The sequence below is a fragment of the Liolophura sinensis genome, chromosome 13 (genome assembly GCF_032854445.1).
Source record: "Liolophura sinensis isolate JHLJ2023 chromosome 13, CUHK_Ljap_v2, whole genome shotgun sequence".
Classification (NCBI taxonomy): domain Eukaryota; kingdom Metazoa; phylum Mollusca; class Polyplacophora; order Chitonida; family Chitonidae; genus Liolophura; species Liolophura sinensis.
In genome coordinates, this window is record NC_088307.1 from 9125955 (window position 1) to 9198043 (window position 72089).

Here is a 72089-nt window from a genome sequence, read left to right on the forward strand (position 1 = left end):
TTCAGCAGTAGCAACATACAATTGTCCGTATGTCCAATATGTTTTGTAAAGGACAACAGTGGGTTAATGTGTTGCCCTGGGTGCAGTCAGGTGTACCACCTTCAGTGTGTGAAGGCTCATTGTGGCAAAGAGGAGACATTGACACGCTGTCCATCATTGAACAAGAAAATGGTTCATACCTGAAAATGTTCAGTCTTGACACACAACTTTCTAAAAACCATGACGTAAAGACCAGAACACGCAGTTTCACACCAATGGTTCCCTTTACATTCAAATTTGGATCAGTTAGCTGTAGTTTCATGGACATCAAGAGTTTGGAGCCGAACCTTTCAAATTGTGACTTAGAACAACTCAGAGCTGTTGACCGTGAATTCAGAACAGGCTGGCTGACTGACAATGTTGTTGATGCCTTCCTGAGATGTCTTCAAGAGGAACATTCGAACAAGGGTGTGCTGACCATTCTATCACAGGTCATGTTGTTTGTTCCACAGGAGTGTAACATGGGTGATACATGGAGAGGTCAAGATCTGTCTGCAATTCAGTGGATTATTGCACCTTGGAACCCCACAGGTAATCATTGGATATTGGTCGCTGTGAACGTGAAGGAAGAAACCATTTATTACCTGAACCCTAATAAGTTTTCTGACGAGGAACACAGATGTTCTGTTCAGCACTTAAACAAAATTATTCTCCCACTACTATCGTATTATGGATGGAATGATTTCTGCATTCGAAAAATAAAACATAGGCTGCAAGAGGATTCAATCAACTGTGGAGTGTATGCTTGTTGGTATGCACGACAACTCCTTACCAAAAGAAGTTTGATGGAAAACTTAAAGCCAGATGAAATGAGGCGTGAGATATTCTACACACTGCGTGGGGACTGTCTTCAGAGATGTAATGATGGTAGCAGTATAGAGGAGCTTGCGTGTCCACTGTGTGTTGTCAGAGACAGTTCTATGCCATTAGTACCTTGCAAGAAATGCAATCAGCACTATCATCGTCATTGTCTGCACACCGCCACGGGCAGTCAAGCCGATGGTGCTGATGTTCTTTGTCCACCTTGTCCGCAGAATCGTTCACGGTGACTTTTCAGAAAACCTGGCTGCCTGTGAATGATTATTACTGTTGTTGTAATAAGACTGAAATGTCATAAGTCATGGTTCATTTCAGTGTTTTGAAAACTGAAAAACATACATGTGACATCAGGATGCAGGTATGTATATATGTTTTAAAAATATATTCAATGTTTTATTCCTTGTTCAGGTGAACATTAGGGAGATCATCATATTGAATGAGAAAAATCATTTTGTATTTTTGTTAAACAGATGTAAATTAATGATAAAAATCTTTTTGTATTTTTGTTATACAGATGTAAATTAATGATAAAAATCATTGTATACTTTTGCTATACAGATGTACATTCATGAGCTATAAATATTTATATATTTCTGAAATATTTTGACCAGTGTTTTAAAATAGATGTATGATGTTCAAGTATTGCAGTAATATTCATTACAAATGTTATCTGAAAATCAAACAAATGTTGTACATACATGTAAACCTGTTTGCTGGTTGAAAAAAAAAATCTTCCATCAGTGATTTATTGGTTATATATTGATAGTAATTTTTTTAATATTGTTGGAAAAGTTTTAGATAAACAGTTGAAATCCATTGTCTGTACTGTAACCTTATATTTGAAGGCAATAAAAAAAGAATTTGAAAGAAATTTTCATGAGTTTAAAATCAAAACTTGACGGACGCTGGCTTGACTTGTTTAATTAAAAAGTTTAAACGGCTCGATTATTGTTAGAAGATGACTAACCGAGGCTGACTTTTCACATATCCATACTTCCATGTAATGACGTAGGGAATAAAAAAAATAACACCAGAAAAATACTTAAATGAATTCTGCCTCCATGGCCACACCGAAGCTCAGGGTGCTGCGTTATGGGACCGGCAGTAATTTTCCGCTTGGTAATGATCTTAGCTAGGTCCAGCTTCTCCATCACTGATGATTTTCAAACTGACAATAGTGACCGACTGTACACTAGTTAAATCCTTTCTAAGTGTATGGCATTATCTTGTAAGACAATGACAAGGGCAAAAACCGACAGGTCGTGGCCTAATGGTTGAAACGTCCACCTCAAAGTCGAGAGACACTGGGACCAAACCTGGGTTATGTCATATCAAAGACTTCAAAAAAGGTCAGAGCAAGGAAACCTGTCATGACTGGTTGACATGGTGTTAGTATAATGTGATTGGGTTGGGTATCATGTCTGGTGCCTTCAGCATGATGCTTCAGTGGCGGCATGGACTCGTCCTGCCACCAGAAGACGCAATATATGTAGCCTACACATACCTAATGACTCCTCGTTATATGACTGAAAAATTGTACGACGTGAAACCCAAGGCATACATACAGACATACATACATGTCGTTATATGACTAAAACATTGTTAAGTACGACGCTAAACCCCAACCATACATACAAATAGAATCTTATAAATTCAAACTTAATGACGTAGACTATGACAGAAACAAGCCTTGTAGGTCTACATCCCTCTACAGCACCCTACCCATATTTTGTGAAATTTCAGACACTAACAGTGCCAAATTAATCATCCAAAGTTTACTTATTATGCCAGTTACAATTCTTTAGATATTTAGTATTATAACATATGCTATTTTCATAAGGCACAGGTCGGGTGCCCTATATTACCACACGAGGGTTGCTTACATATCAAGATTATACACCTATATGAGAAATACAAGGAGATATTCACTTTTTAGTTCAATGTTTATATTATCTTTGAACACAATTAGATTAATCTTAGTTACTGGTGGTTTTATATTTTATATGTTGCATATAATCAATGTTTAACAAAGATTATTTGGAGCATTTTATTGTTGTGCTATTTTCAATGTAAAGTAAGATACAGTCGAAAACAAATTTACAGATATCTGGCATCCAGAGTCCCTTAAAACCCAAGCAATCAAACGGACAAACCCAGTTATCTTCCCTTAACCATACTACTCAACATCGAAACCGAAAGTAATGTCATAAGTTTGTGCGCATGTACAACAAGCATTTCACCATCAGACTTTTCAAGAACATCAGGTTATCGCTGATGTGAGTAAAGTTGTACGATATAAGGTTGATTAGACTGTAATTTGGCAGATAAAGCACGGTGATAAGCGAAGATATGCCCAGACTGATAGCTTGGATCTACGCGAATGTAGGCTACCACATGGCTTAGTCAAGTAACTCAAAGCCGTCCCATCTTTATAGTGCAACGTGTCAAACGCGCATCCGCCATTTGCCATCGGAAATTTCTGGAAACAGCAGTGTTAAAAGTTTACAGCCGATTTCTTGGCTGCCAATGTGTGGAATCATGCATGAGATTGTTTTACACTGATAATTTATGTCAGATGGATGAAACATAGGAATAGATATGTTTGTTTTGGCCCATGCCATTGTATTAGATTAGCACATACATGCATACATTGATCATGTATGTTGTATATGGGCACAGACACCCATTACAACTTCCGTTTTTCGGTAGGGACGATTGTAGTTCTGTGTGTTTTAGGGTGTAAAGTCTTTTTTTGCTGCCAGCCTGCCGTTTTTGGTGTACAGGTGGATGCTTTGTATCAATATGATGGAAATTGTCTAAGCTTTGGGCAGGTATGAGTTTTAATGATGAAAGTTTGAAATTCTGGGTGAGAGGAAACAAGGAGACAGATGGTGATGAGGCTGCAAGTGACGTCCCCTTGGCGTTGCTAGGCACGCCTCCCAGCTGCCGGCATAGAAAGGTCCAGATTTTGATGATCAACCTATGTCAAGATTTTTATGGCTTCTTTCTCACAGGCTGGGTCAGGTATGCACTAAAGCTTATTGGCCATAGAATGTTTCGGACTGAGCTACAGCGTTAAACGTTAACATTGTCGCTTATGGAAAACTAATGGGGGTCTGTGGCCATATATTCGCACATCGGCAACGCAGCCTAGCGCGAACCACTACTATGACACGAGCGCCACCAAGCGAGCAAAATTGGACGGCACACCCTATTAGATCTATTTGATTAACACTTTATGCCGTATCATTACCCAGAGATATTTCACTTATATGAAAGCATTAAATTGTGGGGGGAAAAACCGGGCAGACCTCGGGGGAATTAAGATTGTTGACACATCTGCTGTTGTGTGACTGTAGAGAACGCCAATATGAACTCAGAGCAACAATGATGAGAGGCTCATTTGTCATTGTGCTGTGCAAGGATTATTGCTCTGCTAATGTTTAGTATAGTTGCAAAAATGTACCTCTGGCTTCTTAAAGTGGCGCGTAACTCGAAGAAGGAAGAAGTACATTAATTATTGCAACTATTTTTAGTATAAATCGAATTTGGTTTTGCTGTGCAAAATACTTCTAAAGTAAGGCTACAACAATTTAAGCTGTTGTTTTATAAGCAGATTAAAGTCGTTTTCAATGTCCAATGAGAGAATAAAAATTCGGCTTGAAAATCAACTAATTTGTGGGAAATGTGGACTGTACCAGCAGTTTTTCCAGCTCAAGACATATTTACACAATTGGAAAGAACTGAAAAATCAGGAAAATCATAAAGACATCAAGATCGAACGAAATAAAAGGGTGGATTTTCAGTTTTATATTTATTTTATTTTTGGATTTTTATTAGTGTCTGCTCAACCATAAAACACGAAAATAAATTGGTATCACCTTACATGTTGCTAATTATCGTGACATTTAATTCAGAGTTCATGTGTTTTGTTTTGTAGCTGACAAGCTGTATTTTCTACTTTCAAAACGACCATTTGCCAAGTTACATAGCCTGCCAGTTTGACGTCTAACATGGACTGGGAACGTCTACTCTGTAAAGCCGAGTAGGTTGTATATAACTACTGACATTGCCAGATTTGTTAAAGGTCACTCTAAAGTGTATATAAATTAATGTAAGCTCTTTACTTATCTTGTGGGGATTATATGGCATCTAGAAATAGGCATTGTCCATCTGTGTGTGTGTCAGGGTGTTAAAATTGATGTGAAATTGAAATGTGAAAAGGCATGAATTGAAGCAGGGGACCTAAAGAGGTGTATTCCAAAAGATGTATAATAAAAATAAAAAACATAAAAAAAAAATTATTCTGCATTTCCTTCTCCTTTGAAAGCCTTAATTGAACAATTTTGTTGCTTTTAATTATATCAATCAATACAAATCAATAAGCCATGTGCATGTTTTTTTCTGTTGGGGGTTGTATGTGCATAACCCTGTAGATTGAGAATTAAAGTCCCCTTTAATAATGGAAGCTTGCCTTGTCCTCAAGGACAGGATTTGTGTGTGAGAGAGAGGGTGAGGGAGTCTGTGAGGAATTTAAAGATGTGAAATATTTCTCCAGGAACAGGAAATTTGTAAAATAATTACCAGTTCAAGTGTTTTCACCTTTAACAACAAAAGTGTTCAAACTCAAAACTCCTGTGTTCATTTTTGTGATGTTAAAAAACAATGTTCAAACAAAACAGGGGATGGGAAAGAGGCCATCTCCCACTCACTTGGTTTTTAATCGGTACGGGATTGTATGGGGGCTCATTTCAAAGGCAATTAACAGGTCACGTGACTTCCATCAAAACTATTCTTATCTCAGACAAGGGGTACAATGCATTTATCTGTCCCAAAAGTAATAGCTGAAATGTGTTTATGATATACATGTAACGTGAAAATTTTCTTTTTCAGATACAGTATGGGAGAGCGCTTTAGGAAAACTAATGGAGAGGAATCAAGACAAGGTAATGTGTCAAAATTTCTTTCCTGGCAATTATTCCCCAGTATTATGAGAGTGGATTCCACAAATTTCCTCCTTTTCAGCTCGCCTTTATGATGTATATGAGTAGCTTATGTCATACCCCAAGTGTCAGGGTCGGTGTCATATAACGGGAAAGCAGCTACATGTACTGTATTCCTACATGTTTTTTCACAATCTGCGAGCAGTAAAACTTGTGAAGAAGTCGGGGTTGCATCTGTATGGCAAGCAATAATTGGGGTAGTGTCAGAGTAAATGTACGACGTGGTATCATGTTCCAAAAAGTACTGCATGTTCCATTGCTGTTTGCATACATTAATTAACATAAATGACAAAATTCATCGGGGAGCCTCCGTGGCTCAGTCGGTTAGCGCGCTAGCACAGCGTAATGACCCCGGAGTCATGGCAGAGTACTGTGTATAGAGTCATTGTCAAGGTAAATGTTCGAGGTGTATATTAAAAAATTAACAAGCTATCTCTTGTGCATTAGAATCACTGTGCGTTTTAATTACCATAAATTACAAAAATCCAGATTTCATGTCTCGTTTTTGTATTAGAATTCATATGCTACATGTATTTTCAAAATGTCCCATGAGCAAAGAAGAGAAATTCTTATGAAGAAGTGATTTGGTGTCATATCTTTTGGGTGAATTTTTCCCTGGCTCTTTAAATGACATCATTTATATTTACTTTGGAAAGGAACTGTTTTGATTGATTTCTGATTTCCATGGGAACCACCTGGAAATGGCAAGTATCAAGGTATTTATTGCAATTTCTATCACAACTGAATAGAAAAGGAAGTATTAATGGACGTGAATGAACACAATCATGACAATAGTATATTTATATGATACATCAATTCCAAATTTTTTGGATAGTGCAATGACTGGTTGACCTGTATCAGTATAATGGCGGCTAACTTGCCTTAGGTAAGTCGTCTCAGTGAAGCAGCACTAGATAAAAGAGCGGTGGAAATCCATCCTGCAACAAGGAGGCACATTGCATACGGAGGATCCCTTCGTGGTCATATGACTGAAAAATTGTTGAGTACAATGTTACACCCCAAGCTCTCACTCACTCACTCACTCACTCCAAATTTTTTGTACTGTAATAACCTAGCTTCATGTTTGTGTGAATTATAGGCTCGTTATTTAAACTAAGCCTGTTTTTAAAAATGTCTGGTTTCCATGGCAACATGCAAACTTTACACTTTCAAAGACGAGAAAACAGTAGAAATCATAGTTTAATGCATGGATTCCAAATTTGGTATACACACTCATATTTAAACTAGGTCTTATTCAACTAGATTTCTGGTTTCTGAAGCTACTAACTACATGAGAATATCATTGTACATACACACACACACACATATATATATATATATATATATATATATATATATATATATATATATATATATATGTAGATACTGTAAATGCCTTTTTATTCGCGGGCATCAAGTTTCACCGATTTGCAGGAATAAACTTTCGCAGATCTTAACAGAACTTTTGGACAACAGATAAATGAAAATCAAACTTCAATACAGAAACCTCAAGTAATAAAACAACTCAAGCATTCAAATAACAACGTTATCATTTATACTTGTTTGTACCTGTAAGAAAAATTCTACAGAATACATTAACTTGATCAGACAAAGGAAGTTAATCTTCCTAAGATTTTAATCTTTTGAAGACTCTTAATCTTTAAAAGACGAAGCCCTTACTTGCTGTGTGAGCAAATATTCGTGTCACTCACTCCGGGAGATGACGAAGGATTTAATGTGATATAAATAAATCCCACTGTTTAATTTTCATGCATCAGCGGTGTGAGTGAAACTTTGAGTGAACTGTGACAGATTTGAGTAAATTTCTCAGAAATCGTCATTATGAGTAGGAAGTTTGAAGTGCGGGAACCCCCAAGCGATGTATCGGGTGCGTCGGGAAAGGTGATCTGACTAGAAGGCAAGTACAGTTGATCAAAAAGTAGCCTCTCTCATCGTATGTATATCATATCATGTACGCACACCCAGTACAAATGATCAATTTACATGTCTCTAACCGTGGCAAGAAAACAACAACAACATCGCAATGTGGTGATACTTAGACAGAGCTAAGCCTCCTTAAAAGAAAGCAAGATTAACTGACGATCAATTAAGCTGGATTTGTGAAAGCTGGAATACATTTTAATTAGGTATTACTAATTGACATGTATTATAAATTCATTAACAAGCACTATAGTTCTAACTGTACCGCATGGGTATTATATTCCACGGCACTTATTTTGGTGGAAATGTGTTTGCCGCGTAATCCACGCATGTTAGTACCATGCGAATAAAAAGGCATTTACAGTATATATATACTGTAGAAGAAACATGACAAACTCAACTTGTTGATTTAGCTTACTAGTTTCACCGTATCATGACGGGTTTTCAGAGCTTTTTTTATTTCAGCATCTTGCGACAGCTATATGTACATGCAGGTACATTTAGCCATAGTGATCAGTCCTGGTTACAGATTACATAAAGTTCGAACTTGGATTATCCATTCGGAGAGATTATCTCCTGATGTTTTCTCTGTTAAGTTCAGATTTAAATTTATGAATGAAGTATTGTTCTTTGATTCCTCTGATTGAGCGTTATTCACCGATAATTTAAAGAAGGGCATTACGTGGAACTTGGGCCCACTGTGTAGGTTACGTGTACATGATGTGATATGTTTGGTTACAGGTAAAATCTGTAAACTTGGCGTGTTAATTTGTTGACTGTGTCTCCTACATCAATTCCTTAATGAATCACCGGTTTCGCCTATGTAGAATTTATTACAGTTAGAGCAGGTTAAGACATACAGTAGATTTTGGGAATTACAGCTCATATTAGAGTTCATATGGAAGTTAAAATTGGTAACATGAAATAAAAAATGACTGTTTGTTATTAAATATTCACAGAATTTTGCATCGTGGGTCTCCACACTTAGAAGTTGTATGACTGGTTTCTATTGAGTTGGTAGTAAACTGAAGTCGTTTGCTGGTCCTTAAAACTGAAATATCAATTTTGTTTTCTTTGACAATACCGATGTCTATTACTTCCTGGAGATAATGTCTCATTAATAGAAAAGTCTTTAATTCAGATAATCTACTTGTCGGAGTTCCGTGTGAGGTACGATTGTGCAAATTCGTCACGCAAGAGTAAACGGGACCTGATTTTTTGTGTGGTGTGGGTGGTAGGATCAATAATCTAGGTATTATTTTGTATTGGTCAATTTGTAGAAAATATCTGTGATTATTCACTTTGCGAGTAAGGAGATTGTCTAAGATAGGTGTTTTATGATATTTGATATTTGGGTCCAAATTGTTTAAGGCAGTAAACAGATCCATTATATTGCCTTTTCGCTGATCCCAAATGATAAAACATTCATCTAAAAACCTTCTGAATGACTCTTTGACGAATTTTAATGTATTACATCCGTAGTTATTTTCAGTTTCACTGTAGAGCTTTTACTCTAAGTGTCCTAATACTAAAGTAGCGTAGGTTGGTGCAAACATTGTACACATTGCTGTGCCTAATATTTGGAAATCATTTTTATTTCCAAATTCAAATGTGTTATTTTCTAAAATGAGCCGTACACTGGACAGTATTAATTCTTTAGAAAAGTGGTCATTGATATGGCCCAGATATTTATCGAGCCAATATTCAATGGCTGTAATCCCAAGTTCACTAGAGATATTGCTGTAAAGATTGGTTGCGTCTATGCTACAAAATATTTCATCATCATTTATGGAATTAGAGATGAAGTTTAGAAAATCAAGATCATCCCAGATAGGTGATGGGACATAGTGAACATATGGTTTTAACAGGGTATCAACGAGCTGACTTAGGTGATGAGTGGAACAGACTGGTCTTGCTATATATATATATATATATATATATATACATACACACACACACACATATATATGTGTATATTGTACAAGATTTATTATTTTCAGAAGTATAATAAATTAGTTACGTTTTTTGAGTTTTACACACACACAAAGCTGAAAGCTATGCACAGATACACTTTCATTTTGCAGGTTTTTGTGAAAAGAGTTAAAGGCGTTTATACATTTGAATGGTGAAGTAAAGTACCACATATGACTGACAGTAATATATATATATATATATATCTACACACAACTGACAATAATATACAAAACAATACAAATAATTACAAAAATCTTTAGTTTCTTACTGATGACCGCATCTAAATCCAGACGGAATACTCCAGCTTCTATAGGCTAGTTAGTCTACGTAAAATCTAGAATTCTACAGCTAAGAGGAATTCTCCAATTGAAGGATGACAGTTGGATAAGTGACAAGCCCTAGTGGGCATGGCACACTGACAATGGTTGATTCTCAACTGCCTGTCCTCAGGGAGGACGGGTTGACAGAAGCGAGCTGGCAATGTATGTTTCACTCCTGGAAAATATACACAAAGTCACTTTCAGGGTAAACTGGGATGAAATGTACATAATCGTAATCGCACAAAGAGACAATGAGCCGTACAATTAACCGGGTAAAAATCCTTCACAGTGAATGATAGTATATATAACTGCTCTCAAGTGGACTTGAATGAATGACTGCTTCCATATGAACTTGAATAAATTCCTGCTCTCAAATGGACTTGAATAAATGACTGCAAGCTTTACAACTCCGTCGCTCATATTTATACACTAACGTAAAATTTTGGTTAGTTTGATCATAAACATGTTACAACACTGATCCAAATACCAGAATGTATACCCCATGTACAATGACACGAAACTCATAAACACCAGAGCCTTGAGAAAGCTTGACTGAATTACAGTGCAGGCTATAACGTACACAAAGGGGAAAATGTAGGTCAGACATTGACACGTAAAATAAAAAAAAAATAAAATACAATATGTGAAGAAAGGGTTTGTAACACTGGTGAACATTAGTTCCTAGATTCTGTCAGTAGGCTCAAAGCCCACCGTAATCTTTATATCTTTACATTAAATATTTGAATGCCTTTCAACTCTCTTAAAAAAGTGCAAAAAAATAAATGAAAGTATTTTTATGCATAGCTTTCAGTTGTCTGTATGATGAACTTTACTTTATATTTTGGCTTTCTTTTATTTTAATTTACATGTCACGTGACAGACAATCCCACTGGGTTTAACTCATTTTATCTGTTAAGCACATGCTGTCATTTTTTAAGAAGACTAAACAATGAGCTGCATGTGTCAGTCTAAACAATTTCTCAAATCCGCTGTTTTTTTCAATTTGCAGTTTCCTTTACAAACCTCGCAGCAGGATCTCTCGTTCGTTTTGGCGGTATAGTGGTGAATGCAGGATTGAAAGAAGATGTGCTGTGCCAACCAGAGGTTTGAAGTTTCGCATATATAATACAGTGCAGTTCATTTTGTGGCCAATTTGCCTCTTTTTTTTTGTTATTCTAGCTTCATTACATGACTGCACCCAGTATAACAATATTGTCCTTTACGTAAGTCCATTTATTTCCTTTAGGCCAGGAGAAAATGAACATATTTTTCAAACTTCTGATATGAAATCTCACGGCAGATGAGTGGACTAAAGTACATGTATGTGGAATTTATGAAGTTCAGGGTCGACTTTCACAAGGTAGATACGATGGATTGTAAACCTGACAATTGAGATTACAGTTTATCCTGAAAATAGTTACGCTACTTGCAAAAAACAATTGTTATACGATTTTTAAATGATGGGACAATCATTAAAAAGTTGTCTTTTGCGGGTATACTAATGGTTTAAATCGGGCTGCCCTTTTGGTTTTTTATTGTACTTTCTGTAGTTTGAACATTGTACATTGTTTACAGCATTACATGTTTTGCTCTTGTTTGCACTCTAAAGATCTAACAGTAGCATTCATTGTGGGGAAATTTGAGGGGTTAGGGGTGAATCCATAATCAATCCAGTGTATTCATATATAAACAACAGAGGTGCATTAACTTTACCCTACTCTGGTTAATAGCATTTGATGTTCCAGCGTAGTAGCGGGGAAGAGGCTAAACACTCCTATTTGGCATTTTCTGCAAACTTTGGACCGTGTGAAAGTAGCTGATGGCAGAAACTTTGGACTGTGTGCAAGTAGCTGATGGCAGAAACTTTGGACTGTGTGAAAGTAGCTGATGGCAGAAACTTTGGACTGTGTGCAAGTAGCTGATGGCAGAAACTTTGGACTGTGTGAAAGTAGCTGATGGCAGAAACTTTGGACTGTGTGAAAGTAGCTGATGGCAGAAACTTTGGACTGAGTGAAAGTAGCTGATGGCAGAAACTTTGGACTGTGTGCAAGTAGCTGATGGCAGAAACTTTGGACTGTGTGAAAGTAGCTTATGGCAGAAACTTTGGACTGTGTGAAAGTAGCTGATGGCAGAAACTTTGGACTGTGTGCAAGTAGCTGATGGCAGAAACTTTGGACTGTGTGCAAGTAGCTGATGGCAGAAACTTTGGACTGTGTGCAAGTAGCTGATGGCAGAAACTTTGGACTGTGTGCAAGTAGCTGATGGCAGAAACTTTGGACTGAGTGAAAGTAGCTGATGGCAGAAACTTTGGACTGTGTGAAAGTAGCTGATGGCAGAAACTTTGGACTGTGTGCAAGTAGCTGATGGCAGAAACTTTGGACTGTGTGCAAGTAGCTGATGGCAGAAACTTTGGACTGTGTGCAAGTAGCTGATGGCAGAAACTTTGGACTGTGTGAAAGTAGCTGATGGCAGAAACTTTGGACTGTGTGAAAGTAGCTGATGGCAGAAACTTTGGACTGTGTGAAAGTAGCTGATGGCAGAAACTTTGGACTGTGTGAAAGTAGCTGATGGCAGAAACTTTGGACTGTGTGAAAGTAGCTGATGGCAGAAACTTTGGACTGTGTGAAAGTAGCTGATGGCAGAAACTTTGGACTGTGTGAAAGTAGCTGATGGCAGAAACTTTGGACTGTGTGAAAGTAGCTGGTGGCAGAAATTTTGGACTGTGTGAAAGTAGCTGATGGCAGAAACTTTGGACTGTGTGAAAGTAGCTGATGGCAGAAACTTTGGACTGTGTGAAAGTAGCTGATGGCAGAAACTTTGGACTGTGTGAAAGTAGCTGATGGCAGAAACTTTGGGCCAGTTACCTAATTCTCTCGAGTCCAACAAAAGATTACCAACCGACCCAACATTACAAACAACAGCTTGTTACCCACAAGAAACAAACTTTTTAATAATGCTTTCTGTGAATGGAAGTGCTGTTATAAATGGAAAATGTACCAGTCAATCACTTTTTCTTGTCCTCATTTTCAAAAGAATTACAAATCATAATTATTCATCAGTTGTTGTTGGCAAGAACATGTGGAAAAATTGTTACAACATCTTTTGAGACAATTAGGTTGCTCATTTTTGGCGAAGACAATCCAAAATTACTGACTATTACTGACTAACAGTCTATCATCAGTATTTGTACTTAACGCCAATTTTAGGATGATTGTAAGTGTTCACAATAGGGTTGACCCTGCCGATTGTAATTTCTGATTGTGAGCTTACCATCCTGATTGTGCGAGAGGGTTTTGATTGTAAATAAAACAGCGATTGTGATCTTAGTGATGTACAATCAACTTTAATTTACCATCCCTTTTTGTAAGTGGCTCCTGAGCCATGAGAAAATCTGTACATGTAATCATTGGCGTCAATTACCCAACATGCCACATGAAACTGGCTTCTCTTAAGGTGTTTGATAAATATGGGCTATGTTGTATATCTTTGTCATGTAATCCACACACACTGCAAAAGCTTTTATTTCTGAACCATACCCAGTTTAGCGAGCATGAGTCTAATAACTGAATCTAGTGATCCAAAAATGGCAGCTCCTTCAAATTTTAAGGTTCTGCCATCGGGAAAGTTATGGCCGTGATGTGTCTTTATTATTAGTCTCATCATGTGTCCCTCTTTCTGTTTGCACATCAGGTGGCAGAATATCTTTTAGATGAGCTCAGTTCAACTACGGAGGAGATAACTTATTTTGGAAAAGAGATTCCTGTCACGGTCTTGTGTGACAGACAGAAGAGGCGTCTTGCTGTGTACAAGGTAGATAATGTTTTCAAACCTCCAAATGCTGTTAAACAAGATTTATTTATTTGATTGGTGTTTTACGCCATACTCAAGAATATTTCACCTATACAGCGGTAGCCAGCATTATGGTGGGAGGCAACCTTGCACAGCCCCGGGTAAACCCATGACCATCCTCAGGTTGCCACCAGACCTTCTCACATACAGCCGGAGAGGAAGCCAGCATGAGCAGGTCTGGAACTCACAGTGACCGCATTGGTAAGAGGCTGTACATATATGTATATATATATATATATATATATATATATATATATATATATATGTATGCCAAAAATTCTTTCTGACAAGAACCTAATTAAGCTTCACTGAAAAGAAAGCTTTTAAGGTGTCCCTACAATGCATAAGGTGGGTGGACCAATCAGAAACAAGAAAAATTTATCACTTAAAAAATGTTTAACTTCAGATGAAATACTGTACATGTATTGTGCATCATGTCAAAAATACATTACATGTATCTTGGCAGAAATACAGTACATGTATCATGGCAGAAATACAGTACATGGCAGAAATACAGTACATGTATTGTGTATCATGGCAGAAATACAGGGCATGTATTGTGTATCATGGCAGAAATACAGTACATGTATTGTGTATCATGGCAGAAATACAGTACATGAATCATGGCAGAAATACAGTACATGTATTGTGTATCATGGCAGAAATACATTGCATGCATTGTGTACCAAGGCAGAAATACAATACATGCATTGTGTACCATGTCAGAAATACAGGGCATGTATTGTATATCATGTCAGAAATACAGTACATGTATCATGGCAGAAATACAGTACATGCATTGTGTACCATGTCAGAAATACAGTGCATGCATTGTGTATCATGTCAGAAATACAGTACATGTATCATGGCAGAAATACAGTACATGTATATAGTGTATCATGTCAGAAATACAGTACATGTATTGTGTTTCATGGCAGAAATACAGTGCATGTCTTGTGTATCATGGCAGAAACACTTTATTTAGAGAACTGCATGAGTCATGTCAGTTAAAGCTTGTGAGTGAGTGAGTGCTTGGGGTTTAACGTCGTGCTCACCAATTTTTGAGTCATATGATGACGAAGGAATAGTTAACGTGTATGTAATGTACCTCCTTGTTTCAGGACGGATTTCCACCGCTCTTTTATCTAGTGGTGCTTCACTGAGACGACTTACCGAAGAAAAGTAAGCCGCCCCGCCCGAGTCATTATACTGACACAGGTCAACCAGTCGTTGGACTATCCCTTTCATGCTGAATGCCAAGTGAGGAAGTTACAACTTCCTCTTTTAAAGTCTTAGGTGTGACTCGACCCAGGTTAAAGCTTGTAAACTGTAGGTGCCCCTCTTTACCCACATATATTTTATTATCTAAGAATGCTATTGAAATGAATCTGGACAGGCCGTCTGAAGTTGAAAGCCTCATTGTTTTTGTTTCTCAGTTACCCACTTTTAGATGATGTCTGGTTGCTAAAATTTTTGACTTGCATATACTTGCATATAATTTCAACGAGGCATGCACAACACACCTTTCTTTGTGTTCTTCATATTTAGAGCTGTGCACCGTTAGGTGTTTGTCTTTCAATCATTGGGACACTAAAGGTGTGGCTTCATAACTGTGGGTTCTTCACTGGCAATGGGCAAGGAATGTGTACTTCCCTGCCTTTATTGTTTATGGGGCCTTGGTGGCAGTAAGAAGTCATTGGCTCTTAGGCATGTCAGGTGGCAGTTTTCGCAGTCTTGTAAAAAAAGTTTTTTTTTTGTATTTTTTATTATATGTTAGGCCACATCCTAAACTGCACTTTAAGAAATAAAAACTGAACCTTTCATTTATCCTTAAAACAGCAATCAGTCAGATCATTTCTGAACTTCATTTTGTACAGTTACCTACAACAGACTTATACACATGTTTGCCGGAGATATATCTGCTGCTCAGGGGAGGCCCCATTAAATCCAGGATTTGGGGATTCCAGATAAAGGAAAAAGAAATGTTGATGTTACTCAAAATTCCAGGTAAGAATTTTATTTATTTATTTATTTATTTGTGTAGTTATTTTATTCGAATGTTATGCCATACTCAAGGGTATTTCACTTACACCACGGCATCCAGCTTTATCGTTGGAGGAAACCCGAGGGAAACCCACGATTAACTGCAGGTTGCTGCAATACCTTCCCATGTATGGCCAGTGGTGAAGCCAGCACGAGCTGCATCCAGGCAGTGAAAGCGGACAATCCTTTTGTGTCCTTGCGATATATGATGGTCAGCAGGCTGTCCAATGAAAATCTAAGTCCGGTCATACCAAAGACTGTAATAATGGTGACCATATTATGTGACTGGGTGGGTAGTCATACCAAAGACTGTAATAATGGTGACCATATTATGTGACTGGGTGGGTAGTCATACCAAAGACTAATAATGGTGTCCATATTATGTGACTGGGTGGGTAGTCATACCAAAGGCTGTAATAATGGTGTCCATATTATGTGACTGGATGGGTAGTCATGCCAAAGACTGTAATAATGGTGTCCGTAATATGAGACTGGATGGGTAGTCATACCAAAGATTGTAATAATGGTGTCCGTAATATGTGACTGGATGGGTAGTCATACCAAAGACTATAATAATGGTGTCCGTAATATGTGACTGGATGGGTAGTCATACCAAAGACTGTAATAATGGTTTCCGTAATATGTGACCGGATGGGTAGTCATCCCAAAGACTAATAATGGTGTCCGTATTATGAGAATGGGTGGGTAGTCATTTCTGATGTTTTAGTTAGTAGGTCCTTCATATTGTGTCAGTTGTTAGATTCCTCCACAGTGTCAGTTGTTAGATCCTCAACACTGTGTCAGTTGTTTCATTACTCTGCAGAGTCAGTTGTTAGATTCCTCCACAGTGTCAGTTGTTAGATTCCTCCACAGTGTCAGTTGTTAGATTTCTCCACAGTGTCACTTGTTAGATTACTCCACAGTGTCACTTGTTAGATTCCTCCACAGTGGCAGTTGTTAGATTACTCCACAGTGTCAGTTGTTAGATTATATACACTATGTCAGTTGTTAGATCTTCTACACTCTGTCAGTTGTCCACAGTGTCGGTTGTTGGATTCCTCCACAGTGTCAGTCGTTACATCCTCAACACTGTGTCAGTTGTTAAATTCCTCCCCTGTTTGATTCCTCCACTATGTCGGTTGTTAAATCCTCAACACTATGTCAGTTGTTAGATTCCTCCACAGTGTCAGTTGATAGATCCTCCACACTGTGTCAGTTGTTAAATTCCTCCGCAGAGTCAGTTGTTAGATTCCTCCACAGTGTCAGTTGTTAGATTACTCCACAGTGTCAGTTGTTAGACTCCTCCACAGTGTCAGTTGTAAGATTACTCCACTGTGTCAGTCGTTAGATCCTCAACACTGTGTCAGTTGTTAGATTCCTCTACAGTGGCAGTTGTTAGATTCCTCCACAGTGGCAGTTGTTAGATTCCTCCACAAAGTCAGTTGTTAGATTCCTCTACAGTGGCAGTTGTTAGATTCCTCCCCTGTTTGATTCCTCCACTGTGTCGGTTGTTAAATCCTCAACACTATGTCAGTTGTTAGATTCCTCCACTGTGTCAGTTGATAGATCCTCCACACTGTGTCAGTTGTTAAATTCCTCCGCAGAGACAGTTGTTAGATTCCTCCACAGAATCAGTTGTTAGATTCCTCCGCAGAGTCAGTTGTTAGATTCCTCCACAGTGTCACTTGTTACATTCCTCCACAGTGTCAGTTGTAAGATTACTCCACAGTGTCAGTCGTTAGATCCTCAACACTGTGTCAGTTGTTAGATTCCTCCACAGTGGGAGTTGTTAGATTCCTCCACAGTGGCAGTTGTTAGATTCCTCCACAAAGTCAGTTGTTAGATTCCTCTACAGTGGCAGTTGTTAGATTCCTCCACAGTGTCACTTGTTAGATTACTCCACAGTGTCACTTATTAGATTCCTCCACAGTGTCAGTTGTAAGATTACTCCACAGTGTCACATGTTACATTCCTCCACAGTGTCACTTGTTAGATTAGTCCACAGTGTCAGTTGTTAGATTCCTCCACAGTGTCAGTTGTTAGATTCTCTACACTGTGTCAGTTGTTAGATCTTCTACACTCTGTCAGTTATTAGATTCCTCCGCAGAGTCAGTTGTCAGATTCCTCCAAAGGGTCAGTTTATAAATTCCTCCACTGTGTCAGTTGTTAGATTCCTCCTCAGTGTCAGTTGTTAGATTCCTCCGCAGAGACAGTTGTTAGATTCCTCCACAGTGTCAGTTGTTAGATTCCTCCGCAGAGTCAGTTGTTAGATTCCTCCACAGTGTCACTTGTTACATTCCTCCACAGTGTCAGTTGTAAGATTACTCCACAGTGTCAGTCGTTAGATCCTCAACACTGTGTCAGTTGTTAGATTCCTCCACAGTGGGAGTTGTTAGATTCCTCCACAGTGGCAGTTGTTAGATTCCTCCACAGTGGCAGTTGTTAGATTCCTCTACAGTGGCAGTTGTTAGATTCCTCCACAGTGTCACTTGTTAGATTACTCCACAGTGTCACTTGTTAGATTCCTCCACAGTGTCAGTTGTAAGATTACTCCACAGTGTCACATGTTACATTCCTCCACAGTGTCACTTGTTAGATTAGTCCACAGTGTCAGTTGTTAGATTCCTCCACAGTGGCAGTTGTTAGATTACTCCACAGTGTCAGTTGTTAGATTCTCTACACTGTGTCAGTTGTTAGATCTTCTACACTCTGTCAGTTATTAGATTCCTCCGCAGAGTCAGTTGTCAGATTCCTCCAAAGGGTCAGTTTATAAATTCCTCCACTGTGTCAGTTGTTAGATTCCTCCACAGCGTTAGTCGTTAGATTCCTCCGCAGAGTCAGTTGTTAGATTCCTCCACAATGTCAATTGTTAGATTCCTCCACAGTGTCAGTTGTCAGATTACTCCACAGTGTCACTTGTTAGATTCCTCCACAGTGGCAGTTGTTAGATTACTCCACAGTGTCAGTTGTTAGATTCCTCCATAGTGGCAGTTCTTAGTCTCCTCCACTGTGTCGGTTGTTAGATCCTCAACACTATGTCACTTGTTAGATTCCTCCACTGTGTCAGTTGATAGATCCTCCACACTGTGTCAGTTGTTAAATTCCTCCACAGTGTCAGTTGTTAGATTCCTCCACAGCGTCAGTCGTTAGATTCCTCCGCAGAGTCAGTTGTTAGATTCCTCCACAGTGTCACTTGTTAGATTCCTCCACAGTGTCAGTTGTAAGATTACTCCACAGTGTCAGTCGTTAGATTCCTCCACAGTGTCACTTGTTAGATTCCTCCACAGTGTCAGTTGTAAGATTACTTCACAGTGTCACTTGTAAGATTCCTCCACAATGTCAGTTGTAAGATTACTCCACAGTGTCAGTTGTTAGATTCCCCCACAGTGTCAGTTGTAAGATTACTCCACAGTGTCAGTCGTTAGATTCCTCCACAGTGGCAGTTGTTAGATTCCTCCACAGTGTCACTTGTTAGATTCCTCCACAATGCCAATTGTTAGATTCCTCCACAATGTCAGTTGTAAGATTACTCCACAGTGTCAGTTGTTAGATTCCTCCACAGTGGCAGTTGTTAGATTACTCCACAGTGTCAGTTGTTAGATTCCTCCATAGTGGCAGTTCTTAGACTCCTCCACTGTGTCGGTTGTTAGATTCTCAACACTATGTCAGTTGTTAGATTCCTCCACTGTGTCAGTTGATAGATCCTCCACACTGTGTCAGTTGTTAAATTCCTCCACAGAGTCAGTTGTTAGATTCCTCCACAGTGTCAGTCGTTAGATTCCTGCGCAGAGTCAGTTGTTAGATTCCTCCACAGTGTCACTTGTTAGATTCCTCCACAGTGTCAGTTGTAAGATTACTCCACAGTGTCAGTCGTTAGATTCCTCCACAGTGTCACTTGTTAGATTCCTCCACAGTGTCAGTTGTAAGATTACTTCACAGTGTCACTTGTAAGATTCCTCCACAATGTCAGTTGTAAGATTACTCCACTGTGTCAGTTGTTAGATTCCTCCACAGTGTCAGTTGTAAGATTACTCCACAGTGTCAGTCATTAGATTCCTCCACAGTGGCAGTTGTTAGATTCCTCCACAGTGTCAGTTGTTAGATTCCTCCACAGTGTCAGTTCTTAGATCCTCAACACTATGTCAGTTGCTAGATTCCTCCACAGAGTCAGTCGTTAGATTCTCAACACTGTGTAAGTTGTTCGATCCTCAACACAGTGTCAGTTGTTAGATTCCTCCACAGTGTCAGTTGTTAGATTCTTCCACAGTGTCAGTTGTTAGATTCCTCCACAGTGTCAGTTGTTAGATTCCTCCTCAGTGTCAGTTGTTAGATTACTCCACAGTGTCAGTTGTTAGATTCCTCCACAGTGTCAGTTGTTAGATTCCTCCACAGTGGCAGTTGTTAGATTCCTCCACAAAGTCAGGTGTTAGATTCCTCCACAGTGTCAGTTGTTAGATTCCTCCACAGTGTCACTTGTTGGATTACTCCACAGTGTCACTTGTTAGATTCCCCCACAGTGTCAGTTGTAAGATTACTCCACAGTGTCACTTGTTAGATTCCTCCACAGTGTCAGTTGTTAGATTCCTCCACAGTGGCAGTTGTTAGATTCCTCCACAGTGTCAGTTGTTAGATTCCTCCACAGTGTCAGTTTTTAGATTCCCCCACAGTGTCAGTCGTTAGACTCCTCCACAGTGTCAGTTGTAACATTCCACCACAGTGTCAGTCGTTAGACTCCTCCACTGTGTCAGTTGTTAGATTCCTCCACAGTGTCAGTTGTTAGATTCCTCCACAGTGGCAGTTGTTAGATTCCTCCACAGTGGCAGTTGTTAGATTCCTCCACAAAGTCAGTTGTTAGATTCCTCCACAGTGGCAGTTGTTAGATTCCTCCACAGTGTCATTTGTTAGATTACTCCACAGTGTCACTTGTTAGATTCCTCCACAGTGTCAGTTGTAAGATTACTCCACAGTGTCAGTTGTTAGATTCCTCCACAGTGTCAGTTGTTAGATTCCTCCACAGTGTCACTTGTTAGATTCCTCCACATTGGCAGTTGTTAGATTCCTCCACAGTGTCAGTTGTTAGATCCTCAACACTATGTCAGTTGTTAGATTTCTCCACAGAGTCAGTCGTTAGATTCCTCCACAGTGTCAGTTGTTAGATTCCTCCACAGTGGCAGTTGTTAGATTCCTTCACAGTGGCAGTTGTTAGATTCCTCCACAAAGTCAGGTGTTAGATTCCTCCACAGTGGCAGTTGTTAGATTCCTCCACAGTGTCACTTGTTAGATTACTCACAGTGTCAGTTGTTAGATTCCTCCACAGTGTCAGTTGTAAGATTACTCCACAGTGGCAGTTGTTAGATTCCTCCACAGTGGCAGTTGTTAGATTCCTCCACAGTGTCACTTGTTAGATTCCTCCACAGTGGCAGTTGTTAGATTCCTCCACAGTGGCAGTTGTTAGATTCCTCCACAAAGTCAGTTTTTAGATTCCTCCACAGTGGCAGTTGTTAGATTCCTCCACAGTGTCATTTGTTAGATTACTCCACAGTGTCACTTGTTAGATTCCTCCACAGTGTCAGTTGTAAGATTACTCCACAGTGTCACTTGTTAGATTCCTCCACAGTGGCAGTTGTTAGATTCCTCCACAGTGTCACTTGTTAGATTCCTCCACATTGGCAGTTGTTAGATTCCTCCACAGTGTCAGTTGTTAGATCCTCAACACTATGTCAGTTGTTAGATTTCTCCACAGAGTCAGTCGTTAGATTCCTCCACAGTGTCAGTTGTTAGATTCCTCCACAGTGGCAGTTGTTAGATTCCTCCACAGTGGCAGTTGTTAGATTCCTCCACAAAGTCAGGTGTTAGATTCCTCCACAGTGGCAGTTGTTAGATTCCTCCACAGTGTCACTTGTTAGATTACTCCACAGTGTCAGTTGTTAGATTCCTCCACAGTGTCAGTTGTAAGATTACTCCACAGTGGCAGTTGTTAGATTCCTCCACAGTGGCAGTTGTTAGATTCCTCCACAGTGTCACTTGTTAGATTCCTCCACATTGGCACTTGTTAGATTCCTCCACGGTGTCAGTTGTTAGAACCTCAACACTATGTCACTTGTTAGATTCCTCCACAGTGTCAGTCGTTAGATTCTCAACACTGTGTCAGTTGTTCGAACCTCAACACAGTGTCAGTTGTTAGATTCCTCCACAGTGTCAGTTGTTAGATTCTTCCACAGTGTCAGTTGTTAGATTCCTCCACAGTGTCAGTTGTTAGATTCCTCCTCAGTGTCAGTTGTTAGATTACTCCACAGTGTCAGTTGTTAGATTCCTCCACAGTGTCAGTTGTTAGATTCCTCCACAGTGGCAGTTGTTAGATTCCTCCACAAAGTCAGGTGTTAGATTCCTCCACAGTGTCAGTTCTTAGATTCCTCCACATTGGCACTTGTTAGATTACTCCACAGTGTCACTTGTTAGATTCCCCCACAGTGTCAGTTGTAAGATTACTCCACAGTGTCACTTGTTAAATTCCTCCACAGTGTCAGTTGTTAGATTCCTCCACAGTGTCAGTTGTTAGATTCCTCCACAGTGGCAGTTGTTAGATTCCTCCACAGTGACAGTTGTTAGATTCCTCCACAAAGTCAGGTGTTAGATTCCTCCATAGTGTCAGTTGTTAGATTCCTCCTCAGTGTCAGTTGTTAGATTCCTCCATAGTGTCAGTTGTAAGATTCCTCCACAGTGTCAGTTTTTAGATTCCCCCACAGTGTCAGTCGTTAGACTCCTCCACAGTGTCAGTTGTAACATTCCTCCACAGTGTCAGTCGTTAGACTCCTCCACTGTGTCACTTGTTAGATTCCTCCACAGTATCAGTTGTTAGATTCCTCCACAGTGGCAGTTGTTAGATTCCTCCACAGTGGCAGTTGTTAGATTCCTCCACAGAGTCAGTTGTTAGATTCCTCCACAGTGGCAGTTGTTAGATTCCTCCACAGTGCCATTTGTTAGATTACTCCACAGTGTCACTTGTTAGATTCCTCCACAGTGTCAGTTGTAAGATTACTCCACAGTGTCACTTGTTAGATTCCTCCACAGTGGCAGTTGTTAGATTCCTCCACAGTGTCACTTGTTAGATTCCTCCACATTGGCAGTTGTTAGATTCCTCCACAGTGTCAGTTGTTAGATCCTCAACACTATGTCAGTTGTTAGATTCCTCCACAGAGTCAGTTGTTAGATCCTCAACACTATGTCAGTTGTTAGATTCCTCCACAGAGTCAGTCGTTAGATTCCTCCACAGTGTCAGTTGTTAGCTTCCTCCACAGTGGCAGTTGTTAGATTCCTCCACAGTGGCAGTTGTTAGATTCCTCCACAAAGTCAGTTGTTAGATTCCCCCACAGTGGCAGTTGTTAGATTCCTCCACAGTGTCACTTGTTAGATTACTCCACAGTGTCAGTTGTTAGATTCCTCCACAGTGTCAGTTGTAAGATTACTCCACAGTGGCAGTTGTTAGATTCCTCCACAGTGGCAGTTGTTAGATTCCTCCACAGTGTCACTTGTTAGATTCCTCCACATTGGCACTTGTTAGATTCCTCCACAGTGTCAGTTGTTAGAACCTCAACACTATGTCACTTGTTAGATTCCTCCACAGAGTCAGTCGTTAGATTCTCAACACTGTGTCAGTTGTTAGATCGTCAACACAGTGTCAGTTGTTAGATTCCTCCATAGTGTCACTTGTTAGATTCCTCCACAGTGTCAGTTGTAAGATTACTCCACAGTATCAGTCGTTAGATCCTCAACACTGTGTCAGTTGTTAGATTCCTCCACAGTGTCACTTGTTAGATTCCTCCACAGTGTCAGTTGTAAGATTACTTCACAGTGTCACTTGTAAGATTCCTCCACAGTGTCAGTTGTAAGATTACTCCACAGTGTCAGTTGTTAGATTCCTCCACAGTGTCAGTTGTAAGATTACTCCACAGTGTCAGTCGTTAGATTCCTCCACAGTGGCAGTTTTTAGATTCCCTCACAGTGTCAGGCGTTAGACTCCTCCACAGTGTCAGTTGTAACATTCCTCCACAGTGTCAGTCGTTAGACTCCTCCACTGTGTCACTTGTTAGATTCCTCCACAGTGTCAGTTGTTAGATTACTCCACAGTGGCAGTTGTTAGATTCCTCCACAGTGGCAGTTGTTAGATTCCTCCACAAAGTCAGTTGTTAGACTCCTCCACAGTGGCAGTTGTTAGATTCCTCCACAGTGTCATTTGTTAGATTACTCCACAGTGTCACTTGTTAGATTCCTCCACAGTGTCAGTTGTAAGATTCCTCCTCAGTGTCAGTTGTTAGATTCCTCCACAGTGTCAGTTGTAAGATTCCTCCACAGTGTCAGTTTTTAGATTCCCTCACAGTGTCAGTCGTTAGACTCCTCCACAGTGTCAGTTGTAACATTCCTCCACAGTGTCAGTCGTTAGACTCCTCCACTGTGTCACTTGTTAGATTCCTCCACAGTGTCAGTTGTTAGATTCCTCCACAGTGGCAGTTGTTAGATTCCTCCACAGTGGCAGTTGTTAGATTCCTCCACAAAGTTAGTTGTTAGACTCCTCCACAGTGGCAGTTGTTAGATTCCTCCACAGTGTCATTTGTTAGATTACTCCACAGTGTCACTTGTTAGATTCCTCCACAGTGTCAGTTGTTAGATTACTCCACAGTGTCACTTGTTAGATTCCTCCACATTGGCAGTTGTTAGATTCCTCCACAGTGTCAGTTGTTAGATCCTCAACACTATGTCAGTTGTTAGATTCCTCCACAGAGTCAGTCGTTAGATTCCTCCACAGTGTCAGTTGTTAGATTCCTCCACAGTGGCAGGTGTTAGATTCCTCCACAGTGTCAGTTGTTAGATTCCTCCACAGTGTCAGTTGTTAGATTCTTCCACGGTGTTAGTTGTTAGATTCCTCCACAGTGTCAGTTGTTAGATTCCTCCACAGTGTCAGTTGTTAGATTACTCCACAGTGTCAGTTGTTAGATTCCTCCACAGTGTCAGTTGTTAGATTCCTCCACAGTGGCAGTTGTTAGATTCCTCCACAAAGTCAGGTGTTAGATTCCTCCACAGTGTCAGTTGTTAGATTCCTCCACATTGGCACTTGTTAGATTACTCCACAGTGTCACTTGTTAGATTCCCCCACAGTGTCAGTTGTAAGATTACTCCACAGTGTCACTTGTTAAATTCCTCCACAGTGTCAGTTGTTAGATTCCTCCACAGTGTCAGTTGTTAGATTCCTCCACAGTGGCAGTTGTTAGATTCCTCCACAGTGACAGTTGTTAGATTCCTCCACAAAGTCAGGTGTTAGATTCCTCCACAGTGTCAGTTGTTAGATTCCTCCTCAGTGTCAGTTGTTAGATTCCTCCACAGTGTCAGTTGTAAGATTCCTCCACAGTGTCAGTTTTTAGATTCCCCCACAGTGTCAGTCGTTAGACTCCTCCACAGTGTCAGTTGTAACATTCCTCCACAGTGTCAGTCGTTAGACTCCTCCACTGTGTCACTTGTTAGATTCCTCCACAGTGTCAGTTGTTAGATTCCTCCACAGTGGCAGTTGTTAGATTCCTCCACAGTGGCAGTTGTTAGATTCCTCCACAGAGTCAGTTGTTAGATTCCTCCACAGTGGCAGTTGTTAGATTCCTCCACAGTGCCATTTGTTAGATTACTCCACAGTGTCACTTGTTAGATTCCTCCACAGTGTCAGTTGTAAGATTACTCCACAGTGTCACTTGTTAGATTCCTCCACAGTGGCAGTTGTTAGATTCCTCCACAGTGTCACTTGTTAGATTCCTCCACATTGGCAGTTGTTAGATTCCTCCACAGTGTCAGTTGTTAGATCCTCAACACTATGTCAGTTGTTAGATTCCTCCACAGAGTCAGTCGTTAGATTCCTCCACAGTGTCAGTTGTTAGATTCCTCCACAGTGGCAGTTGTTAGATTCCTCCACAGTGGCAGTTGTTAGATTCCTCCACAAAGTCAGTTGTTAGATTCCTCCACAGTGGCAGTTGTTAGATTCCTCCACAGTGTCACTTGTTAGATTACTCCACAGTGTCAGTTGTAAGATTACTCCACAGTGGCAGTTGTTAGATTCCTCCACAGTGGCAGTTGTTAGATTCCCCCACAGTGTCACTTGTTAGATTCCTCCACATTGGCACTTGTTAGATTCCTCCACAGTGTCAGTTGTTAGAACCTCAACACTATGTCACTTGTTAGATTCCTCCACAGAGTCAGTCGTTAGATTCTCAACACTGTGTCAGTTGTTAGATCGTCAACACAGTGTCAGTTGTTAGATTCCTCCATAGTGTCACTTGTTAGATTCCTCCACAGTGTCAGTTGTAAGATTACTCCACAGTATCAGTCGTTAGATCCTCAACACTGTGTCAGTTGTTAGATTCCTCCACAGTGTCACTTGTTAGATTCCTCCACAGTGTCAGTTGTAAGATTACTTCACAGTGTCACTTGTAAGATTCCTCCACAGTGTCAGTTGTAAGATTACTCCACAGTGTCAGTTGTTAGATTCCTCCACAGTGTCACTTGTAAGATTACTCCACAGTGTCAGTCGTTAGATTCCTCCATAGTGGCAGTTGTTAGAATCCTCCACAGTGTCACTTGTTAGATTCCTCCACAGTGGCAGTTGTTAGATTCCTCCACAGTGTCAGTTGTAAGATTCCTCCACAGTGTCAGTTGTTAGATTCCTCCACAGTGTCAGTTGTTAGATTCCTCCACAGTGTCAGTTGTAAGATTCCTCCTCAGTGTCAGTTGTTAGATTCCTCCACAGTGTCAGTTGTAAGATTCCTCCACAGTGTCAGTTTTTAGATTCCCTCACAGTGTCAGTCGTTAGACTCCTCCACAGTGTCAGTTGTAACATTCCTCCACAGTGTCAGTCGTTAGACTCCTCCACTGTGTCACTTGTTAGATTCCTCTACAGTGTCAGTTGTTAGATTCCTCCACAGTGGCAGTTGTTAGATTCCTCCACAGTGGCAGTTGTTAGATTCCTCCACAAAGTCAGTTGTTAGACTCCTCCACAGTGGCAGTTGTTAGATTCCCACACAGTGTCATTTGTTAGATTACTCCACAGTGTCACTTGTTAGATTCCTCCACAGTGTCAGTTGTTAGATTACTCCACAGTGTCACTTGTTAGATTCCTCCACAGTGGCAGTTGTTAGATTCCTCCACAGTGTCAGTTGTTAGATCCTCAACACTATGTCAGTTGTTAGATTCCTCCACAGAGTCAGTCGTTAGATTCCTCCACAGTGTCAGTTGTTAGATTCCTCCACAGTGGCAGGTGTTAGATTCCTCCACAGTGGCGGTTGTTAGATTCCTGCACAGTGTCAGTTGTTAGATTACTCCACAGTGTCACTTGTTAGATTCCTCCACAGTGTCAGTTGTAAGATTACTCCACAGTGTCACTTGTTAGATTCCTCCACAGTGGCAGTTGTTAGATTCCTCCACAGTGGCAGTTGTTAGATTCCTCCACATTGGCAGTTGTTAGATTCCTCCACTGTGTCAGTTGTTAGATTCCTCCACAGAGCCAGTCGTTAGATTCTCAACACTGTGTCAGTTGTTAGATCCTCAACACAGTGTCAGTTGTTAGAATCCTCCACAGTGTCAGTTGTTAGATTCTTCCACAGTGTCAGTTGTTAGATTACTCCACAGTGTCAGTTGTTAGATTCCTCCTCAGTGTCAGTTGTTAGATTACTCCACAGTGTCAGTTGTTAGATTCCTCCACAGTGTCAGTTGTTAGATTACTCCACAGTGTCAGTTGTTAGATTCCTCCACAGTGTCAGTTGTAAGATTACTCCACAGTGTCACTTGTTAGATTCCTCCACAGTGTCAGTTGTTAGATTCCTCCACAGTGTCAGTTGTTAGATTCTTCCACAGTGTCAGTTGTTAGATTACTCCACAGTGTCAGTTGTTAGATTCCTCCTCAGTGTCAGTTGTTAGATTACTCCACAGAGTCAGTTGTTAGATTCATCCACAGTGTCAGTTGTAAGATTACTCCACAGTGTCAGTTGTTAGATTCCTCCACATTGGCAGTTGTTAGATTCCTCCACTGTGTCAGTTGTTAGATCGTCAACACAGTGTCAATGTTTAGATTCCTTCACAGTGTCAGTTTTTAGATTCCTCCACAGTGTCAGTTTTTAGATTCCTCCACAGAGTCACTTGTTAGATTCCTCTACGGTGTCAGTTGTTAGATTACTCCAAAGTTTCAGTTGTTAGATTCCTCCACAGAGTCAGTTTTTAGATTCCTCCACAGCGTCAGCTGTTAGATTCCTCCACAGTGTCAGTTGTTACACTCCTCCACAGGGTCAGTTGTTAGATTCTCTACACTGTGTCAGTTGTTAGATCCTCAACACTCTGTCAGTTGTTAGACTCCTCCACTGTGTCACTTGTTAGATTCCTCCACAGTGTCAGTTGTTAGATTCTCTACACTGTGTCAGTTGTTAGATTCCTCCACAGTGTCAGTTGTTAGATTCTCTACACTGTGTCAGTTGTTAGATCCTCCACACTGTGTCACTTGTTAAATTCCTCCACAGCGTCAGTTGTTAGATTCCTCCACCATGTCATGCGTTAGATTCTCTACACTGTGTCAGTTGTTAGATTCCTCCACAGTGTCAGTTGTTAGATTACTCCACAGTGTCAGTTGTTAGATTCCTCCACAGAGTCAGTTGTTAGATTCCCCCACAGTGTCAGTTTTTAGATTCCTCCACAGTGTCAGTTGTTAGACTCCTCCACAGTGTCAGTTGTTAGATTCCTCCACAGTGTCAGTACTTAGATTCCTCCACAGTGTCAGTTGTTAGATTCCTCCACAGTGTCAGTTTTTAGATTCCTCCACAGTGTCAGTTGTTAGATTCCTCCACTGTGTCAGTTGTTAGATTCCTCCACAGTGTCAGTCATTAGATCCTCAACACTGTGTCAGTTGTTAGATTCCTCCACTGTGTCAGTTGTTAGATTCCCCCACAGCGTCAGTCGTTAGATTCCTCCACAGCGTCAGTCGTTAGACTCCTCCACAGTGTCAGTTGTTAGATTCTCTGCACTGTGTCAGTTGTTAGATCTTCTACACTCTGTCAGTTGTTAGATTCCTCCACAGTGTCAGCCGTTAGATCCTCAACACTCTGTCAGTTGTTAGATTCCTCCACTGTGTCAGTTGTTAGATTCCTCCACAATCATCCATATCTAGATTTTCTCTGCATCTTAATACAATAGTTTAATTGAGCTTTTTGTAAGCTCTACACAACTCAATACCTTTGCTTACACTCTAGTAGAGCAACATGTGTACCACATCATATTAAATTTTCTTGAAGTAGTGCCGCCTCATATGTCAGGCATTTATCTTTTATCTCCTGCGAAAGTGCAGACCTTTACGTCTTTGTATTTTGTCCATGTGATTTGTTACTCATGCATATAAAATGTGGTGATAGGGCATCATTTTGAGTATATACGTTATCTTAGTCCAAGGTACGTGTGTCAATTTGAGATGATTGTAAATCATTTTGTTTATTGTTTTTTTCAGACAAGCCTTTTTCCCATAATTCACTGAAGAATTTTTTTGATCAACACAGTGGAAATGATATCAGAAAAGTAGTGGAAAACCTTTTTTATGCAATACAGACATACCACAATGAAGGGGTATTCCAGGTAGATATCACAGGTAAGTTAAAACTAATTAACTTTGGTAGAAGAAATTCAGCTCTTATCCACATTTATTGGTAAATTAAAGTTTTCACGTTTTTAGAAAACTGTCTTTTTTTACAAACGCTGTGGGGGTATCTTGATTTGTGTACGCATCTGTCACTGTTTTTATGGGCACAGGTATGTGAATGTGTGTGATGGTACTGTATTGCTTGTGGACAGGATTTCTGAAAAATAATAATCAGGCTCAGTTTTCAAGTTTGGTTCACACATTGTTCATTGTTAACATGGCCTTATCAGAGTATGAACTTGGGGGTATTAGTTTTTCTGTATTTTTTGTTTTGTTTGTATTTTTGTTTTTTCAGATTTTAGACTTCTGTTTTTGGTCTTCTTTTTATAGCTTTGTTATAACTTTGTTGGGGAGGCGATATAGCTTTGTTGGGGAGGGAGCTTGAATAGTTGGTTCTAACTTAGATGATCCCATGTTCCCAGTATGTTCATTGATGACATAATTTCTATCCAACCCTTGATGGAAATTACACATAAAATATAAGGGTTAATCAAAATATATAGTATGCCTTAAAACGGACATTGTTTTTTGGTACTATACTCTTCCAAGACACCATACTCTCCCAAGACACCTGTACTATACTGTCCCAAGACCCCAGTACTATACTCTTCCAAGATACCTGTACTATACTCTCCCAAGAACCCTGTGCTATACTCTTCCAAGACCCCTGTACTATACTCTTCCAATACATTTGTACTATACTCTCCCAAGACCCCTGTACTATACTCTCCCAAGACCCCTGCACTATACTCTCCCAAGACTCCTGTACTATCCTCTCCCAAGACCCCTGTACTATCCTCTCCCAAAACTACTCTCCCAAGACCCCTGTACTATAATCTCCCAAGACCACTGTACTATACTCTCCCAAGAACCCTATACTATACTCTCCCAAGACCGCTGTACTATACTCTCCCAAGACCCCTGTACTATACTCTCCCAAGACCCCTGTACTGTACTCTCCCAAAACCCCTGTACTATGCTCTCCCAAGACCCCATTACTATGCTCTACCAAGACCCCTGTACTATCCTCTCCCAAGACCCCTGTACTATCCTCTCCCAAGGCCCCTGTACTATACTCTCCCAAGACCACTGTACTACACTCTCTCAAGACCGCTGTACTATCCTCTCCCAAGATCCCTGTACTATGCTCTCCCAAGACCCCTGTACTATACTCTACCAAGATCCCTGTAATACTCTCCCAAGACCACTGTACTATACTCTCTCAAGACCGCTGCACTATACTCTCCCAAGGCCCCTGTACTCTGAGACCCCTGTACTATACTCTCCTAAGACCCCTGTACCATACTCTCCCAAAACCCCTGTACTATACTCTACCAAGATCCCTGTAATACTCTCCCAAGACCACTGTACTATACTCTCTCAAGACTGCTGTACTATACTCTCCCAAGGCCCCTGTACTATGCTCTCCCAAGATCCCTGTACTCTGAGACCCCTGTACTATTCTCTCCCAAGACCCATGTACTATACTCTCCCAATACCCCTGTACTATCCTCTCCCAAAACCCCTGTACAATACTCTCCCAAGACCCATGTACTGTACTTTTTCAAGTCCACTGTACTATACTCTCCCAAGATCCCTGTACTATGCTCTTCCAAGACCCCTGTACTCTGAGACCCCTGTACTATACTCTACTATCATCTCCCAAGACCCCTGTACTATACTCTACTATCATCTCCCAAGATCCCTGTACTGTACTCTCCCAAGACCCCTGTACTATACTCTCCCAAGACCCCTGTATTATGCTCTACTATCCTCTCCCAAGACCTCTGTACTGTACTCTCCCACCATTAGCTTTCATTATAAGTATAGCAAACCAGCGTACATCTGAATAAAAAAAGTAAAAGTGATGCTTTTTGCCATGTTTAGAAATTGTAATGATTTCCACAAGTCCACAACTCAAAATAGAAATGGAATAATTCAGTAAATGAAGGCTTTATGATGTGAGACAACCCTTTTTTTTTTCCTTTCCAGAGGATGGTGTTATTATCTTTTCACCTTCATGGGAGGTAGCATTTTTAAGCCTTTGGATTATAGGATATGGAGGATTGGAAGTTAAATATCAAGGCGGTCAAAGGGCGGATATAAAACAGGCCTCATCGGTAGTTCGACGCTTGTTGGAGGAAAAAGGAGTAAGTCAACCTCTACCAAAAATGGTCTATATATAAACCCAGTTGGTTTTTAGTCAAATGTATTACATTAAAAGCATTAAAATGAACCAGTAAACCCACCCTTGGCCAGATTATTGGGCCTAATTATTTGTGAACCGTTGGCGATTTTGTAATAGCTAGCATGCATGGACATATTTAACATTGTGCATGCCAGAGGTGTTTTTTCACCTTCAAAACAGCTTGACCACTTCTTGGAAAAAAGCAGAAGTATCGTTTCTGTGTGTGCCTGGTATAAAATTGCCATTTATAAATGAATATGAACCATAAATCAAACAAGCCTCCATGGGTTCCATAGGGTGCCAGCACGACACAGTCACTTCGGAGTTTCTCACCAATGCAATGGCTGTAATTCCAGCTCATGCTGGCTTCCTGTCCAGTCCATTGTGAACGGTCTTGAGTTTCCCCTGAGCACTGCCCAATTCGCTCCCACTAGAATGCTGGCTGCCGTCATACAGTAAAGTGAAATACTCTTGAGTACCATGTAAAACACCAAATAAATAAATCAAACATAAATTGATGACAGTACATTAAAGAACCCAATTTTAATTTCACCCAAAAAGTGCTTTTATGTATGCTGAACTTTTGGTGCTGAAACTTACTTTTGTCCAGTATGATTTCATGCTGCCTTTCAACAACACAAAGTAACAAATCTCATAACACCTTTCTGAGGCATCACTTTTAAAACCATGAGAATCAAACAATATGAGCAACTGTTGTGAGCAAAATTTTAGGTCATTTACCATAGGTGTACGTTACAGTGAAATGTCACATGGAGTCCATATCGGATTATTTCATTGGCAGATTCCAACAGTCAGAATGAAACAAGATATAGTTTTGCTTTACTGTCATGGTTCCCTCTGAATTTCTACTTACGTAGTTCTGTCATTGTCTGTAACCATTTCTATCATTACAGCTCCCTGTACCTTTTTCACTGTGGTTTAAACTGTGACTTGAAGAGAAAGTGTTAATGTAGAAGGAGGTGTGTTTGTGTTTTTTGCTGCTTTCCATGAAATATTTCATGTCATTGATGTTTGAAAATGCAAACGGTAAAAAAATTAATGCTTGTCAGTGCAACTGTTTAGTTGCTTTTGACACAATTTCCTGAAACTCCACAGAATGATATTGAGAACTTGCCAAGATTTGATTTTGATTTGATTTGTTTTTTGCTTTACACCGCACACAAGAATATTTCACTTATACGACAGCGGCCAGCATTATGGTGGGAGGAAACCTGGCAGAGCCCGGGGGAAACCCACGACCATCCGCATGTTGCTGACAGACCTTCCCACTTGGCCTCGGACCCCCATTAATTTTCCATAAGCGACAATGTTAACGTCTAGTGCTGTAGCTCAGTCCCAAACATTCCGTGGCCAATAAGCTTTGGTGCATACCTGGCCCAGCCTGTGAGAAAGAAGCCATAAAAATCTTGACATAGGTTGACCCTCAAAATCTGGACCTTTCCATGCCGGCAGCTGGGAGGCGTGCCTAGCAACGCCAAGGGGACGTCACTCGCAGCCTCATCACTACCTCATCACTACCTCACACCTTGTGTCCTCTCACCCAGAATTTCAAACTTTCATCAATAAAGCTCATACCTCCTCAAAGTTTAGACAGTTTCCTGCATTTTAATACCAAGCATGCACCTGTGCACCAAAAATGGACGCCTGGGAGCAAAAAAAGACTTTATACCCTAAAATTCACAGAACTACAATCGTCCCTACTGAAAAACGGAAGTTGTAATGGGGGTCTGTGTCCACTTATGATCGGAGAGGAAGCCAGCATGAGGTGGACTTAAACTCACAGCAACCGCATTGGTGACTGGCTCCTGGGTCATTACGCTGTGCTGGCATGCTAACCAACTGAGCCAAGGAGGCCCCGAACTTGCCAAGAAGTTTCACGTGTAGGCTCAATTTGAGACCACATTGTCGAAATGGTTTTTCACATTATTTTATATGCCAGAAATTCCATTGAAACTTAAAATTATCATAAGGTAGTTAATCAGAGACGATTTTAGAAAAAAATAACTTTTTTTCAAAATGTTGCTAAGACAAATAGTTGAAACACTACAGAGGGTCACATCACTCTGATGTGGTCCAAAAAGGCCATCATATATCATCCTACTTTACGTGTATTTTGGACGCATCCAAAATTTAAAAAAAAAAAAAAAAAAATGAAAATGCTTTTGGGTACAGTTTTACGTGACACTTTGAATGACACGGCCTGGTACATTGTTTTTTGTTTGCTTTAATACAACAGCAGGAAATATTGTGGGATTTGTCTTTACAGATGAAAGATCACCCTATCTATTACATTCTGGATAATGTCTCTGAACTTGACACAGCTGCCTCAATACTGATGAAGATTTCATCTTTTCAGAATACTATAGGTAAGCTTACTGCTTATAGTAAAGGATGCACGATACATTCTTAATGTAGACTATTTGATGTGGCCCAACATATAAAAGTGCACGAAAGCTTCTCAGCTTTCTTTGTAAGGCTTAAAAATAGTTTGATCTTGCAGTTAACATGGAAATTAAGAAGCCTGTGGTGCTCACATCAGTGGTGATAGCCTTCAAGACGACTTTTTTTGGGGGTGGGAGTGGGGTGGGGGGGGGGGGGGGGGTGAGAGAACCCAAATAGTGGTCGCTAAGTTGGGCCTGCATGCCCAGTTGGTCCTATATGCCCAGTTGGTCCTGCGTGCCCAGTTGGTCCTGCATGCTCAGTTGGTCCTATATGCCCAGTTGGTCCTGCGTGCCCAGTTTGTCCTGTATGCACAGTTGGTCCTGCGTGCCCAGTTGGTCCTATATGCCTAGTTGGTCCTATATGCCCAATTGGTCCTGCATGCCCAGTTGGTCCTATATGCCCAGTTGGTCCTGCATGCCCAGTTGGTCCTATATGCCCAGTTGGTCCTGCATGCCCAGTTGGTCCTATATGCCCAGTTGGTCCTGCATGCCCAGTTGGTCCTGCGTGCCCAGCTGGTCCTGCGTGCCCAGTTGGTCCTGCGTGCCCAGTTGGTCCTACGTGCTCAGTTGGTCCTATATACCCAGTTGGCCCAGCATGCCCAGTTGGTCCTACATGCCCAGTTGGTCCTGCGTGCCCAGTTGGTCCTACATGCCCAGTTGATCCTACATGCCCAGTTGGTCCTGCATGCCCAGTTGGTCCTACGTGCCCAGTTGGCCCAGCATGCCCAGTTGGTCCTACATGCCCAGTTGGTCCTACATGCCCAGTTGGTCCTGCGTGCCCAGTTGGTCCTACATGCCCAGTTGGTCCTGCGTGCCCAGTTGGTCCTACATGCCCAGTTGGTCCTGCATGCCCAGTTGGTCCTACATGCCCAGTTGGTCCTACGTGCCCAGTTGGTCCTGCATGCCCAATTGGTCCTATATGCCCAGTTGGTCCTGCATGCCCAGTTGGTCCTACATGCCCAGTTGGTCCTACGTGCCCAATTGGTCCTACATGCCCAGTTGGTCCTGCGTGCCCAGTTGGTCCTACATGCCCAGTTGGTCCTACGTGCCCAGTTGGTCCTGCATGCTCAGTACATGTTTGTCCATCCATGACATATTTCAGAATGTTTCCAACCATGTGAAAATACACATAATGTAAAGGATTATTAAGAAATGAAAAAATACATGTACAAAATGAAAATATTTTTTCGAATATTTTGTGGGATATCTCTTTATTTTCATGTATCTTTTAAATGATGTATGCAAAGTAACTCTTTAGGTTATTGTTTCAGCGGTTATGTAAAGGCCCAAAGAAATTATAGTTATTTGGGAAATAAAGACTGTTTCCTGTTAACTTAATGGCAGAAAAGCATTAAGCTTGGGTGTACTTCGTATGTCGTTACGGAGTACCAGTGTCCCATAACGGAATGTTGACTGGAGGACCCATTACAGAGAACACTCTATCTATTGAGCTCAAAGTTTGTACGCATGTACAGCGTAATGAAAGGAATGGGGAATCCATGCATCTCAAAAAGTACTTTTGATATATATTGAGCTCAAGTTTTGTATTCATATATCTTTTCCAGGCGACCTCTTTGGTAGCTTAATTGCAGCCAAATCTATAATACTCTGATAAGTTGATGAATAATATAAATTCTGTTTTTATAGCTGTTGTTTCTGATGTCAATGTGGATATGTGCTTTCCTCATACAAACAAGAAGATGTATGTTAGGAGCAAGATGGGATGTAGCTAAATTGTCGGATAGACAAAAAAATGTAGAAAAGGTTTACTGTGTTTCACATAAATACAGTAGATGTAGACACCATCAAGTGACACCTAATTTTTAAGTGACACATATTTTTCAAGTGACACATGTTTCAAATGACACATAATTTCAGTTCTTTATGTATTGAGCTGAAGTTTTGCGTTCAGGTGCCTCCTACAGGCGAGCTCTTTGCTAGCCTTGCAACCAGATCTACGTTTCCCATTCGTTCATTTACTTAAAATCATTTTAAATTATTGGACCCATAAACCTCTTGTATACACTCTATCTCTTAAAGAGACGAGATACCACCCTTGCCCTTAACATTGTCTCTGGATTCGTCATAAATTGTGTTTAATGTGCTGTAATTATACCCTGTCCATAGCGGAGAGGACTATAGGCTTACACCTTGTCTCTCGGTCTTTCATGAATACTTTTTCTGGTCTTTGTTTTTTCCAAAATGGTTCAGTGTGTTGGATTTAAACTTGCTACATGGGTTACCACTTCAAATCAAGTTTGCATTTCTTTGACAAAATAATGGTTATTTTTATGTTGTTTTCCGGATTTGCTCAAAGACTTTTTGTTGTATTGAAATGAAGTTTAATTGGTACAGGTAGTTGGTGTCATCATGAAAAGTAACAGATCAATGTCTGAAGTTCGAGTTTTGATGATTTCGTCCGTTTTCGACAAAATCATGGCTGTTTCCTGACTTTATTTCAACTTATTTGATACTTGTTCTGCCTTGTTTGATGCTCATTACTCAGAGCAAGGAAACGGGACTGTCTGGCCCGATGTCGGTATAATGTGACTGTTTATTTCTCTTCGGCATGATACTTCCATCCATCCATGTACTTAAAATCATTTTAAATTATTGGACCCATAATTCTCTTGTATACACTTCATCTCTTAAAGAGACAAGATACCATGTGCACTCACCCTTAACAGTTACGGGAATAAACCCTGTTGATGTAACTTGCCTACTTTTCGAGGTCATTCGGGGAAAACTCATTTTATGAAAAGATTGTAAACATGAATTCCCTAGAAATTTACCACCAAAATTTACTCACATGACCTGTACCTAACGGGGTAAATGCTTATGGATTTTGGATAAGGCGCCAGGCCAAAGGTTCGCTGTGAAATAAACCATACCGTTGTTTGCCATACTAAATAAAGTATTCTTGTGTTTAGAATGATTTCCGACTTGTGAATGTCTACAGTCTCCTCTTGTGGAGATCAAGCATTGCATACATTGACATCCATAACTGTTAAGAAATGTCACAAGGTAAATGTTAATGGAGCTTTACCATAGCTTTTCAGAGAAACATCCTTTTTTGCTGATCAAATTTAAGTTTTGTATTTTAATTTCCGAAGTACATCAAGTTATTATCTTTCATTATCATATCAGACTCATACATACATGCGCTATTTATAGTGTTGAAATGATTTTTAAGTTAGAATTAGAAGTTTTAAAGTGACCCATTATAAATTTTGGGATCTTTATGATCAGTGTTGAACTGTGACATGCACAGATTAGGCAGACATTTGATCAAAGGTAATTTCTTGGCCATTATAAAACAATAGCAAACATTCCATTAGATTTGCGCTCAAAGATTTTGGGGGAAAATATCTGGCATTGTCTACTGTTAATCACAAATTAAACTCTTGACCTGCGCATCTCTTTTCTGTATTAGAATCTTTGTAAATGTCTAACTACTTTATGTGTATTGAGCTGAAATTGAGCAGTTGTTTGTCTTGTACAGGTGAGGTCTTTTGTGACTTGCTACCTAATGCAAGTTTCTCGTTGCCATCTTTCTTCATCTTTTCTTGAAGAAAACGTCCCGATACAGGAGAGTTCTGGGAAAATTTTGGAGAATGGACAAAAAGTATCCGAAGTCGTCTTAGAAATTGAAGATACTTCTATTACAGCGATGGACCTCAAAAGTTTGGAGCTGACTCTATCAGACCGTGACTTAATAGTGCTACAAAATGTTGAGCCTAACTTCGAAAGAGGCAGTCTCTCTGAGGGCATCATGATTGGTTACTTCAAGTGTCTCAAAGAGAAGGGGAACACAACTGTGCAGGTTATCACGTCAGAGGACTTAAAGAGCAACGTCACGGAAGAACAGAACATTTTGTCTGAAGTATGCTGGATACTGGTGCCCTGGAATAGAAACAAGCACTGGGCGTTAATTGCAGCAGATGTCGAGAGGAAAGGATTAATCTACATTGATCCTGTGCCGCCATCTGGGGGCGAAAACCAAACCAAGGTTCAGCCAGAGGAATGGGAAGCTCTGGGTAAAGTTAGGTCTCTGCTGGGATGGACCAATTTCAATACGATATTAAACCCTCCTGACCGTAGTATGCAAGGGGATCCCACCAGTTGTGGGGTGTATGTTTGTTTTTATGCAAGACAACTGATTTTGGGAAAACCGTTAGGAGCCAAATTCAGCCCAGAGCCAATGAGAAGAGAAATAGAGGCAACATTACGGTCGGAGGGTATGTGGGAAGGTGCAGGTGGTCGTGGGTTTCCCCAGGGCTCAGCCTAGTTGCCTCTTACCGAAATGCTGGCAATCGCTGTATAAGTGAAATATGAACTGAAATTTTCAACATTAATCTGTACTCATTTGGAAGCAAATTGCAAGACATCTGCAGTATAATTAGACACACATTAATGTAGACTGAATTAAATCTCGTCACAATTCGCGTTATGAACCTGATATGTATAAAATCAAATTCTATTTTATATGCATATTTCACATATTTAAGCAGCAGCGGAGCAGCTTAATGGGTTAAAGCGTTTTAACAATCTGTTGGATTTTTAACGGAGAATTTGGAGAATGTATATATGACGATTTTAATAACACTTAAAATTAAAATACTTATTTGTGCTTTTTATACCCATGTGTAAATCTTTTCAGTCTTGTCAAGAATTGTCCTTCGAGGTTGCTCATTTTTGCATGTTTTTTAAATCATTATCTGTAAAGTTAGAATTTATCTGCTGTATACGTTTTGTCACTTTTGATATATAGTATTTATATATACCGTATATAGTACGGTATATAGTATTTATGTATTCCCACGACTTGGTTATGTCGGTGACAACTAATGTATATATTTCCTCTATTTCCGACTTGAAATAAAGATGTTTTATTCATGTCGTTAGTTTACCGATATTTGTGCCATTGAGATGTAAAAATAGTGCATGCGAAGATGTAATATGTTTATTTGTTTATTTGAATGGGATTCCCCCAATGTAATAGCTATGCCACGAAGGTTAAGGGCAGTGTCTACCATGTTTATGTTGACCATCATGTCAACTGTATATCGTACCGAGAAATAATCCGTTTTGTTGTACCTTACGGTAAACTACGTGTGATCGTGTACTGTAATTACAACTTGCGCGTACCGGAGAGGACTATAAGTTTACACCTTGTATTGTCGGTCCGTCGCCAATCGTGTTAAGTGTGCTCTAATTACACCTTGCTCGTACCGGAGAGGACAATAGGTTGACACCTTGTATTGTTGGTCCGTCGCCAATCGTGTTAAGTGTGCTCTAATTACACCCTGCTCGTACCGGAGAGGACTATAGGTTTACACCTTGTATTGTTGGTCCGTCACCAATCGTGTTTAGTGTGCTTTAACCACAACTTGCCCGTTGAGCTTACAACATGATGTAAGACTATAAGCTTACACCGTGTTTGTCGGAATAGCCAAAGTCAGCGACTTAAAGCAATTCAGCAAGTACCCTGTTTTTCCGTATAATAAAACATAAATAGCGCATGCTAGGGATGGGATATAAGGAATTGTCAGCTCTCTACAGGCAAGTGATATTCAAAACGTACTTCACACCCGTTAAATATCACTTTTCTCTAGCTGACAATTCCTGATATCCCGTCCTTCAGCATGCACTATCTTTATAAGATTGCCTTACTTCGGCAAATATAGCGTTCAACATATAGATTTATTGGCCATGTCGTGAAAGGTAAAACAGTCAAAACCATTCAAAAACTATATTCTTTTTATATCACGCTTTAGGAGTGAGTGAATGCTTGGGGTTTAACGTACTGAACAATTTTTCAGTCATATGACGACAAAGGAATCCTTACGGTGCGTATTTCCTCCGCTCTTTTATCTAGTGCTGATTCACTAAGACGACTTAAGCCCCACCCGAGCCATTATACTGATACGGGTCAACCACTACGTTGCACTATCCCCTTTATGCTGAACGCCAAGCGAGGAAATTACACCTTCCTCTTTTAATGTCTTAGGTGTGACTCCACCTAGGATTGATCCTGGATCTACCGCTCCCGAAGCGGACGCTCTACCTAATGTACTATCCGGGAAGGTTCCACGTTATTCGGAAAACCAGGGATACGCATTTGGGCCTGTCTGTCTGTCTGTCTGTCAGTTACACTTTACATAGATCCCGTGCAATAATTGCATCAAATAGTACTTCAGTTTTTCTGAAAACACGAAACGTGCAGTTTCACGGCGTGGAATAACATCAATGACAAATTAGAAAGCGGTCGAGCTTTGGGATTGCGGAAACTGGAGGGCGGGGACAAAACCACAAGCCTTAGTCAGACTCGCTTTAATTGTTTTTATTATATCCATGGGTTAAGAATTGTGACTGAGTGATTCATTGATTAGTATCCCAGTCGTCGAGAGAAGAATTAATACTTGAGGATTTTATATTTGATACGCAGATTCGGGGCTATTGAGGTGAACTATGTTCCTACTTAAAAGGGGCTTTTTCAGTAAAATTTCTGCTTTCCGTGGTAAAAATATTAAAATTTCACATTTCACATAGCAATAGAAGCTAAAGCGTTTTCAGATGTACGGCAGATAGGAAGCCCGCGCGAGCTGAATTTGAACTCACAGCCATCACATTGGTCACACTCTTGGGTGACTGCCCCGCGCTGGTACGCAAACACATCGGCCACGGAGGCACTCAGTGAAAGAAATTTATAAACTGAAGAGTACTGTGGAAAAAAGGCACACGCTCATAATATTGTGTACCTTACTGGTTCACAAATTGTGCAATTTTCAATGTTATATGTACGCAATTTTTACACAGATTGTGTACGGTACCCCTGAGGCACATGCCACATTGTCGTTTCTAAAGAATACCTCAAAATCGTACTGGAAAAACCTTAAGTGAAGAATAAAATTGGTAAAAACTTACCAGTAGAAGAAAAGAGCTAGCGCCAAAATGGCCATTTCTGACTTTGTGTCAAAATTTAAAACTTTAAAACTAAAGCCAATTAGTTTTTGGTTATGGAAATTAAAATTTTGGCACATTTGTCTTTTGATCACATTTAAGAGGTGATGAAAATTTTAAATCGTAGGGCCCTAAAAATAAGTTTCAAAATCGTATTTCAAAATTTTGACTTAAGTCAGTGAATGACCTGTGGGATAGGCCCCAAGCATATAAAAACAATCGGCAACTATAATGAGATAAAGTGTTGCTGTGCAGCTCCCTAATTACATTCTGTTCTGCTTATTCAACATTATATTGTATTAGATTAACAGGGTGTTGCCCTAACTCTTCAGCATTTTCAACCACCTCTGGAACCAATGTTTGAAAACCTTCTTGAAAAAACTTTATGTGGTGTAAAGAAAAATACTGCTTTAGAGGTGGAAATATACATACAGTAGAATTACGTTGAATATGACATATTGTTATGTTATAATTACAGAATAGTTTCTATACCATCAATGAACAGACATTTGAGTCCCGTTGGATATTTGTCATTTCTGTTTAAAACAACTAGTATACAAATGTCGGCAATAATGCCAATACTTACGACAATCAGTAGAAAGATGATCAACGGTCTTCGGTACGTCATTGTCAGCATGGAGTGAGTCAAACTTTGGTTGGAGATTTGGCTTCCACTTGCGCGAATTTTGGAAGCGGTATTTTTGTATACGCGCTGCAGACAATTCAGATTTCGCACTGGATTAGTCTGTTCGAGATCAAACCAAACATTTCCAAGTAAGACTGATATGCGTACATGTAGTGACAGATGGCCCTCTTTCTTGTCACGGTCAAGATAGTATCGTCTCGTTATTAGACGAAGTATTTGGGTGTAGCGTTTTGGCGTATCTGATATATTTACATATACATTTAACTTGTTTTTATGAAGAGTATCTTACATGATGGCAATATATCAGGCGGGAAAGATGATATATAGTTTCATCAACCCAATATAATTTTAAAAGAATTTCTGCCTAATTTAATCACAACTTGAAAGCCTCTTTCGACCTTGTGAGGGTATTAGGGAAGAGCGTAACGTAAACAACCATCACCAAAAACTTTCGCAGTCTACCCAGTAATAGCCATTTTTCACGTAAATGTTTATAAATAACAACTCTACGGTCGTGCGTGAGAACGTCTGCCATCAACCTGTTGGTAGGCGTGGGTGAAATATACTTGAGTACGGCGTAACACCAATCAAATTAATAAATGAATTTATTAATGACAACGCAGCAATTTGAGTAATTCTGGACCAGTAACGTGGAATAAATTGCAGTTAACATCTTTGCATTTTTTTTCTTTTACCGTACCTAATATTGCTTTAGCCCTGATGCTAAGGGGATAGAAATTGCTATCATTTGCATGAACAGTTAGAATAACACTCTAACTGTGTCAAACTAACAAGAGGCCGTATTTCACCGGTTGCGCGTGATCATTTGCCAAATACAACACTGTCGTTCATTGCTCTTGTTTTACACTCCGTACTGTGGTGTTTTATTGAAGCTTCAGCGCTACCGGGCACTCCGTGATTTGGTCAAAGCAAATCTGTAACAAAATGTTTTCAAGAACAAATAAGTGAAGTGATTAAAGAATGGGGGGAAGGGGGCGGTTCTTGATCACATTGATTGCTGTAATTAATTAATTTATTTATTTGATTGGGCTTTTACGCCGTACTCAAGAATATTTCATTTATACGACGGCGGCCAGCATTGTGGTGGGGGGAAACCGTCTGTAGAGCCTGGGGAAACTCACAGGATTCCAGCGTATGGTTCCCTTAATGAATGCAGGAGAGTTATGCTGTGACGACAAAATTGCCGACTCCCATTATACAGAATTTATTTTTTTTTTATTTATTTGATTGGTGTTTTACGCCGTACTCAAGAATATTTCACTTATACGACGGCGGAAAGTGTTATGGTGGGAGGAAAACGGGCAGAGCCCGGAGCAACCCACGACCATCCGCAGGTTGCTGACAGACCTTCTTACTTACGGCCGGAGAGGAAGTCAGCATATTATATAGAAACAACAGGCGCCACAATTTCCTTATCTTTAATCTCATTTACGACAAAAATGAGAAGAAAATTCCCGCGTACCACAGATATGAGTATAAATGGTTACTGTCTTGTATATACAGTTTCAAATACAACATAATTTTATTTCAGTTATCGTGGAGAAATTAGGTAAAATCTCGGGTGTCACAGATATGTGTATAGTTACCTTGTTGCATACACAGTTTTCCGCACAAAATAATTCTGATCACAAGTATTGTGGAGAAAATGGGAAAAATTTCAGTTACAAAAGATAGGGGTATAGATGATTACCTTCCTGTATATACTTAGTTTCTCCGACAAAATAATTTTTATGACAACTATTGTTGGGAAATGGGGAAAATTTCCTGTGCCAAAGATATGAGTATGGATGGTTACCTTGTTATGTACAGTTTTTTCAGACAAGCAATCTCCATATGAGAAAGTGAGAAAATCCATCTGCGTTCAATTCCAGAAAATCTGTTGTACTGAAAGTATAAATATTCACCTCTACAAACGTGTCACGCTCGAGAGAGTTTCAGACAAGAAGGAATTGGAATGTACACATCACTGAGCAGCTCATGCAAAAGTGACAGAAGTTATAATCCGCCTTGTTGAATTTTCGTCGAAAACTCATGTAGCAGAAGCTTATCCATTATATTAGCTACACCTGAAATATTGTAAAAAGGAAGTAAAAGTATAAAGCACTTGGTTTTAGACTGCAAACAGATTAAATGTGTGCTTTAATAAAATTAAATGTTTTCTTTTCATATTTTGCAGAAAAATTATTTTTCCATGATTTGCTTTATCTTGTTTAATTACACTGAACAACAAAAGAAACATTTTCAAAGCTTTCAAAACTTTGAATGAAATCAATCTGTGGCGTTTAACGTTACTAACGTTTAACGTGAGATTCCACTTGGCGTCATAGTTGGTTAGCGCGCAAGCGCAGCGTAATGACCCAGGAGTCTCTCACCAATGCGGTCGCTGTGAGTTCAAGTCCAGCTCATGCTGGCTTCCTCTCCGGCCGTATGTGAGAAGGTCTTTCAGCAACCTGCGGATGGTCGTGGGTTTTTTTAACCCGGTTTCCGCCCACCATAATGCTGGCCGCCGTCCAGTGAAAATATTCTTGAGTACGGCGTAAAACACCAATCAAAAAAAAAAATATATATCACCAATGCGGTTGCTGTGAGTTCAAGTCCAACTCATGCTGGCTTCCTCTCCGGCCGTACGTAGGAAGGTCTGCCTGCAATTAGCGGATTGTCGTGGGTTTCCCCCGGGCTCTGCCAGGTTTCCTGCCTCCACAATGCCAGTATCGTGTATTCCACCCCAACCCCCTCCCTCAATCAGCGATGGATTCCAACATCCCGTATATGGACGACGTTTAATCCCATCTGCAATTTCTCGACTACTTGGTCCATTAACTGTTGCTGATCTTGCACGAGTTCGATTCCCTAGATGAGTGAACCGGGTGAGCCAATACTCAAGAATTGTTCGCGCTTGCGATGGTGATCATAAGAATTAATGGGTAGATGAATTAAACTGGAATGCTATATGTAACATAGACTTATTTTTTTATTTGATTAGTGTTTGTACTCAAGAATGTTTCACTTATACGACAGCGGCCAGTATTATGGTGGGAGGAAAACGTGCAGAGCCGGGTTAAAAAAAACCACGATCATCTGCAGATTGCTGGTAGAGCGTCCCACATAGGGCCGGAGAGAAAAACCGTGCAGTATGAGCTGGACTTGAACTCACAGCGACCGCAATATACAATATCCAGAAGAGACGCGAATAGGAGAAATAGTGTAAATTACAAATGAGTAAGAGCCGGTTGACTTTATTAAAACATATTTCTCTTACACAAAAAGACCATAAATCAATTAAAAGCTCATATCGTGCTGATTCTTCTGAATGAATGGAAATGGGAGAACTCATTTAATCTGGCTCAATAGCCACGCCTATTGGGAATTGTTTTTCTGATGGAATAAACATTAACGTCAATAACGAGTGTGACCTCCAGTAATACATCTTCTACCCATGCTGTTGAAGAGACTTCGGATGAACCTCCGAGGAATGTTAAGTGTCAAGGACGCTTTGTTGCAGTTGTTGCAAAGTAACTGGCTGCATGACTTGATAGCGAATGAGGCGTTCAATTTCATCCCAGAGGTGCTCGATAGGATTTAAATGCGGACTTAAAGCTGGCCAATCCATCGTCTGGATGCCATTGTTCAGAAGAAATGTCTGTCAATCTTGCGGTATGTGCTCTTGCATTATCTTGCTGTAGAACAAGCTTGTGTCTTCGCGTAAAAAATGGAACGACTACAGACCTCAACACTTCATCGACGTATCGCTGCGCCGTGACGCCTCTACCACGTCTGTTTCCATTGTTTTGGAAGATTACAAGCGAAACGTGAGCTGCCCAGCTGATTGACCCCAAAGCATGTCGGAAGGCCCTTTTCGGTCATTTCCCAACCCAGCCAGCATTCAGCTGTGGGGCCCGTTTGGGCCCTAAACGGCTACTGCTTGGGGCCCTAACTGGTCAGCCCGTTTGGGCCCCAGGCAGATTTGTCCTCGGGCTCCACTTGGGCCCTACTTGGGCAATAAGGGCACCGTTTGGGCCCCAACCGGGCTAAAGTTTGGATGTTTGGGCCGACTGGAATTATTCTAAACAGAAACTCACTTCGAACATCCAAAGAGAGTGGCACTTGGGTAAGAACGTTCATTTACCAGGTATGGCTAGTACACCCAAGTGGAGAAATAATTAACAAAGTGGATCTGGTGCCATTTAGAGGGTCCCACATGCCAGTTACAAGGGAGGAAAGCCACCAACCTTGATTAAGATTGAGAACAGATAATTTACAAAACTTTTCCTTCATGCTGACCGGAATGGAACATGCAAAAAGTGACAAACACATTTCATATTTTTGTAGAACTACTCCAAAATTTATTTCATACAAACTCAGAGATAGCATAATCCACTAGAAAGTTGTCAACAGAACAATCTTTTCTCAGAATGAATAAAACACTTCAAATTTGTGGACAGTCACAGTCAAACAGAAACAAAAGCTTTCTCACCATTGTAAATGAAGGAGAAATAATGTACAGTTAGTTGGGTATTTCCGAATCACGTTCTGCTCTTGAGGAGCGAGAGTAGCTTCTCTTTGTTACATGACAAACAATTATGTCATTTTCTTCACAAAATATTCATTTAAATTAAAGACCTGTAGACATATTTGATAAATATACTACAAATCCTGTGAGTTACAGAAGGTTCCCCTGCACACCTTAGGAGGAGTTGATTACACAAAATATGGACTACAATGAGGACTACGTCATATTTCTTATAAAAGTTGGCTAAGTACAGAATGGGGGAATCGGGACAACAAATGATTTTTTATACTAAATGAAAGACTTGTGCACATATTTGTTACCTATACTACAAATCGTGTGAGTTACAGAAGGTTACTTTTCCTACTGGGAGTTGATTACACAAAATATGCACGGCATAAAGACTACATGTCATACTTGTTAAGTTCACACCCAGAAAATTGGCACAAAAAATGATTTTTTACATTAAATTGATGACCTATTCACATATTTAACATACAGACTATACATCCCGTGAGTTTCAAAAGCTTCCCTTGCTTACCTTAGGAAGAGTATCAACCAATACCGTCCCAGTCCACAGGAGAAGCAGTGTAGTGGGTGATGGCCCAGTACCATCCCCTTACTGCCCCTCCCATGAACTGGAACCTCTGGTACAGATGTGAAGAGCACAGACCAAGTGAGTGGGTGATGGCCCTTTCCCATCCCCTTTTTGGCCTGTGCAATGCACAAATGCACCTGAGGGTAATGGTGGCTCATACAGGAAAAATAATAAACTTACATTGAATTACATATAGTGGGACATGGCCTAGTGCCACTTACAGACAAAAACTACATTTAAAACCTACATAAAACACTAACTATCTAAACTAGCTGTTCTGGCCCTCTCTGCCATGGCTCTTTTGGCACGATTACCATCTCGGTCCCTCCCATTGCTCAGCCATTTGGAGACCGCTTTTTCAAACTCCTTTTTGTTTATGGCTGATGTCCGGGTATTGTTCTTCAAAGCACCTGAATTGAAATCAGTAAGGGAAAGACATAAAGAGAACAGAAATAAACATCTGAAGATGTTCTAACATCAATTAAACAAAAACTTTTGGTTTATCTTCCACTTTGTACTGTTGCTAGAACAGGTTTGTGCCTGGTCATAGATTATAATGAAATGTTTAACAATAGCTCGCGGGAATTTCCCTTTACCTCAGTTGGTAGAGTTTTGCACTGCAATAGTCCCGAGTTCAAACCCTGGTTTGACAACTGAACAATTCATTTAAGTCAGTCATCCATCAAATGCAGAGGTAAAATTATGTTTCACAAACAAAATAGAATACTTACGATAGACCAGTTCGAAAACCCTGGAGGTCCCAAATGCCCTCTTCCCATGACGCCCTATCAGATTGAATTGGAGGGAGAGTGGATTTGTGAGAACATATCCCATCATTCTCCTTGTGGCTTCATCCACTGTCCGTCCTCCCAAGTCGCTCACAAAGGACACCTACATGGAAAACAAAATGGAATGAATCTTACACCTTCTTTTGATAAATGGTGACTTAAAAAATGTTATTTAAAACTTGTATATGTACTTGCAGAAGTGCAAATATGTTGAGGATATTTGTATGATTCACAATGTCAGGGGTTGTACTAAACACATTTTCCTTTTTCCAGTAAAGTTATCTCCTCTCGCCATCCTGTTTTTTTTTTTGACCTGCAGGGAAAAACTTTTCAAAAATTACATCTGGAATGTCAGTTGTTATTTCACTTCACCTTTCACCCCATCACTATGTTACATTATGTTACTACGCAATGTTGCCAACAACTGCTAGCCTAGGGTTTACTACGTACTTTACGTGCCCCCTGCATCTCAACCTGGTGTTGTTGTTAATTAACACCAGCTGACCAAACTCTTATCCATGTTGATCACGTACGTTAATCCTATAATTCACATACCAAACAACTCAGTGTGTACATAAAGTGTTAACACAGATAAAGATCCAGACTTACCGATAATGAAGATTAACTGTGCTAGATTCTTTTGTCAGTCTGCTCTGTCTGTTTGTTCCTTGTGCGATCTCAACGTTGAAAAGAGCGCGAACTTCTTGCCGCACTCGCGAGAATTAGTGAGCTCGTTCCTTGTTCCTGTTAGCTCGTACTTTGTCCGATCGCCAATTGTGCGCAGCTGTGTACATGGCTTGGCCTTTCGCCACTGTGCTGCTGCATGTGCTTGTTACGCATTCTAATAGGCAGTCCTACGTACAGCCCAATCCATTTAGGGTGATTGGGGCCAAAGCAGAACTGTTTAAAATATATATGTATATATATTCAAATAAATCGATTTAAGACTAAAATACTTTTTTTATCACTTAGTAGCCATATATTATTTCATTTGATGTTTTTATTGCGTCGATCAAATATTTCTAATTTATATTGATTCAAATAAAGTAATTTTTAAAATATTTGCTGTCTCCAGAAATTAATATGCAAGTTAACGTTAAAAAGCCCATCAACTCCCCTCTCAGGCCCCAGTTGGTTAGCCCAGCCATAAAAGCCCATAGCAATGTCTCGCGGGCCCCAATCGGTTAGCCCATTCACATCCCAACAACGGGCTGCCCAAAACAGCCCCAGGTGGGCCCCAGTGGGTTAGCCCATTCCAAGCCCAAGCCCAACTAGCCCGCGTAAACCCCACCTGGGCCCCCGCATGGACATGTTGGCTGGGAATACACACGGATCACTGAACCTTTCACCTCCACGTCACCATACACTTACTAGGCCGTCCACTGTGTCGATGCAAAATCGAGTTTCATGCGAAAAGACGATATTCTGCCATTGCCCTTTGCGCCAGTTCCGATGACCTGCGGCCGAGTAAAGTCGAGCACGTCTATGACGTTGAGTCAAACGTGAACCAACACAAGGTCGACGGCACCGTAAACCCGCGTCGTTGAGTGGGCGAGGTACAGTATTGGTGGTGATGGGTCGGTTCGTTGTTCCAGCTGTGTTTCGAGGTGTAGTGGCTGCTTGCAGGAACCGATTCCGACGATGGGAATGGACAATGTTGCGGTCTTGACAGTTTGACGTCACACGAGGTCGTCCCCTCCGTGCACGGTCATTAACGGTGTTTGTCTGCTGGTAGCAGTCAAGCAGTCTGTATACAGTGGACTGGTGAATAACGTAATGCCTGGCGACACAGGAGACGTTCCAACCTGCCTCAGTGTTGCCCATGGCTCTTTGACGTTCATCAGCACTCAGACGTGGCATTGTCACTGTTGCATCAAAATGCGAATGCAACAGTTATGCGATTTATGTTCCTTAAGAAACATTCTCAGATCAAGATCAAGATTATTTCAATCAACTAGCAAACACTTTTATCAGTTTAATTTGGTGCCCGCTGATACAACGGTTGCTGCGTTTGCGGAAGTTACTAAACTTTAAAATTTAAAAACACTCTCTGGAACATCCATTACACATCTACACACTTTTGATTACTCAGAATGTACTTCCGATCTGACATTGGAAAAATTCGCGTTTGTTTTGGAGCTCAGTATATAATTGGTGAAAGGCTGCTGGGTCATTGCACCGCGCTGGCTCGCCAACCACCTCCACCCTTTGTGGCCTGAATCCGTCCAGTGTTCTTTTGTTTTACAAATAGAGTGTGATGTGATGTGATCGAAGTGGCCTTTAACGAAGGCATTACCATACAAACTATCCAATCTACTGGCGCAGCCTACTGTTTATTGATACCACATGCGGGCCAATATACCTCAAAGCTGAGCTCCGATGCCACAGAACTCCACGCGGAAAACTTCACTGACCATCCACCTCGAGCCCGTCTTTATATTTAGCACATCCAAGCGTAGACATTTCAAAGCCTGTATGGGTAACCGTCTTTTAAAAGTAATCTGGACTTTACAAGTTGAATAAAGCAAATCGAAGCAACGCCCGCCATGTTGTGAATTCGAACTTCCGTAAAGTTGGGCCTACGAGTTGGCGGTTTGGGAGATAAACTGTCAACCACGAAATCCAATTGCCAGAGTACAGCTGTATTTAAAGGAACAAAGAAACAAATAAACAAAAAGCCGCGCTCTGCGAATATGCGCTTCAAACCGATTGTATGAAGCGTTTTACCATAAACAGACCCCTGTAACCAATTATACACAGCGTTTTACCATGCACAGGCACCTATAACCGATTATACACACCGTTTTACCATACACATGCGCCTATAACCGATTATACACACCGTTTTACCAAACACAGGGGCCTGTAATCGATTATATCGTTTTAGGCGCTTTTAACCGATTATATGAAGCGTTTTATACCATAATCAGGCGCTTTTAACCGATTATATGAAGCGTTTTACCAAAAATAGGCGCCTGTAACCGATTACACACATCTTTTTACCATAAACAGGCGCTTTTAACCAATTATGAAGCGTTTTATACCATAATCAGGCGCTTTTAACCAATTATACACAGCGTTTTACCCTGCACATGCGCCTATAACCGATTATACACACCGTTTTACCAAACACACGTGTCTGTAATCGATTACACACATCGTTTTACCATAAACAGGCGCTTTTAACCAATTATATGAAGCGTTTTATACCATAATCAGGCGCTTTTAACCGATTATATGAAGCGTTTTACCATAAACAGGCACCAATAACCGATTATACCTAGTGTTTTACCATAAACAGGCGCCTGTAACCGAAAACACACATCGTTTTACCATAAACCGTCGCTTTTAACCAATTATATGAAGCGTTTTATACCATAATCAGGCGCTTTTAATCGATTACATGAAGCATTTTACCATAAACAGGCGTTAATAATCCATTATGCACAGCGTTTTACCATAAACAGGCACCTGTAACCGATTATACACAGCGTTTTACCATACACAAGCACCTGTAATCGATTATGCACAGCGTTTTACCATAAATAGGCGCCAATAACCGATTATACACATCGTCTTACCACAAACAGGCGCTTTTAACCGATTATATGAAGCGTTTTATACCATAATCAGGTGCTCTTAACCGGTTATATGAAGTGTTTTACCATAAACAGGCGCCAATAACCGATTATACACAGCATTTTACCATAAACAGGCGCCTGTAACCAATTAAACACAGCGTTTTACCATAAACAGCTGCCTCTAACCGATTATACACAGCGTTTTACAACACACATGCACCAGTAATCGATTATACACAGCGTTTCACCATACACAGGCACCTGTAACCAGTTATACCTAGCCTTTTACCATACACAGGCGCCAATTACTAATTATACACATCGTTTTACCATAAACAGGTGCTTTTAACCGATTATATGAAGCATTTCATACCATAATCAGGCACCTGTAACCGTTTTACACAGCATTTCACAGTACTTAGGAGCGGTTGGAGGATTAGGTTGCTGTGCATCATGCCCACAGCTGGATCCCTATGGCAGCCATGCAAACAAAACACCATCAACCCTTTTTGAAAGTTTGATAACTTCACCTGTATTTGTATATACTGCACTTACAACCACATTTTCTTTACAATTTACATATATACATAATTAATCGGTACTAAACATTTATATTCTGAACACGCCAGACAAAAGATACTCCCTCTAGGAATCCCCAATATCCACATACACTTGCAGATAAAAATTTCATTTATCCATTAACCTTTATCCATTAACCTTTATTGATAAGAGCTCCTGTGAGTACAGCCTGGAGCAAAATGACAAAGACAAATGGCCTTGCAGACAGACAAACCTTTCAAATATTCAAACTGTCTAGAGGTAATTCTTGCTATTTTTTTTTTTCACAAATGGTAATCAGGGGTTCTAATCTCCACCTTAGGCATGGGTGAGCCTATATGCTTCAATTTATATTTTGACTGAAATGCTCGGGCAAAAAAAGGGCTTCATCCTTTTGAACAACTGGCCACTGGTGAACAATACAAACCTTCCATACTTAATTACAGATTATCTCATGTGATTGGATTGGAGAAACATTTGATGACAGACAAGAGAAACTATGACAACGTATTTATTAATTTGTTTGTTTTGAGCTTTTGTGTGTGTGTTGTTTCGTTTTGCACCACTACTGCCTTTGTAGGACAAACTGCATCACTCTGCTGTGCCTCATCTCTGCGCATATGATCACGTTCGCACCTGGAACCTGCCAGCCTTCGTCACGTACTTCACCCCTTTGAACGGTTTGTATTTCTGGAATAACAGAAACCAACACTTTATCATGCGAATGAAAACCTGATAACCTGTGCTGTGCATTTTTCACAAAAAAATTTCCTGGAAACATAGCGCTGACAAACAATGACCTACACAATGGACAGTCAGTTTTTATTTCAAAGAGCAAGAGACACAAGCCATGTGTGAAGTGAATGAAAGCTTCATGACAGTTTGACCTTCAACTCTTTCAAAAATTTCCTGAGGACCTTGATCTGGAAATCAAATGACTTCAACCACAGCAGCCAGTGTTTATTTGTGAAACTATTGTGAAACTAACAGAAGTTACTGAACGTTTGATGACTTTTTGACCTTCAACTATATGAACAAAACTTTACCAGAACTAAAAACTGGAAAATCGTAACTTACACCATGACTGTGTTTATTTCTGAATCATGATACAAACACTGTTTGAATGAACTAAAATGCTGGGTGACCTTTTGACCTTCAACTTCAGCAAAAGTTTCCTGGAATCTTGAGCTGGAAAATGACCATAATGGTCAGTGTTTATTTCTGAGACACCGACAAGAGACACTAAAACTGTGTGAAGTCACTAAATGCTTGATGACCTTTTGACCTTCAACTTTAGCAAAAGTGACTGAAGGCTTGATAACGTTTTGACCTTCAACTATAAGCAGAACAAATGACTGGAACTTTCAAAAACCCAAAAATAATGGCTTACACCATGACATGTTTTAGTTTCTGAGCTCACAGAAACACAACAAAAAACCTTTTGGTACTTCCACAAATTTTCATTTCATCAATTTTCTTGTACCCTGTTATTATTATCATTTTATTTTGGGGGGGGGGGGAATGCTGCTTTTGATATTATAATATGACAGGACAATGTAACTATTGATAACGGTTAAAAACATTAACTTCTGCAGTTGCACCCATTGTGAAATGTTCAATTTTCCAAAATGACTGAAATGACTGATAATAGACTCAATTTTAACATGGACCCAGACCCAGACTTGTGAATCTCACACTAAATTCAACATCACAAAATGAGAACAACAACAACACAAATTCACATATACTTACACACAACAAATCACAATATTCACACTCCATTCCAAGAAGCTTTACCACCAAATTTTCAATGGGGAGAATAAACAATTGGCAAAACAACAATCACAGACCAATGACTTGTTATGAATCTGTAGGAAATGGAAATCTACATTTTTTGTCCTGCTTCTGTCTTTAGTAAATGCTCTCTTCTTTTCTCAACCACATAGTGAACCACGTATGACTTCTGACCCAATGTGACAACACCCATATAAACCTTAAAATTGAATTTAACCATATCCTGCATATGTGGAATGGGGAAAAAAGTATAAATCAATCAGTTTTCAATCGGCCCACTTTCAACAATAACAAAAAAAAAATTTTTTTTATTTTTTCGTCATTTTTTTCATGAATAACATCTCTTTTAAATGCGTTATTTTAATGAAAGCAAACATCAGTTACAAGAAAAAGAATTTCTGGAGTATTGTGAAAATGGCCCCATGATTTCAAAAAACGAAAAAAAAGTCCTGAAGTTTTTAACCAGATGTTCCAAGAGCAATACAACAACATCAATAATTTTGCCATTGTTTTTGGCTGGGTTTCATACTTCAGGGCATTTTTTTGCTCTTTGTTTCATGAAATCCGAATTTTGTGAATCCCTGGCTCCAATTGGTTAGTTAATACTCACCCCTTGTTGCTTGTTTTTTTTCTGGACGGAAACACAGCCATAAGTATTTTTTTTATCTACCACATTGTTTGCATTTCCTCAAAGTCAATCTGAACTCAAAACATCCTAGACTTCAAGCACAATAACTAAGGACCACTATGTGATCATAATTTAATACTATGCAACAATGTTGTACAATTATGACAACTGTGCAATGTTCTTGTGTAAAATAAATACTAACAACAATTATCTGTTGGGTAATTGTGACATCTATTTATTTATTTATTTGATTGGTGTTTTACGCCGTGCTCAAGAATATTTCACTTCTTGGCCAGTATTATGGTGGGAGGAAACTGGCCAGAGCCCGAGGAAAACCCACGACCATCCGCAGGTTGCCGCAAGACCTTCCCACTTACAGACGAAGGGGAATGATGACATCTATGCAACACTGTTTAGTCACTGTGATAATTACGCAATAATTTGTTACACCTGTTAAATACACAAGTACTATGCTGAACAAAGACACTCACAGCTTTACACGGTTTTAAACTTTAAGCCAGGGACACACTATAATCTAGGCTATTTGCTTTTAGGCATGAGCTTTCCAGTCAGCAATATTTGCAGCATAAATCGCAGATACATTACGTAGATTTTTCTGTCAGTCATGTGAGAACGTTGTCATGTGAACTCCTAAATCATGTGAACTCCTAAATCAAAATGGCACAACCCAACAGAATTTTGTGCTGTCTGATAAGCCTACTTAGTTGTCTTGATCACCAACATTCCCTAGAGCAGGCACATTACGCACACTTTGATTTGAAGCAGACAAGACTGCTGGAGGATGTATACATTAAACGGATTTTTGCAAAGTTGCAAAATAAAGTATGTGCGAGTGAAAAAAATTTGCCTATGTGTTCCCGGGTTTACAGAAAAGTGCACCAGTTTCCATGTACTATGCTACAGAGTACAGTGAGACCCTTCAGCCTCACAGTAATTTTATGGCTATCACATAGTACTATGCACAGAGAGAACCGTCAGCCTCACAGTATTTTTATGGCTATCACACAGTACTGTGCACAGTGAGAACCCTCAGCCTCAGTATTTTAATGGCTTTTAATTTTAATCACACAGTACCAAGTGTCAGCTGTACAGCACAGTACTGTTTTGTACCAGCAAGAACTTTTCAGCCAGCGACACAGTCATTTATGGTTACCACACAATACCATCTATCATAAAGTACAGTTTACTTGATACATGTAAGTCCATAGTAAATGAACATGAATTCTCACCTCCCCGTACATGTCCAGTCTGTTCACTTTGATGCCTGACACAGCCATCTGGCTGATAGTGAAATGAATCTGGCAAGAACAATAAAAATTCCAGATGTTCTTAACATTTCACTTTTCACAAAGCATGAGTGGAATTAAAAATCAGGACCTGTGTTAGAAAATGTTATCATCTACTCAGAAAAACATGTGTCCAAATATCCAAAGTTATGGACTTTGGAATAACTAAATCTTATATATTTATTTATTTATTTCATTTGTGTTGTTTCAAGACTGCAGTGAAGATATATTTCTTTTACATGGTTGAAGTCAGGCCTATGAGGGAGTGAAACCACAGTGTACTCAATAAACCACTGACTTTTGGCAAGTAATGGACAAACCTGATCACTTGAAACCACCGCCCATTCGTCATCCCTCCTGAACTAGCCAGGTCATGGGTCAATCAGCTTTGGTTACAGCCAACTGACCTAGCTTGGGCCCCAGACAATATATATATATATATACATAGAAAAAGAGAATGTGTTGAATGACTTGACAACTGAAACAATGTTCCAGTTATCTCTTGGTGTTGTGAGATAGGAGTATCCCAGTGAAAAGCTATGAACATGTGTGGTAACAGTGAATTAAAAGTAGGCTAGAGGTGAATCTGCAGAATGTTGCATTGTGAGCTGGAATAGTGGTGACTTACATGTAGAAGTGTGATATTGGCAACCTAGACTGGTGATATTTGTGGGCTAGGAGTGTGCTAGATGTAACCTGGATGTTTGCTTGGGTTGAGCTTGCTTAGAAGTGAGCTAAAGGTGAGCTAATAGTGTGCTAGAGGTGACCTAAATGTGTGCTAGGGGTCAGCTACCTGCACACATCAGGGCAGAAGTGTGCTAAGGGTGACCTAAATGTGTGCTAGGGGTCAGCTACATGCACACATCAGGGCAGAAGTGTGCTAAGGGTGAGCTAAAAGTGTGCTACAGGTGACCTAAATGCACACATCAGAGCAATAGTGTGTTAAGGGTGAGCTAAAAGTGTGCTAGAGGCGACCTAAATGTGTTCTAGGGTCAGCTACATGTACACATTAGAGCAGAAGTGTGCTAAGGGTGAGCTAAAAGTGTGCTAGAGGTTACCTAAATGTGTGCTGGGGGTCAGCTACATGTAACCTTTTTGCATGTTTGCAAGGTGTTTATCCAAGCATATTCTGAAGACATTACACCGTGTACACCGTTAAAATAACACTGTTTGTGAAGCCCTGAAATTGGCCAATCTCACCACAAATTACAAATGTCCATAAATTGCACTGCAAGTTTCTCTGTCGTATGTGAAAAGGTTGAGGAAATAGTTTAAGTGTAGAAGTACGTTAAGGGTGAGCCAAAAGTGTGCTAGAGGTGGGCAAAAGTGTACTAAGGGTGAGATAAGTGATTTCTCAGGGTGAGATTTAGACATCTCACTGAGAAACCAGTACAATTACTAAGTCTGCCCTTACCGAGATGGGAGGGTTAGCCTCTGGGGGTGCTGCTCCAGTCTGTAAGCTGATCTGAAATGGGAAGTCACAGCATAACTGAAGTACTGACTGTTATGGTTTTCATTAACTGTTGACACTATTTCGTTCCAACCACTTCTGAATTAACATGGTCAACTTTATGAGCGAAGGAAACCATAGAGTCTACAGAATACCACTGCACCAAGTCAAGTATCTCGACTTAAAGTCGCATATGAACCAGATTCAAGTTCAAGGCCTGGGAAGAACAAGCAACAAAATTTCATGGAGTACAAATGGCATCAAAATCAAACAGTTATTGTGTTCTTGTTTAGCTTGCTGAGTTACAAGCAGGTAAAGTGAAACACCACACTGAAGATGCCAGACAGGACACCTCTTCCAGCTGTATGGAATAACATTTCAGTCCCGAAACCCTAAACATTTGTCTGGACAGCAATCATTACTGATGGGCAAGCCCCTGAGCTCTCTTCTCTCCCCCAACCCATGTATTTCATAAGAGCTTCCCCTGAAGCAGTTGTTTTCATGTTGTTTCAGTTTGTCTCACTGGAGACAAAAAGCAGCTGTCATAAATGGAACTGATTCTGAACGAATGCAGTTCTTCCCTTCAACTTACCATTCCTCTTAAACTCGGCAGCTTGGTGGGGTCTATTCTCCCCACATCCCAGGTCATGACCTTTCCCACAGGGTCAAATGAGTACTTGCCCTGAGTTGGGGTCAAGGTCACATTCAGCACACATTTGGGAAAGGGAACTTCAATAACAACTTGCTCCAGCTGAAAATATGCCCACAACATCGTCTACTTTAGTTAATAATTATTTATTTGATTAGTACATCTTATACTTGTTGTTATTTCATACATGCTTGAGCCATTTTGAGCCAAGTCGAACAAGGCATAACAAGTCAAAATTTTTCAAAACTCGATAAAACAGCATAAAACTTAAATTAATTTGAAAATAATTTGTCACATGTCTTAGTAAAGACATGTTCCGAGTTTCACTTCAATAACATGAACTGATTTTAAAATAAAAAAAACAAACTTTCTAAGACTATAGTGTAAAGTCATTATTACCCTAGACAAATTTTTTTTTTACTTTTCCATGCTGGGACACATCCTATTTAGTGCTGTAAAAAGCATCTGTTTTATGTATCATTTCAGGGGCTGACAATGACAGTGAACATGACCCCTTAGTCGAAACAAGTCCCAGAATGTCCGTTGAAATTGTTGTGCATTTTATGAGCGGAGTTGATACCGACCGTCTTTCCCATGGTCTGTTTTGGCCCCACCGTGATGTCAAACCTTCCTCCTCCCCCTTCACGGAATGATATGTTGTGACGGATGTACACAGGTATTGCAACTAAACTGAAATCGAAATCAAGGAAAAGCGGAGAATTACATCATTATACAATGTATTTCACCTAAAGTCTGGTCTTTTGATGCTAACGCTTTTCTCAAAGGAGGTTAATCAAACTTCACCAACAAAAAAAATCTTAAGTAACCCTATAAAGTGAACGAATCAATCAGAATCAAGCAAAGTGAGCCTCTGGATAAAAGAGTAAGTTTAAGTGGGATACAGTGCCTCTAGCAAGGATCAAAATTAAAATCTTTCTTCCCAAGCTTATTTCACTTCATACATGTGTGTAAAAACAAGAAAAACAACGCTATGTGCAGTCACAAGCTGAGACGCAACAAATTATTAACAATTACAAGAATATCCTCAACAACAATACTATTTTTTACAGCTAAAAATACCATACAAAAAGTTCCATGTGAAATGAGATCCCAATCGGACGTTGAAAATGCAACTTAGATTGAAATTAATTCCTGTTTCTGAGATCTCATCACCTGCATGTAAAAACTATCTCTTTTCGGGGCATCTGTGGCCAAGGGGGTTAGCACGTCAACACGGTGCAATGACCAAGGAGCCTTCCACCAATGCAGAAGCCATGAGTTCAAGTCCACCTCAGGCTGGCTTACTCTCCGGCCACAAGTGCAAAGGTCAGGCAGCAACCTGTGGACGGCTGTGGATTTCCCCGGCTGTGGCCAGTTTCCTTCCACCATAATGATGGCGTATAAGTGAAATATTCTTGAGTACGGCGTAAAACACCAATCAAATAAATAAATAAATATCTCATGTTCATTCAGAGGCTCTATGCATACAGTATGTCATCAAATTCTTAAGTTTGAGATCATGTGTGGTCAAAGATCAAAGCTTAACCATTAAGATCCTTTGTAGCTTAGGTACTTAAGAGATTGAATTCTTATTTACGAAATTCTGTGTGGTTGAAACTTGAAATAACAATCATATTTCTTATTAAATTATTACATAATTGTGCAAATTTATGTCTAGAGATTGCGATCCTATCATTTTTACCTGCTAATAAAGTAATACTTGACAGAAGAACCCATGTGGTACGAGAATAAATATTTAATATAATTCCATGATCCTGTGTGATATTTCAAACTCACTGTTCTAAATTCCTCTCTGACGAAAAAAAAATCTTACTTCTGATTAAATTATGGTGTAATTTAAATCATTCCTACCTGGTATAACATCACAATATTACTTCTATGAACCCATGTAGTGTGACATCAAATACTTTACTTCTAAAATACTGTGTGACATTTCAAACACGTTCTTTCTTGAAATAAGCATCTTACTTTTGAGATCCTATGTGGTATGATATCAGTCGGAAGTTTCCATCAGGAGGGACAAATGACAACACTCTCTCACTCTGCAACCAAAACAAACATCAAATAGTTATTTATCATACCTTTCCTAAGCAGGAATATCTACTATGTTTTTTAGCCCTGGGGTGAACCAATAAAATTACAGAGGACAGAAAACTGAAAGTAAATATCTGAGGGACCTCTGTGGCTGAGGGGGTTAGCATGCCAGATTGGTGCAATGATTCAGGAGCCTCTCACCAATGCAGTCCTGAAAGTTCAAGTCCAGCACATGCCTCCCTTCCTGCTTTACCTGGGGAGGTCTGCCAGCAACCTGCTGGATGGTCATGGGTTTCTCCTAGGTTCTACCCGTTTTTTCCCCCACCACAATGCTGGCTACTGTTGTGTACGTGGAATATTCTTGAGTACGGCTTAAAACACCAATCAAACAAATAAACAAATAAGTAAATAACTGTACAGACTTACTAGTACTTGTACTTCATTTTAAACATCATCAACTTCCATTAAGGTTCTAAGGTGAATTTTCCCCACCATACTGAACAAGCTGAAGCACACGGACTTCACCAATTTCTTTTTAGCTATCGGAACTAAACATTCTCCAGATGCTATATTTCTACGTTCCACATGGATATTTTATACGTGAGCATGTTGTACTACTACTGTATGTGCACTGAGCCTGTTTAGCATCTAAAACAAATTTTTGACATCACAATGCTTCAGTTTATTTATAACAGAGGTTTGTAAGGTGGTTACCTGCAGCTACTTCTGTAGCAAATCAAAAAGGAAAGGTACCCTAAATGACCTCAAATTTCACCCGTTTTAAAGGCAAATAAATGTCACAAAATGTTATTTTTCTTTTGACCTTCTTTGACCAATGTTCCTCATGTACTTCATTTTAATTCTCTGTCAGGAAGCTGGTTCTTTTTTCAGAGATGGCTTCTGCTCAAAAAGATACTGAAAGCCCAGTTTTATGGCCCCAAAACTTATATACTGTGCAAAAAACATAAGAAATATGGGGCCAACAATGCTTGTCTTACCTCCCATCTCTTGAATCTGACACACGGATGAAAACTGACATCATCTAACAGGCGGGGGTTCATGAAGGACAGTGTCAGGTCTGGCATTCCACTCAGCTTGATCAAACAATCAATCTGAAAAATAACATTTTTATCAACTGATTGTTCAAAGCTGCTTTTTTTTTTTTTTTTGTACTTTTTTTACCCATGAGTTACTTATAGATGTCCGGATCACATACAACAGTAGTGAACAAACTTTAAGAAAGACATGCATATTCTGTTCACACGTACTCAACATCCTAACACGCTTGTAACAAATTCCACTGAAAAAAGTGCTTTAAATGACCAAAAGGTTGAAGATTTAAACTATATTCAACTTCTCCTGTTCCATACTGCCTTGAACTATTGCCTTTATTTGCCATCCACAATAGTTTGTCTCCAAAATCAAGTTACAAATAGCACAAACATGACCACAAGTACATGTTTCCTTTGGCAGTTCAAACTAATCAGAGAGGAAAAAAAGTCTCAAACATTCAGCAGCAACGTGTCAACAATCAAATCAAATCAATTATCCAATCAATACAACTCTGAAAACAAAAACACAATACAAGGCTCAAGGCCTCCATATAACTGGGGCCCGTTATTCTGGGCCAGTGAAGAAAACAAGGACCGGGTGAAACAAAAATCTGAACTTCTTCAACATAAATCAACTTGTTATAAAAATGGCATGAAACAAAATTCTTCTCAAATGCTGAAAATTCTATAAAATTTCCAGTCCTACAAACCAACGTAAATGCTCAGAAAAGTCTGAGCTTGTGGAACTCACATATCCCTGTATTTCCCCAAAGACCGTAGAACCAGATTTATCTATGATGGCGTCTATTTCTTCTATGACGTCAAAGTAAGCTTCGTTGTTGGCGTACTTCACACCTGTTCGTCTCCAGGGGACGTTGGACAGCTGACCAGTGGGGAGACTGCCACTTACACTGAAACAAATTACCAGAGATAAGAAAACATGTTCTCTATTCAAACATGTGATACTATTCAAACATGTTCTCTATTCAAACATGTGATACTATTCAAACATGTTCTCTATTCAAACATGTGATGCTATTCAAACATGTGATACTATTCAAACATGTGATACTATTCAAACATGTTCTCTATTCAAACATGTGATGCTATTCAGCTGAAATTTGCCGTGGAGCCCTATTTAGTTACATGACATTAGACAACCTGCACAGCTGAGGCTACTTACATAGATATTTTGTGATCGATCATATTTTTTTGGGAGAAAGCCATGGAAAAATATTAACTGTTGAATTACTAGCAATGAATAACTGAAAGACTAGCAACGAATGAATGAATGAATGAATGAATGAATGCAAGAATGACAACACAGATATTAGAACAGTAAGGAAAGGAAATTCCCTTTAAGCCTTCCAAAAACAAGAAAATCTGTGAAATTCGAAAACCAAAATAAATATAGATTGTACACAATATTTCTAATGATATATGCAAATATTTAAATAGAACATTCCAAGAAATGGGAAACATCACAAAAGTAAAATAAATCATTTATTGTGATCTTTAAACTTCCTGTAAGATATATTTAATGATGCATATAAACATTTGTGTTGTCTTTTCTTCCAAATATAAATGAAATAGGCTTGTTCTGTTCACAAGGCCCACTTGGGACAGCTCTAGACACATAATGGGGGTGCTGGCAATGAGGCAATTATTAACTCCTTGAAAGGAGTTGCCTACCTTGTAGATTTGCCAGTGACAGTCTCCGCAATGGTCCGCAGCAGATTTGGTGGCTTGATCAATTCTTTAAGGATATTTGACTCAACAGCCAATGGGAAACCATTGTCTAACATCTCATCCAGCAGCTGGGAAGGGAAACGAGGCATAACACAAAATAAACCATAACAGCCAGATTGGGTACAGACATATTTACAGAGTAAACTTACATGCACAGATTCAAGCATATATATATATATATATATATATATATATATATATATACATTTACTACATGTACATCTCTCCCTCATTACAATGCTGTTATTATGGGAAGAGTGGGGGGGGGCAAATCTGTTCATATCATGTTACTTAAAGCGCTGTTTGTCAGCTACGCAAACAAACATGATGTGATACTGGATGTTAAATATAGGCCAAATCAAAACACTGTAGTATCAGGGTTATTACATGATAACAAAACTTCCTTAAAAAGTGAAAAGAGTTTCCAAAATCTGAGGGTTTTCTTCAGCGAAACTTTTGAATGTATGTAGAGATGCACAACTACAACCTGAAACATGACAAAAGTGATACATATATATATATATATATATACACTGTGTGAAACAGCACCTTTCACACTGAAAGAATTCCTGATAATATATAAATCAAGTAAACCCAGTTCAAATCCTACTTCAATTATACTTCACAAATATTCAAAAGGCAAGGAAAAGTTTGTTACCTCGTACACAATGACATAGTTCTCTTTGATGGAGCTTTCTGTGCTCTCGTTAAAGTAATCCTCCATCGTGTCCACGACTCTGTGGAGGAACTCGATCACAAACAGTGGGGGAACTGTGGACACCAGAGACAAACACGAGTACTGTATTTATTTTATTTGAACAACAACTTTTGTTAATGACTAAGCTACTCACTCCATCAATCACAGAAAGGTATTTTAAGGTTTGTTTGGGAAGAAGTATGATATATCACTGAAAAAATGTCAGCGAATGTAAGATTCATTATTAAAGATATATTTTATGACCTTTATTTGCCTCTAAAATGAAATTTTTTGATGTGAAATACAGTATTTTGTTCCCAGAAGTGAGAAAACAAGTCCAATTATGAGGAAAACATATTAATATTAACTTTGCCAATGTATTTGTGATCGAACAGTGGCAGAATATCACCCAGTCACATTATAGGCCTACTGACACTGAGCTCTCCAGTACTCAAGCTGGTCTATTTCTCTTAATACATTGAGCACCAAGTGATGTAGTATTCTAGTTACTGATATTAAAGTCTAAGATATGACTCAACTCAGCATTGAGCCCTGGATGTATCGCTGATCATGCAGATGCTCTAACCACTATGCTATCACTGATTGTGAAAATATTAATAGTGCAGGACTCACCCTCTGTTGTTACTACTGCTAAATAATACAACTGGTTTCTGTAAATGTTGATGAGATAGTGATGTGGTGTGGGTATGACTGGTGGGACATCCTCTGGGGACACAGCCTGCAAAAGACACATATCAACTGAGAGACATGGGTGCAGAGTTTGTTACTGAAGAACTGACCAGGACACATATATGCACGAACTAAGAAAATTGACAGACTCACACAGATGGTGAACACAATCAATGGACCATAAAATCATAACTTGTGGCTATCATAAATTTAAACAGAGGATGAAAGAGTGATATTTCTTTTGCTGAAAGCTGGACGACTCTTGCAAACAAATAAGGAGAACTTACTGTTTCACATAGATAGCATATTTTTATATTATCTAAACTTGTTTCCAACACCAGTTGATGCATAATAATTAAATGTATGGAAAACTACTCATACTCAATTACTGACCTTTCCCTGTGCTTCGAAAAAATAGTCACATATTGATTTGTTGATGACACTTTTCCAGTGCTTTTCCATAAACACATCCCTGAAACAGAAGGACATCCATGTTAGAACTGAGCAGAGAAAACAAAACAAGCAGGCATCCACACGAAGACTGGATCTCCTAAGTAACAATATGATCATGTTTTTGTACAATGAAAAGAGAGTCTTTTTTTTTTGGCCATTATGAGAGAGGGTCTCTTGCCCATAATGTTTTGTACTCAAGTCATGTTGTACACAAGATATTTATGGTGCTCTTGATACCCAATTTTACCCAAACAGGAAATATTTCAGGAAAAAATAACTCCTTGGGGCTACAAGCTTTAGAAATATTACTCCATGCCACGGGTAGTTAAGTTAATAGATTAATACTATTTTTAACAATTTCCGATAATTACCTGCTTTTAATCAATTAAAGTGTTTAATCACTGAATTAAAAAATCTGGTTGGTCCATTTCACAAGGCACTTCGCGGAACAAAGCGAACCTTTACATCTACCCTAAAACAACAGCACACACCAATTTCTGTAGTGGACTGAATCATAGTGAGTCAGGTGTACTAAAATTTCAAAATCATGCGCCAAAAGATATGGAAATCAACACAATAGGACCAAGCCACTCAGCCTGTCTTAAATGACAAATTTAATCAGTTGAGCAAGAAATTACACTCTCAGTCACAATAATTCTTGACTGAGAAGCTCTCAGTCAAGGCTTGCACAGCTGTCTCATCATCCATGTTTTCTGTCCGTGGCCTTGGATATAATCTGGATTTTGGATGCACTTGATGCGTCGTGTGTGCACACTGTGATTTTAAAGACAGAAAAGTCAACACTTGATGAGATTTGCTGCATACAACTGGTCTGAAATGGATTTAAATGCGTATGAGTGATTGAAAGGAGCCTTTTCTCCTCAATCCACACAATAAATCAACATATGCTGCTGTTTTTGAGTGGATTTAATGCTTCGCGGGATGGACCAACCGTGGTTGAAAACAGACCTCAGTGTTTAATTTAGCTGAACTATGCTACGGGGTTCAATTTACTCAAACACATTAATGATTTTAAAAACCAATGAATCATAGCATGGTACGCCAGATGCTCCAAATATCTATCTTTGTGTGGTAAAAATTAAGTAACGAACAAACACATCCCCCGAAAAAGTTCTTTAGTTCTATCCTTATGTTTACTATCTCCCAGCATTGGGAAATTACTGGTAAACTGTTGACTTTCTTTCTTTTTCAGCATGCAAAGGCTGTTGAAATTCTCATCTGTTTATCAAACTTGTCACGAACAGAAACTACTGAACGAATGTCTAGCCGTTGTTGTTGTTGTTCAACTTCTTGTTGAGCCATCTGCATCTGCCACCTGTCACCTGATCGACCAAGAGGAGTTACCATCGAGAAAACGCCAAATTTCCACAAGAATCGTTTGGCACACTGACTTACCCGGAATTATTTATGATAAAGAAACTGTGGATCATGTTTGGAGTGCTCTAATTTCATCAGTTGTGTACAAAAACTTCCCCTTTTTCACTCTTCCCTTCGTCTCGGGGAGCAGCCGCTGCCTTGTCAGATGACGGCAGAAGACTTCGTGTATTAAAGGGCGATAATCATGTTTGACAAGTAACTATTTGATGCCGGTAACACGCAGATTTAACGAGCTGGTGAACATGCAAGTTGTATATAATCATGCAGACAAGTAATTGAAGAAAAGGTTGGGTTATAACTTTGCTAGTCAGCATTTCGATAGCAACTTTGATGACATTGTCGAAAAAACTGTTCACAACTAAACAAAAAGATGCTTATACCGTACGTGAATGCATAGCTTTCCAAATGATGAGACAGTCGTTCCGATCAAATTTATTGCTTCAGTATTTATAGTTTGTATATTCAGGAATATTTCACCTGTGTGACCAAGATCAGGTTTACGGGTGGAGGAAACCGACTGAAACTAAAGAGAAACCCCCGCACATCACAATGAGCATACTTGACAAATGTCCTGACTCAAGGCCTCAGTCGGACTATACGCTATTGAGCTACAGCCAGGAAAACATGTCACGATCTGTATTGCTGGTCAAAGCACACATTAGACAACGTGAATAATGCTTTCCTTGATGCGAATATGCATTCTTGTTTTCCTTCATTACAGAGTCTCTATTGGCCGTAAAGTAACGACTCAGAACTTTATTTGACCAATTTCCATTATTAAAACTGTGAAAACTGGACATGGAATTTTTTTTTTTTTTTTTTTTAGTTTCAATACTTATGCATGTATATTGTTTCTAATGTACAAACTTTCTGCAACAAACATATGAATTGTTTGAGAACAAACATATGTGAAAAAATTAACGGAATTAACAATTCACTAACTGCTTCAGTTGATTGATTGGAACAATTAGGTCTACTGTACTTAATTGTGGAAATTGTTGATGCATAATTACATTGATGATTTTGTTATTTTTACGACGATAAAGTTTGCTGTAAGCGTGGTGGGAACAGGAGTGCCAAGGTCAGGATATAAACTATATACATAGTCCGAGAAGTTTGATAGGTCACATTCATAGGGCAGTCATGAATATCATAATATTTCTCACCCTACCTGTCAGTGTATTCGGACTTTATATGCGTAAACTACAGCCATTTGTCAGGTACCTGACAACCTTCCGTTTTACGAAACTTGCGTAAATTTAACCATACGTCAAACCTACGTAAAGTTCCCTAGGCGTATATGATGGCGATGGATCTCTACAGAATGTGTTTATTTATTTATTTATTTATTTGATTGATATCTTACGCTGTACTCAAAAATATTTCACGTATTCTGCCTTAATACAGCCAGTATTATGGTGGGAGGAAACCCGGCATGACATCAGGTTTCTGGAAGACCTTCCCACGGAATTTTGTAATTTACAGTCAATAATATGAACAACGATGCGAGTTCACCCTCGTATTATTGTGCTTTACATGCAAAACCTGAGCTCACCACCTACTGTATAAGATACCGCCCTGAACATCCCTTCTACTGTTACTGGACGCTAAAGTAAAGTACTTTACTTTATTCGATACCGTGGACATCCGGGCAGTTCACTCGTGAGACGCAACGGCAAGCAGACGACGGCAAATGCCCGGATGTACGCGGTCTCGCATACTGGCGAGCTTAAAAATGGCAAGTTCAAAGTAACCCGACCCTATCTTGAAAATTAGGACACTTTTGCACAAAAAATTGGATTTGAAGGCATATTCCACTGGAAATGAAAACAAACATTTCTTTCCCAGCAAAATCTCAATGATCGAAATATTTGATTAGGGGCCTTTTTGGTCTGTATAGGGTTGCCTGAAACAAACATATTTTTACAGACCATTTAGTTATTTATTTGATTGGTGATTTACGCCCTGCTCAGGAATGTTTCATTTCTACCACAGCGATCAGCATTATGGTGGAAGGAAACCAAGCTCTACCATGACCATCCGCAGGCTGCTCCCAGACCTTCCCACGTATGGAGAGGAAACCAGAATGAGCTGAAATTGAGCCGCAGCAACAGCACTGGTGCTTTATAAAAATTTGTAACACAAAACAACCTGCTACAAGATGTAATAAATATTTATTAGTGCAACAAAGGTTCACAATGCAGATAACCAGAATACATGTAAATATGGTGATGTGTCATCTATGGTAATGGAGGCATGCAGTAGTTTCAGAACTTTGGGGTTCACAATTGAATCCAAAAGGGTGGGCTTTATTCCTTTTTTTTTTAAACACAAAGCATTCTGGGATATTGTACATCACACAGGTTAATAACTGTTTAGATGGAAAATATGACACATCATGAATCAAGATTGAAGAATTGGCACTGTAACTTTTATAAAGAATGATAAAGGTTCTATTTGACACTTTTGTACATTTTCGTTTTGTAATAACACACTCATAGTTATATAACTTATGTTCCTTTTCATGCATTTCATGCATTTTCATGCATTTTTATTTCACAGCTCCTATGACACTGAAGGCATGATTCAAAAATATGCTTGATTTTTTGATTTTGCTTAATGTAATGCATTTTTAGTTTAAAAAATCAAACTTTCATTGCTTCTATCCTAACTATGAACAAATGTGAAGATTTTAATACACACAGCCATGATATACATCACAAAGCAAGATAGAAACCATATCACTGCTTATTTTTTTTTTAAGTAATACTTATAAAGCCAAATGAAGTTATTATACTGTTAGCTCAGTTTATGAACAACATATCCCTGTCTTTACTTTTCTGAAGAAAAAAAAGGTAACTGAGAGAAATTATTTCTTAGCCTTGAACACTACTGACATCTGTCCTAAACTAAGGAGCATTACAATACACAGTTTTTGTTGGTAGGCCAATTGCTTATGTTTTACTTTGGTAAAATGTAGAGAGGTGATATAAAAAGACAAGTTTAAACATAATCACGGAGAGATTTAATTAGAAGAAGATATGAGTATGGATAAGTTTCACAATGCTAGTGATGAATAAAACCTCATAAAAGACCATGTCACATTATTGCCATTTTGCAGTTTGCCACTACACTTGATGATGGGAGAAGTCTCTTCCACATGCCTGTCATTATGTCATCATGTACAAAGTGTTTTTTGTTGTTTTGTTCATCACTAGATTTCAGCTACCAGCAATATATTCAGCACTATTATGAATGCTGTGTTTACCACTGACTTCAAGATTAAAAGACTCTTATCTGTGTTTACCACTGACTTCAAGATTAAAAGACTCTTATCTGTGTTTACCACTGACTTCAAGGTTAACAGACTCTTATCTGTGTTTACTACTGACTTCAAGATTAACAGACTCTTATCTGTGTTCACTACTGACTTCAAGATTAACAGACTCTTATCTGTGTTCATTACTGACTTCAAGATTAACAGACTCTTATCTGTGTTTACCACTGACTTCAAGATTAACAGACTCTTATCTGTGTTTACTACTAACTTCAAGATTTACAGACTCTTATCTGTGTTTACCACTGACTTCATGATTAACAGACTCTTATCTGTGTTAATAATTACACTTATCTTTACTCAGAATCACATTTATATGCATTAGGAATTAAACTAATCTGTTAGATGCAATTAAAGTAATACAAAAGTCTTGAATATTTGGCATCTAACTCAAGTCATTATCACAGAAGCCTATTATCAGGACAATCTTACTATTCCTGACTTTAAACAATATTTTTATCTAAGATTTAATTTACAGTCTGAAGACATTTTTTTCTGAGGTTTGATATACAACTACTTAACACGAATTCTCAAAGTGCAATTCAAAACTCTCTGAATTATGAAACCGCTTAAAAACTTATAATTATTCACAAAGTTTAATGGAGTTATTTAAATGATTTCCCAAGTATAAACTTACAGTTAGTAGGCCTATTTGTTTACAGTTTTACAATTTAACTCTCAATATATCTGAACATAAAATTAGATTATGTATACAAGGTATGATTTAATATTAGACAGGTAACATACAAAATAACTTCACTGTTAAATTTTTATCTTTTCTGATATTAATATATGGGTGGATTTGGCATTTTACTTGACCAGATGAATGATAATGAATATATATATATAGATATAATGTAAAAAAAAAAAAAATTTTATCATATACACAAAATTGTACAAATATATATTTTACTAATTACTACAAGAGATGGATTGTAAATTTTGCTAAAGCAGTCAAATGATTTAAGACTTTAAATAATTATCAAAGAACTTCATACAATTAAATGCTGCTGCTATAATGTGATTTAAAAAGTATTAAATTTGAAAAGGGAAACAGAAAGAAGTCAGGTGACTTATTCATTAAACCAGTGGGAATGATCAACTGTTACCCAATGAAGACTGTCAACATATATTTCTTGCCTAGATCTATGATATAAACATACATTTTAAACATCATTTGCATAAAACTTGAGAAATATCTGTAATATATGTGTTCAAGAGCAGAGATTAACTGCATAAAGATACAATGCGTTTCCGTGGTTTCTATCCGCAATTCTCCTAAAACCTGTAACTAACCAAGAGCTCAATTGTTCATTCATATCCATGTCCATACACACTGTTCCAAATACAATTAAAATCAAACAACTTTTCACACTCTGTTCCAAAATATCGAGCCCCGGTTGCAATTGAAACTGTTATCGTAATCTTGTGCACATGCAGTTCATGGAAAGAGTTCTCAGTTCCTCATTTTGGTACATGAATAAATTTCATTTTGCACAAGTTTGCAATGCACTGAACGTATCACAACTACAAGATCAGATTCTTCAAATCTGTACATTATTCAAACTTGCTGTTTGCCTTTCCAAAGTCCCAAAATTTGTCCTCGCAAAGTTCAAGAGTTATTCAAACTTGCTGTTTGCCTTTCCAAAGTCCCAAAATTTGTCCTTGCAAAGTTCAAGAGTTATTCAAACTTGCTGTTTTCCTTTCCAAAGTCCCAAAATTTGTCCTTGCAAAGTTCAAGACTTATTCAAACTTGCTGCTGTCCTTTCCAAAGTCCCAACATTTGTCCTTGCAAAGTTCAAGAGCAATTCAAATTTGCTGCTGACATTTCCAATGTCTAAGAAGTCACTGAAAAGTCAATAACGCCTTAAGATTTTCTGCATCTCTCCAAAATAGCCTTGACATCAGTACTTGTTTCTGTCACTAAAAGTTCCATTCGGTCCAAGGACTTATTTTTGAAGGCTTCAGCAATGGCGCGCGCTGCATCGTTATGCTCCATCCCAACCAAGCAGCGCCTGTTTACTTCCAGTAAAACATGGCCTACTTTTATCCCACCAGATTCATACGCCGAGCCACCAGGCTGAAAATATACAGAACATTGAATGATCAAAATTTTTTGTGAAAATATAGGTTTCACAGGTTTATATCGTCAACTGTTCATTTTTTTCTTGAAGCAAATGTACTTACAAATCTGAATTTTTCCGTCACTGACTTTCAAATACATATATATATATATATATATATATATATCAAACAGTCGGCATAATCATAGCGGCAAGAAAAATGTTTTTCTGAGACAAGACAATACTTTAGTAATACTTAGGCTCACAAGCCTCATGTACTGAGGTACACACTTCATGTACTGGGTACACACTACATGTAAACGAGTACACAATTAATGTACTGGGTACACACTACATGTAATCGAGTACACAATTAATGTACTGGGGTACACACTTTCTGTGCACTGGGTATAGAAAGAAGACATCATTCTGTATTCATTATCAAACAGATATGAAAAAAAGAATCAAGAAATAATTTTTTCAGTCTTTGTAAAAAAAAAATTGTTAAAGAAAAGTTAAAGAAATTTATAGGTCAAGACGTACCTGCACACTTATAACTCGTGGCAAAGGTTGTCGGGTGTTAGCTCCGCCTTCTATAGCCAAGCCAAGCGTGGGTTTTGTCTTGTAGATTGTGATTGGCTCAAAATGAATGTTTCCGTACTTACTCTTCCACATGTCAAGAAATTCTCCCATATCAGTTTCCTTGGGAAACAGAGAATGAAGAAATCGTTGGATTAATTCAGACAAATTTAATATTCA

At 39.4% G+C, this 72089-nt stretch overlaps 4 protein-coding genes across 7 annotated transcripts in view; 2 read left to right on the plus strand and 2 right to left on the minus strand.

Moving 5' to 3' along the window:
* Window positions 1-3110: 3110 nt before the first annotated feature.
* On the plus strand, window positions 3111-15380 carry LOC135480582 (uncharacterized). 4 transcript variants are annotated; one of them, XM_064760453.1, is made up of 6 exons: window positions 3111-3134; window positions 4799-4903; window positions 5752-5804; window positions 11106-11200; window positions 13787-13906; window positions 15067-15380. In XM_064760453.1, exons 2-6 carry the CDS (start codon window positions 4872-4874, stop codon window positions 15106-15108), a joined length of 342 nt encoding a protein of 113 aa, XP_064616523.1. In that variant the 5' UTR covers window positions 3111-3134; window positions 4799-4871; the 3' UTR covers window positions 15109-15380. The 4 variants fall into 4 exon arrangements, with proteins under 4 accessions (XP_064616523.1, XP_064616521.1, XP_064616524.1 ...); XM_064760451.1 differs by lacking the exon at window positions 15067-15380 and having other exon boundaries at window positions 13787-14042; XM_064760454.1 differs by lacking the exon at window positions 15067-15380 and having other exon boundaries at window positions 3117-3134; window positions 4799-4972; window positions 13787-14042.
* A 447-nt stretch (window positions 15381-15827) lies between these two features.
* Window positions 15828-39841, plus strand: LOC135480586 (uncharacterized). Its single transcript, XM_064760458.1, has 5 exons — window positions 15828-15952; window positions 29508-29645; window positions 31689-31846; window positions 34172-34271; window positions 37919-39841. Exons 1-5 carry the CDS (start codon window positions 15928-15930, stop codon window positions 38632-38634), a joined length of 1137 nt encoding a protein of 378 aa, XP_064616528.1. The 5' UTR covers window positions 15828-15927; the 3' UTR covers window positions 38635-39841.
* Window positions 39842-52222: 12381 nt separating this feature from the next.
* Window positions 52223-66078, minus strand: LOC135480494 (AP-3 complex subunit mu-1-like). The gene is made up of 13 exons (XM_064760336.1): window positions 65949-66078; window positions 64473-64551; window positions 64023-64128; window positions 63351-63463; window positions 62636-62760; window positions 61695-61854; window positions 60890-61003; window positions 59826-59899; window positions 58421-58526; window positions 57780-57938; window positions 57152-57202; window positions 55681-55749; window positions 52223-52698 (listed from the first exon to the last, which is right to left on the minus strand). Exons 1-13 carry the CDS (start codon window positions 65981-65983, stop codon window positions 52633-52635), a joined length of 1257 nt encoding a protein of 418 aa, XP_064616406.1. The 5' UTR covers window positions 65984-66078; the 3' UTR covers window positions 52223-52632.
* Window positions 66079-70760: 4682 nt separating this feature from the next.
* LOC135480826 (whirlin-like) overlaps window positions 70761-72089 on the minus strand; it is a 9647-nt gene continuing 8318 nt past the window's right edge. Inside the window, exons 3-4 of the mRNA XM_064760754.1 lie at window positions 71874-72032; window positions 70761-71347 (exon numbers count right to left, since the gene is read on the minus strand). Of these exons, the coding sequence (XP_064616824.1) occupies window positions 71135-71347; window positions 71874-72032 (372 nt within the window). The 3' untranslated portion in view covers window positions 70761-71134. The remainder of the gene's footprint in view (window positions 71348-71873; window positions 72033-72089) is intronic.

Bases quoted from the DNA above. Each gene is read 5' to 3' on its own strand.
- LOC135480586 (XM_064760458.1), top strand. From the start codon at position 15,928: ATGTTGATGTTACTCAAAATTCCAG. The intron at 15,953-29,507 runs GTAAGAATTTTA...TGTTTTTTTCAG, and splicing joins GATGTTACTCAAAATTCCAG to ACAAGCCTTTTTCCCATAAT. The intron at 29,646-31,688 runs GTAAGTTAAAAC...TTTCCTTTCCAG, and splicing joins ATTCCAGGTAGATATCACAG to AGGATGGTGTTATTATCTTT.
- LOC135480582 (XM_064760451.1), top strand. From the start codon at position 4,872: ATGGACTGGGAACGTCTACTCTGTAAAGCCGA. The intron at 5,805-11,105 runs GTAATGTGTCAA...TTCAATTTGCAG, and splicing joins TGGAGAGGAATCAAGACAAG to TTTCCTTTACAAACCTCGCA. The intron at 11,201-13,786 runs GTTTGAAGTTTC...TTTGCACATCAG, and splicing joins ATGTGCTGTGCCAACCAGAG to GTGGCAGAATATCTTTTAGA.
- LOC135480494 (XM_064760336.1), bottom strand. From the start codon at position 65,983: ATGATCCACAGTTTCTTTATCATAAATAATTCCGG. The intron at 64,129-64,472 runs GTCAGTAATTGA...TGTCTTTTGCAG, and splicing joins TTTTCGAAGCACAGGGAAAG to GCTGTGTCCCCAGAGGATGT. The intron at 55,750-57,151 runs GTAAGGGCAGAC...TGTTCTTGCCAG, and splicing joins AGGCTAACCCTCCCATCTCG to ATTCATTTCACTATCAGCCA.